Here is a 70,367-nt window from a genome sequence, read left to right as displayed (position 1 = left end):
AAGGTGATGCTTTAAAAAACTGTTTGGGGTATTAGAGGAGTGGAAGGAGATGATTTAGACTATTAAACAGCCTTCTAAGGAAGATGGTTCTGCTTAACTGCAGGGCTCTAGTTTCATTAAACCAGCTCTGCAAGTTTGGGGCCAGAGCTGAATTGCTTGTTGCTACAAGGAGTCTTCCATCTCAGTTACAACTTCATGCATTGCTCAGTCTCTCTTCTAAACAAATGTTGAACAACCATGTACTTAAAGAGAAAAAGATACTAAATTATTAGTTGCTCTGGGAACCTACACATCTCAGGCTGGCAAGGTATGGTGAAAAGAGATGTTTAGATAGCAAGGAGTCCTAGCAAGAATGAAGCGGAAGCCCAAACCTAGAGGAACCAGGAAATCAGATTGACCACCAAGGTGGGAACTTGGCAATGGGGAACAAGGCCAAAGCTCTCTTATAGGAACTGCCGCCCATGCAGGATGGAACGTGACTTCTCGAATTGGGTAGTGGGCCAGTTATTGAAACACCAGCACATGTCCCAACAACAACAACAAATAATGAAACACCTGACCAGGCAAATTGCCAAATAACAAAAACAAATGGCCAATATTTTTAAAAAATAAAAGTAAATTTAAAAAAGAATAAAATGTTCAACCTCACTAGAAAGCAAACCAACGATAAGAGATTCCCACCCCTACCCCCCTCTGATCAGCAAGTTTTCTTTTTCCTTCTCCGTGCTCTTCCTCCCTCGCTTTGTTCTTTATGATGATACTCACTGTTGAGAGAATGGCAAGAGGGCGCCACTCACCGCTAACACTGTTCTGGTCCTTTCCCCGCACACAGCTGGTAGTTCTGTGAGTTGGCACAGCTTTCCCGGAGGGCAATTTGGCAGACTGCATTAAAAAGCCCTAAAAACAAACATTCTTTTTGATCTGGCAATTCCACTTCTAGGAATTTTGTCCTAAGGAAATAATTAGAAGTGAATGCGGAGATGAATAATAGCAGTTTAACATTTACTGGGTGTTCACTTCGTGCCAGGCAATATGCTGAGCACTTTACACTTCACGCACCATTCTTTCTGGCAACACATGAGTATTATCGGGGCCACCTTCAGGTGGGGAGTCTGACACTCCAAGAGTAATCCCAGTTTCTCCACCAACAAGCAATGTGCTCTTGAGCAAGCACTTCACCTCCTTGAACTTGTTCGGTCCGATAAAACGGGCTAATAAAGTGCCTACAAAGGGTATTAGAAGAATTACCTAGGAATGTATGCAAGAATGTACTAATGCAGGGGTCCCCAAACTTTTTACACAAGGGGCCAGTTCACTGTCCCTCAGACCATTGGAGGGCCGGACTATAAAAAAAACTATGAACAAATCCCTATGCACACTGCACATATCTTATTTTAAAGTAAAAAAACAAAACGGGAACAAATACTATATTTAAAATAAAGAACAAGTAAATTTAAATCAACAAACTGACCAGTATTTCAATGGGAACTATGCTCCTCTCACTGACCACCAATGAAAGAGGTGCCCCTTCCGGAAGTGCGGCGGGGGCTGGATAAATGGCCTCAGGGGGCCGCATGCAGCCCGCGGGCCATAGTTTGGGGACCCCTGTACTAATGCTTAGTACAACACAAATTTAGCCTGGCATTCAATAAATGGCAGCTCTGATTATTATCATTATTCAATTCTCCTCGCCAACTGACCACAATTTATTTTTATTTATTTATTTATTTATTTATTATTTTATGTTTTTGGTTGTTGATTCTATTTCATGTATTTCTGTTGTCACCTTCATTATTCCCTTCCTTGTGCTACTTTGGGTTTATTTGCTCTTTTTCCAATTCTTCAAGGTGTACAGTAGGTTATTTTTTAAAAATTTTATTTATTCATTTTAGAGAGGTTGGGGGGGAGGGGGAGAGAGTGAAAGGGTATGGGGAGGAGCAGGAAGCATCAACTCCCATATGTGCCTTGACCAGGCAAGCCCAGGGTTTGAACCGGCGACCTCAGCATTCCAAGTCAACGCTTTATCCACTGCGCCACCGCAGGTCAGGCTGACCACAATTTATTGATTTCCCAATGCCATGAGACATCTGCTGCCCTAAGCTATTTTGTCTTACCTACCACATAACTCATGGGCCACTGGTAACTTATGGATAAGTCTCCCCTGGTATAGTAGCCTACCTCAGACCTTTAAGTTTCAACCTTGGGTTGGAATTCCAACAAAGGTTTGGAATTGCATGGTGGCCTGTTCCCAATGGTGTGCCAGTAAATATTTAACAGTACTCCAAAACAAACAACAACAGAAAAAGTTTTTGCCAATTTCTATAGTGTAAATACTACCACCATGGCTGATTTTAAGCTACCAATGGGATGTCACTGAATGCAGAGCTGGGGGAAATGTGCACAATGGCCTCTGACGAGCTAGAGCTGGCCAGCTTCAGCACACCACTGTCTGCGCAGGTAGTCTCTCTCCAAGAAGGGGATATGGCAGGAACACTGTCCAAAACCCACCTCCTGGAGCATTGACTAAAGCGTGTCTTAGATTGGGTTCTCTTGAAACAAAGTCTGAACTAGGATTCTTGTAGAAATAATTATTGAGGGACTTCTCAAGGTGAAACCGGTTAAGAGATGAGGGAAGGGGAATAAGACAGGAGAGAAAGCTAGGCAAAATAAGGTAGGTTCTGATCCAACACAGAGCTCTGGAGCATAAATACCACAGAACTCTCCCAGCGTGACGCAAAGGGTCAGGGGATTTATACCTTGCAGGTAGTCAGTCATTGGGTGCAGGCTGCTTTCAGTGGGGGAGCTTCCTAGAATTTCCTGGCAAGGAAGTTCTGTTGGTTGAGGGGAATTCTCAGAAGGAAGTATCTGTGACCTGTGAACAACCAACTCTCACAGCAGTTAGGGGGTCTAGTGTACCAGCCTGATGAAGGGCATCCAGGTGGGGCCCCAGTATCATTTCTTATGTAGTGGTAACAATGATCATGATAGTTTTTACAGTAAAGATGATGGAGATGGAGATGCTAGAAGTGGTAACAGTTGTGGTGGTGATGGTGGCGGCAGCGGCGGTGGTGGTCGTAGTGATGGGGATGGTGATGGTGGTGATAGTGATGGTGGTGGTGGTGATGGTGGTGGGGATGGTGGTGGTGGCGGTGATGGCGGTGGTGGTGGCGGCGGTGATGGTGGTAATGGTAGTGGTGATGTGGTGGTGGTGGTAGTGATGGTGGTGGTTGTGGTGGTGGTGGTGATGGTGGCAGCGATGGCAATGGTGGTGGTTTCACTGTTTTTGGCAACATTGAGCTTGATTTGGTTGAGGGTGGTGTTGATGGTGACATGATGGTGTGACAGTAGTATGATTAACTGTGGCGATGGTGGTGCTTCTCCGAGTGATGATGACTATGATGACAATGCTGATTATTGAGGGACTAAGGATATCAAGAATCCCTATTTCTTTAAGGTTTGTCTCTTTGTTTTATGCTTTGGACTTCTACAATGGCCCTGGGCAATGAAACAACTTAGAATTTCATCTTGTTAAGACTTGTGGATAGAAACATGACTGACAGAGTTGAAATACATTCATTTCACCAGTGATGTCCTTGCGTGTAATTTTTTAAAACAAGGCACACATTCCCCAGGGCTGTTATTTATTCTATGTGCCACTACATGGCACGGTTCACTGAGAAATGTAGGGACATGGTGACTTCAGACTTCTTAACCCATCAAACCGATGAGCAGAGTTTAACAGCTCAACATTATGTCAGGAAGTTCTAGAGATTGCTGGAATGAATCCATCCTGCATTATCATGGGATTGCTGTTCTCAGCTAGAGACTTGCTTGGGAGGCGAGGGCAGAGTGACTGTGACGGGGGTAAGCAGGTCAGCGTGCTGGCGGGGAGACTGTCAGGGGAAGAGTCTCTTTACCTATCTCAGAATCTGCCTAGATCTCCCGCCTCTCCTCCCTCCTCCTCCCCAGAGTAAGGTGGTAAGGAAAGAGGGGGGTATTCACTTTCCACTCCGAGCAGCTGTCATATTATCTTTTCAACAAAACAGCTCCCTACCTAAGAGGTATTGTTGGATAAATGTAAAGTTCATTCACTCATCCAATAAATATGTATTGAGCATTCACAACGAGCTTTGCCCTGGTCTAGGTGCTGGGGTTATAACAGTGGAAAAAGACAAAAATTCCGGTCCTCAAGAGCTTATATCCTCATGGTTTTAAACATGTCTCATTCTCATCACTCACGGATGAGAAAACTGACTTGACCAAGGACAGTCAGTAAAGCGCAGTGTATGATTTTAACCAAGGCCAGACAGTTTCTAAACCTAAACCCTTGACCAATTCTATACTACCTGCAGTGGACATTTGTTTTGTTTTTACTGCCCAACATCTTCTTGTCATTCTTCTGGTACTTGAACTTTGAGGTTGCTTCAGGAAAACCACTCTTCTGAATACTATCTAGAAAGTATTCTTATAGAAGTGATTTATTGAGCGACTTCTCAAGGTGATACCTGTCAGTTAAGGCATCCTGCCCTGTGTAGTGGGCTCACGACCTAAGCTATGTCATCCCAACACTGGTTTCTGCTGTCCAGACCTCCTGCAAGTATGGTTCCCTTTGTGTCCACATTGGTTTTTCAGCTTTGCCTGCAGTCCTGGGAGCCATCTCATATTCTTCCCCAGTATATTTTCCTTTAGTTATAAATTCCACTTTCATTGCATGCAACCAAATAACAGGACTGACACACAGTCACTCCATCTTCAGGACCTCAAGCAAGTTTTGCTATCTGCTAACTAGGAAGTGTAACACCACCGTGCAGGAAGTAGTAGGGAAGGTCTTATTTCCTTGAACCAGGCCTTGCAACATCCTTGGTTTCTAGTGCCTTCTTCAGACCCTGCACTCAACTCCCTTCTTCCAGGAGAAGCTTCCCCATTATTTAGTGGGGCTGCCAGACATATAGATGCTGCACACTCAGCAAAGCAGTGGAGGAGCCTGAGCTATATTTGAGCTTCCTAGAGAACACAGCCACAACCTCCTGTGCTCTGACTGGCTGGGGAGAGTGTAATTAATGGTACTTTTTTTTCAGAGCATGGTCAGAACAGGTGATGGCTCAGCAAGTTCAGAATCACAGCTATGGCCAAGCCCTCCTCCTCCCCAGGTCTATTTTTGGATCTCTGCAGGTGCTTATTAAAGCCACGTGTCAGGGCTACAGGGCAGAGGAGACTTTTCTTGGAGACCTTGATAGTTAGGCTTGCATGGAGTTGCATGTAACCAAATAAAGCTTTATTTATTTCATGTAACAAGTCTAGGGGTAAGCAGTCCAGGCTGGTACAGAGGCTCAAAGAAATCATCAAGGACTGAAGCTATTTCTATCTTCTTGCTTTGTTATTTTTAGCAAGGTGGCTCAGACCCTCACGGTAACAAGATGGCTGCTCCACTTCCGGAAATCTCACCTACATCCCAGGCAGGAATGAAAGCAAAGGCAATGAGAAAAGGTATGTGCCTGCTGAGTTCCCTATGTATGAGGAAGTCAAGAGATTCCCAGGAAGCTCCATCCAAATTTTCACTTACATCTCATTGATCAGAACCAGGTCAGAGGACCACCCCTAGAGGCAAGAGATGTGGGGAGGCATTTTAACTGTGCCCATTTTATCCAAACAAAATTGGGGTTTTGTTACTAAGTAAGAAGGGGAGAATAGATGCCGGTTAAGCAACTAGCAGTGCCTGTCGCCAAAGGTGAGAAGGGGAATGGGTCATCATGCAGGAAGCCTCTGAGGGGCTGAGTCAGGTTCTCAGAAACACAAGAGATGGACCAGTCTGCAGAGCCCTAACGGGGAAAGTTAGAGGGCTGGAGGGTGGACTTAGGGCTGTGAACAGCCCCTGCATCATCCTCTTTATGACCTATAGTGAAAGCCAGAAGCAGCGTAGATCCGTCCTTTAAAGATGGCACTGACCTCCAAAACATGTGAAAGGTAGAAAGGAGTCACACAGTCCTGGTTTTAAACAGGTATTGGAATTGGAAGTGATCTTTGCTGTCCTCTTTGTACTTCTCTAACTTGTTTATGATGTGCATGTACCATTTTTACAAAAGAAAGCCGAACTTTAGGGTCAAGAAGGTTGATTAAGCACATCTGTTTATCTCTCCTCCCTATAAACGTCCCATTGAAATGACAAAAGGGGCATCCCAAAGTACTAATGAAAGCTATCAAAATAATAATAATAATACCTACCCTTAGAATGATAAGGTCTAGCCTGACCAGGTGGTGGTGCAGTGGATAGAGCATTGAACTGGGATGTGGAGGACCCAGGTTCGAGACCCGGAGATCACCAGCTTGAGCGCGGGCTCATCTGGTTTGAGAAAAAGCTCACCAGCTTGGACCCAAAGTCGCTGGCTCGAGCAAGGGGTTACTTGGTCTGCTGAAGGACCACGGTCAAGGCACATATGAGAAGGCAATCAATGAACAACTAAGGTGTCGCAACGAAAAACTGATGATTGATGCTTCTCATCTCTCTTCGTTCCTGTCTGTCCCTCTCTATCCCTCTCTCTGACTCTCTCTCTGTCTCAAAAAAAAAAAAAAAAAAAAAAAAAAAAAAAGAAGAAGAAGAATTATAAGTCTAAAATCTGGCACATAGTGCTTGACGATTATTCTTTTCATTCCTCATCCACTTGTAGGTCTAGAAAGACCATTAATACAGGGCGTTTGCAGTCTGAGGAAGTCTACGGACCTCTTCTTAGCATAGTACAGGGGTGAGCAAAAGTAGGTTTATAGTTGTGAGTATGCGAAACAGAGTTTATTCTTGTATTATTAGTTATTACTTGCTATTTATTTGGATAACTGTAAACCTACTTTTGCCCACCCCTGTACTTTTAAATGAATACACTTTCACATATAGGACTTCAAAGGAAATCATTTATATTGAAATGCAGTTATCAAAATATTTAAAAAACAAATCTGTCATCTAGTAACATATGTGCTTCTATATTAGGAGATTTAGCAGTGTGTCTAATAACTAATTTCCAAGTCGTGATGAGCATAATGATATTTTGAGATAGCTCCAACAATGGCATTGTGATAGGAAAATATCTGGTTTCAACTGGTGAGGAAGCCACAGGAACTGCAAATACGACTATGGTTTGTTGCTGATGTTCAGAAGTGAAAGAAATGCTGAATTTAAATTGAACCTAGTGAAAGTTGAGACCAATTTTCCTCATCTAACTTCATGGCATCCAATTTTTTTATTATTATTATTTATTGACTTTAGAGAGAGAGAGGATGGGAGAGAGAGAGAGAGACAGGAACATCGATCTGTTCCTGTATGTGCCCTGGCTGGGAACCAAACCGGCAACCTCTGTGCTTCAGGGCAATGCTCTAACCCCTGGTCAGCAAACTGTGGCTCGTGAGCCACATGCGGCTCTTTGGCCCCTTGAGTGTGGCTCTTCCACAAAACACCACATGCGGGTGCTACCTCGATAAGGAATGTACCTACCTATATAGTTAAGTTTAAAAAATTTGACTCTCGAAAGAAATTTCAATTGTTGTACTGTTGATATTTGGCTCTGCTAACTAATGAGTTTGCCGACCACTGCTCTAACCAACTGAGCTATCCGGCCACTTCAAATTTAACAAACTACGTGTTCCCGTAGATCTTTGCTTAAGTCCTTTTATCTAGTCTCTTTCTCATTTCCATCTTTCCTCAAATGTGTGGAGACTCTGGGCTGTCTTAGCTAGTCATACTTTCCAAAGAAGGTTCTTCGAGCCTCTTTTTAGGGAAGTATAACCCTCCTGGCCAGCATCCTGGAATCTAGGTTGGGATACGAGCCTGAGAGGCATGGTAGGGCATCTCAGTCTTCTACAGGCTCTGCATTCAGGGCAATGCCCCTTCTTCCACAATGTGCGGTGTCTCCCCGTCTCTATACCCTCCTGCCATCTCTACAGCTGTGCCATCCATGCAGCAGCCTCTGTCATGTGTGGCTATTTACGTTTAAATTAATTAAAATAAAATTTATTCAATTAATGAAACTTTCAGGTCCTTAGCTGCACTAGCCACATTTCGAGTGTTTGATAGCCACGTGGAGCTAGTGGCCGGCTACTGCATTGGACAGCACATGACATTTCTGTCATTGATGAAAGTTCTATTGAACAGTGCTGTTCAGGACAGGGACTGGCACATTTTTCTGCAAAGGGCCAGATAGTAAATATTTTTGGCTTCGCATGCCATATGGTCACCTTTGCATCTACTCAACTATGTCACTGTAGCGTGAACACAGCCATAGGCAGCACATGGAACATGTATTAGAACACAGGGCTGTGTTCCAAAAAGATTTTATTTGATACAGAAATATAAATTTATTGTTTTCATGTGTCACAAGTATCATTTTTCTCCCCCCCCCCCCAACTATGGGCAAAAGTAAAACTATTCTTAGCTTACAATCTATATACATAAATGGGCAACAGGCTAGATTTGGCCTTGACCATAGTGTGCCTAGTGCTGTCTTAGTGCTTTGCCTTTAAAAAAATCTCTCTGTGCTGTTATTTTAGCAGGTTCAGAGAGGTAGCAGAGGCTACAGTGAGCGGTCCTTTTATTGTTGTTCTTACCTAGAAGTCTCATCTGTTCAGGGCCTACCTTCTCCCTGCACCTTAGGGTTCCTGAGCACAGAGCCTATCTCTCTGTTCACTATTCTCCGCCAAGTGTCCACCACAATGCTTGACATGGAATACACTTAGTCAATAGAGCCCAATGACTGAACGCTCTCCAAGCCTCCTTCTTTGTATAATTTGACTTTTCACTTAGATAGGACTTTAGGAAAGGTCATGCTGATGAGGATGTTCCAGTCTGCTTGACAATTACATTTCTTGTTATCAGCGAATACATGGACATAACAGTTTTCCCCATCAGTCCCATGAGCTTGGTCAATGTAATTCCACCTCTGAGAAAAGACATCAGCCCCTAAACCTGTGTAGTATCAAACAAATCTCGATTATAGAAGTGTGAGTCTCAATCGGATTTGATAAGAAGACTCACAGAGAGGGGTGGAGTGATCTGGCAGACATAAGCACTTAGAGGTTTTAAGTGCGGCACTGAAATTGCCTTCTCGGCAAGAGAAGGAGGAGGTTATTGTTCGCATTGTGTGACGGGTAGAGGACAATATGCCAAGGGTACTGTTGGAAACCAATCGGAGGGGGCAAAAGCCACAGGTTAGATTTAAAGATATGTCCAGACTCCTAGCAGATAACAGGACAAAACCTTGAGTATGGTAATGACTTTTTAGCTATAACACTGAAAGCATGATTCATGAGAGAAATTATTGGTAAACTGGACTTCATTAAAATGAAACCTTCCTTCTGTTCTACAAAAGACAATGTGAAGGGAACAAAAGACAAGTTACAGAGTGGGGGGAAATATTTGCAAAAGACATATCTGATAAAGGACTGTTATCCAAAAATAGATAAAGAACTCTTAAAACTCAACAGTAAGAAAACAAACAATATGATTTAAAAAATGGGTCAAAGATTTAACAGACACCTCACCAAAGAAGATGTACAGATGGCAAATATACATGTGAAAATATGTTCCGTATTATCTGTCATCTAGGACATGCAAATTCAATGCAAAGAGATACCCTGAGAACAGCCAAACTCCGAAGCATTGACACCAGCAGCTGCTGAGGATGTGGAGCGACAGGAATTCTCATTTGTTGTCAGACACGGTGTCTGAAGAAAACGTTCCTCTCCTACTTAGTGGCTTTCCATCTCCCAGTCCATCCCACGACAGATCTTATCACTATGGGTTCTCTGATTAATTGATGCTATTACCTGTTTCTATGCCACAAGTCTACCAGAGGTAAGATAAATATGTGAACATGATTTATGTTACAAAGAGTTGTACATCATATGACAAACATGTGCTAAGCCCAACTAACGTCAGGTATAAGTGGTCTGGTCTTATCCACAGCCACAGGACTGGGACCAGGGCGGGCTCCTGACTTCCGGCCCAGGGCCGACTGGCCACACCTCAGAGTCATAACTGCATTTGGCTCTGGACATAGAAAAAAGAGAGAGCGCCATTTCAGAAGAATTGAAACATTTCCTCCTGTGCTAATTGTTTCTTTTTGTACCGGCAAGTCCAAGGTGTTCTGACAAAGGTCAAGATTATTTATTTTCTTTAATTCTCTAAGGATGAGAATGAGACACAGATGAAGGGGAACCAGAGGGAGGAAAGGAGAGGAAAGGAGACTTTTTTCCAACTTTGATGGCTGCTGAAAGGGCTTCTTTTTATTCACAGAAAATGGCTGGTTTGGAACACAAAACAACCTCTGGTTTGCTATCAGAAACAACAGAAATTACAAGGAAGGAATATTAAGAAGTTGTTGAACAGACAGATGATGTGATCAAGGCCGCTCTCTATCTGGCCCTGCCCACCTTCTTGCCCTCCCCACCCCACACCTGAGTTTTGCCAGTCCACTGGGTTCCCAACCACTGAACTTCCTGTACTGTTCCCTGGGCCTGGCCTGCCTGACCCCAGTTTCATGGCCTGCTGAGTCCTCCTCTAGGACTCAGATCAGGTGTGATCTCCTCCTCAAAGACACCCCCCCACCCCTATCTCTGCTTCTGTGCACCTATCACTTGACAGTTTTCCATCTTCGCACTTACCAAGCTGTGTTGAAATCTCCCATATGGCCATCTGTCTCTCCCACTGGACTGGAGATCATCCACTGGACCCTCAGGCTCAGGTCTGGCATTCAGACAGATTCTATGGTTTAGCTGGGCCTGCACAGCTCAGGCCCATGTGGTGTTTTAAAATTTTTTTTTTTTTTTGCATTCAAAGTTATGAGATTTCACACAAATATCCAGATTTCTGGCTTCTCTTAACAAATTGGAAATCCAGCAATATGTGTGTACTTCTCTACCCTAGTGTCAGTGGTTCCCCCCTCCTTTGGAGAAAGCATGGTTTCTCCATTTCTCCACAGTCCCCACTTTGCCCTATTGTCTTCACCTTAAAAGTTCATATCAGAGCCATTTGTTTTAACTCTTGCAATACTGTGTTTTCTTGCAGTGGATTAAAGGAGAATGTAAAATTTTTTTCACCCCTGTTCCTTCCTCACACCCAGTCCACTTCCCTCATATATTTATATATCGCCAGACTAGACCCTGTGGGTACCTGGGATTCCCACTCTGCACTAGACTGGGAGCTCTTTGAAAACAATCATGGTGCTTTGTTCATCTCTGTGGCTCCAACAGCAAGCACAGTGCCTGACTCAGAATAGGTTCCGCATAAGTTCCTGTTGGAATTATAAATGTAACCCTTGCTTCCAGAAGAAAACTTCTTTCTATTCCTTTAGTCATCCATTTAACAAATACTAAATCATATGTGTGTCCACTTCTCTGAATTGGTGTCCTCTTTAGCTCTGAGTCCTGGATTTTCTTGTAACTCCCCAAATCATCAAAACCTCTTCCTAGATGGCCAGCTCAGGTACCTCTTATAAAACCTTGCTCTTAGCGATTACATAAGAGAAGTTCATAAAGAACCATTGATTAGTAGTGATAGTATGGTCACCAGTTATAAATAGTGACCATTCATTGAGAGCTTCCCATGTACCAGGAACTCTACATACACTTCCTCATTCAAGCTTCTACAGCAATCCTGTGGGGTGTGTCTTTGCTCTTCATATTAGTCAGCACTGTCAGTGACAAGTAGAACAACAAAACCACCAATTCTCAAAATGGTTTAAGCCTAAAAGTTCAGGTAACTGAAAACTCAGCTCTAACAGTCATCAAACCATTATGTGGCTGACACAGTTCTAAGAATTTTACACATACATATTAATTCCTTTGATTTTTCTAAACAACACTTTGAAAAAGGTCCTATTATTTCCATGTCACAGATGGAGAAACTCGGGTACTGAAATTTCAATAATTTTACTACAGTCATCAAGCTAAAAGGCATTATTTTTTTTTTGTCCCAGCATCTGAACCCCCTCCCTGTGTTTAAAGAAATTGCCTATTTTATTAGACTCTTTGGGACCCAGAGTTCATTTCCTACAGAGGAGGCAGAAAATGCCAAAGGCTGGTTTCTCAGCCTCCTTTTCATTTTGGACATGAGCATATGGTATAGGCTCTGCCTCCTAGCTTCTGGCTCGTGTTAACAACTGATGACAAACTTTTCTCCAAGTCAATAGAACCACACACGCTTGTGCGCGTGCCTATTTAGAAATCCTGCTCTTAACTCCCAAAATATGTACTGTAAGGGATGCCTCACTAATGGAGGCATCTTGGGCACCAGAGATTGCTTGGTGAGGGAGAGAGGGATTTCAACCATGGAGGGAGCCCTTACTGGCATCCCCAACACTGCACTGCTGACGTGGTCTTCACGTAAGCTCACTCCCCCACAGTTCTGGAGTGCGTGTGAGAAGGCTGAGGTGGGCACCCTCGGGCCCCACCACGGAAATAGGTCTCGGCTGGGCCCGGGGCCTGTGGCTCCCGAGAATGCCTGCTGGCCTACCTGCAAAGCTGAAGGACCTACAAAGTCACTTCTGTCTGGAGCTCCTGGATCCAGGCCAGCTAACCTCGCCTCCCCCACAAGCCCTTCAACACTTCCGTGTTGGATTTCTTTCTTCTTTCTCCTACTCGGCAATTTTAATCAGTCCAGGAACCAATTGCTCTGCCCTCAGATCAACAGCCCTCAGGAAGGACTGCGGATGCCCCTGGGGAGGCACCTTGGCTTTCTTCCTCACTCAGTTTCAGTCCAATTAAGCTTCTTCCGCTTTATTAAAGCAGCAACAACCCGGAGCCAGTGGCTAACACTTATCTTTTCATCTCATAATCCAGCTTTCCAACGGGACTTTAAAATGTTCTTTTCTTCTCTTTCTTTCTTTTTTTCTTTCCTTTTCTTTTTTCTTAGCCACCATCATGTTCTGGAAGGGATTTCAAGCTGCCCTTTGGCAGGTGTAGTGCTCAGTAAGCATTTGTTGAGGAAGGAATGGAAGAATAAATGATAGATCAGCCAGCACTTGGTAAATGGTTTGAAGGAGAGTCAAATGAGATGATGCAGGTGAAACTGATGCGTAATCAGTAGTAAAAATTGTAACGGGGCTGGGCAGGGCTGCAGCCTTAGCCACTGGCGCCATCTGCTGGAAATAAGTTCCCACAACAGGTCTGCTTTAGGGAGGCACGAGGACCCCGCCCAGCTTTTGGACATGCCTGCAAGGAGTTGTGGGAAAGCGGGTGCTAAGTACTTTATATGCATTATTTCTCTTCATTTTCACTGTAACCAGAAGAGACAAATACTATTAACATTGAACCTCTAGACATTAAAACTCTGAGGCTTATCGAGACTTATAGTGGATTTATGATGCCTAAGGCCACAGAGCTAGTGTGTTTTGGGGATAACACTCAAACCCAGTCCTGTCTGACTTTGGAGTCTGATATGGGCTGGGTTCCCCAGGAATCAGACTGCAGCCTGAAGGTGCGCATGCAGGAAGTACACTGCGCAGTGCCCGGGATCACAGGTGGAAGGGAAAACGGCAATGTGGCCTGGCATTTTCCTCAGCACCTGCGGCAGAGACCACTAAATGTCCCCTAATTAAGTGTCTTCCTTCCCTCTACAAAGCAACAAGGAACTCCAGGGTCCCCAAACTATCAGAAAACAGGGCTATAAAATCTGTGCAGTCCCATAAAACGTACCACTAATGTCTATTAGAGCCATAAGGATAATGGACAAGGAAGTGTCTCCCTGAGGGAAGAGCCAGGGGTTATGGAGGTTGGAGGTTAGGGACACCCCTCCCAGAAAGTAGAACCAACTCACCTAATAGATCAGAACGTCTGTCCAATTCTAGACTTTGATTAGTATATACAGGTCACCCCTTGTGCCTAGGTAGATGTTCTCCCAAATCAATACTAATTTTCCCAACCTCCCTTCTAGCCAGCTATGGTCGTGCAACTGAGTTCTGTCCAATAGGATATAAAAGCAGACTCTAGAACATTTCATTAAGAGATGACCAGGTTGCACCTAATACCTTTATTTATTTCCCCTGGTCTCTTCCTCCTTCTTTCTGGCTTGGATGCAGATGTAATGGCAGGTTTTGGGACCATAGGTGAGCTTTGAAATGACAGCTATGTAGAACAAAGCAGCAAGATTAAAGGAGCCCTGGCCAGATAGCTCGGTTCGGTTAGAGCATCATTTCAAAGCACAGAGGTTGCCAGTTTGATCCCCGGTCAGGGCACATACAGGAGCAGATTTGATGTTCCTGTCTCTCTCTCTCTCTCTCCTTTCCTCTCTCTCTCTTTCTAAAATCAATCCAATAAACATTAAAAAAGAAGGATTAAAGCAGCCTAAATCCCAGTAGACTTTACAACACAAATCACCAAATCAACCCCAAACTTCCTATCTACAATGTTAACAGGAAAAGGGAAATAAAATAACTTTCCATTAGTTGAAGTCACTGATACTTGGCATCTCTTATTCACAGACAAACCTAACCCTAACTGATACAGCATCCAACTATTGCTAAGTCATAGCCACTACATTGAACTAGAAGCCAAGAGCTCTTTCTCTTGTTGTTTCTGTTAGTAGAAACAATAACGCTCTGAAAATTTATGTCTGGAAGTGGTTCGGTGTGCTGGAAAAAAGACTTGACTGGATTTAGAAGACTCGCGTTCTCGACCTAGTACTGATGCTGATGAACTGTGGGACCCTTGCCGTATTTCCCTCACTGGTAAAACAGGGAAGAGGGGGTTGGAAGAAGAAGCAGAATCATCAGTAAACACAGAAAAAGAGGCTTACCTTCATCAGTAATAAGAGAAATGCAAATTAAACCAAGCACATAAAATTGCACGCCAATCAGATTGGCAAAATCAGGTATAGATGTGGGTATGGGGGAAACAGGAGTTTTCATACAATGCTGGTGGAAATGTAACTTGGTACAACCAATGTAAATTAACCATTGATGTAAAGCTGAAAATGTGCATAACCTGTGATCCAGCAGCTCAGCCTCTAAATATATACCTGAGAGACAGTCTTGCTAGCATGTCCCAAGAGATGCTCCAGGATGTTTATTGCAGCAGAGAGTGAACACCCTATTATCTCCATGTGTATTACAGAAACAAATGAGATCAGTTCACTGATATATTCAGTTCACTGTGAGTATATCAGAACAGTGAAAATGAACCACATTTGTGAGTAGGGGTAGGCTTAGGTTTCGAGATCCTAATGCTGAGTGATAAAAGCAAAGTATACAAGGTGGCATTCACATAAAAGTTCTAACCCACAAAGCAATTCTCTGTACTCTTCATGGACATATACATGTGTAGTAAAAATATCAAAATATGGTAGGAAAAGATATATAACCAATTGAGGATAGTGGTTCTCTCTAGGAGAATGAACTAGAGAAGAATATAAAAATGATTTCAACTTTATTTGCAATGTTCTCTTTTTTTTACAATTTAGAATTAGCAGCAAAATTGAAAAAATTTGTTACCTTACTCTCTTATGTTTTTTGTATATTTAAAGTTTTGAATATATAAATAAAAAATGAGAATTGGAATAGAATAATATCCAAGGTCTCATTCAGCCCTAAATTTAGATGTACGAAACATATTTGAAGACTGGTATGAGACAGGGAGTAGGGTTCGAATCCCAGGTTGGAGTCTTTTCACTTGAGTGACTAACACACACACATACAAACTACCACCACCAACAAAAATGTCTGAAGTGAAAGGGAATTCGTTGGCTCATGTTACTAAACAGTCATGAGTAGCTTCAGGTAAGGCTTGATCCAGGACTCAAAAGTGCCACTAGATCCATTTCTTGGCTCTTCCTCTCCACTGGCCCCTAATATTATTACACGATGGATGAGGCAGTATTTGGCTTTACATCTTCTGTCCCTGCATTGCCAGCTGAAGACCTCGCTAATTATGAGTGTAATGCAAATTTAAAATGTACTTAAGTACTATTTTTCACTTATGATGTTGGCAAACAAGTCATTCCCTGGACTGTGGGCGGGAAAGTGGTGCTCCTACGGATTGGCTCTCTCCTCTCCACCTCCCCTGTGTCTCAGGAGGCAGGCCTGCATGGGCCACATCAACAGACTCCTTGGCCCTCGGTCATCTGGTTGAGGTCAGCCCAGTAGGAGACGGGAGAGAAAAGGGTGGTTTGAGGCATTTATTCCCTTGACTCTTTCCAATGGGGCCATGCAGTACTGGCGTCACCCATCCCTTTCGACACGACTCTACTAACTGCTCTCTCCTCTTGCTTCTTCAGACCCAGGGGTGGTGACAGCCCAGTGTTACCAGCTCTGGAGTACTATACTATTCTTTGTAAATAGCCCTGTTATTGAACTCTCTTTGAACTTCTCCTAATGAGTGTGCCACCTTAGCCCACAGAGAAAACTGACACAGTTCCTTTGGAGAGCTATTCATCAGCAATTCCACTCCTTTGTTCCCACCCTAGAGAAACTCTGGCTCATATGCACAAGGGGCAAGTAAAGGATATTTGCTACACCCTTGTTTGCGATAATAAAAATCAGAAACAATTTAAATGTCTTCAAATAGGAAATAGCTGAACTACAATACATCCATCCATGCTGTGGCATACTATGCAGCTGTTTAGAAAGGAATGAATCTATTTGTACAACATATTCTGACATCTTTTTGCATGAAGAAAGTAATTTTCAGTACCATAACAAATGATATAAAAATCATACCTATTTCTATAGTTTTATGTACTCTATAAGACTTCGGGGAAATGTTCACTGCTCATTCCTACAGATGAATTATATATCCGTCCCCACTGGAGTCAGGCTTGGCCACACAATTTGCTTGGACCAAGGAAATGTGTGTGAAAGTAACACGAGATTTCCAAAGAGAAACTTTAGGAGGTTCCCCCATTCTTTTCCCTCTGCCATGAGCTCAGCATATCCCAGTTGCTCTTCAACCCGTGTCTGGAGATACACCTGAAGCCAATGCGTGACAAACATGTAAGGATCAAGAAATAAACCTTGGTGGTTGTAAGGAACTGAGATTTTGAGAATGTTTGTTATTGCAGCTTAACCAAACCCACCATGCTTAATGCGTGCTGCTGCATAATTGCTACTCGGTGACATTCTGGGAAGGAGAAATGGCATCAGGGGTGGCGGTGATCATAGGGGACTCTCGCTTCTATCGTTAATATTTTCATTTTCTTACAATGAAATTATATTTATGCATCACCAAGTAATAAAAATACACTAGTTAAAAGGAATACAGCAGGTGCTTTCTTACTTAAAGTTAAATGTTAAAAAATATCCTTCTTAAAATACACACACGAACACCCAATAAAGTAATGGATCTTTCTGCCCAGCTGGCACTGTAAAGAAAGAGACTGGAGGCGGAGAGCTCTGGGACCTTTGCGATGCTTGTGGAAGTACTGGAGTGCGACAATGCCTTGTCACTGTCTCTGCAGGTAGAAATCTCTGCAAAGCCTAGACACGCTGTGAAACTGACTTCTGGTTCAGCTATCACAAAATAGAAATAGAGATTCATAATCTTTTTCTTGTTAACATTAATGATGTCTACCTTTCCAGTGACCTCAATTATGTGAAAGCAAAGCTGATTATATCACCAAAATCCAATTCAGTGCATTTGGAAAATTCTGGTCTCCTGACATAGCCTACCCTTGTCTGGCAAAGTTTGTGAGAGCTACGGAAGTGGTTTCTGATTATGCCTATAGATCTCTCAGAGCCAGGATTTCAGCCTTTGTTGCATTAAAACGAAAAGCCAAAAGTGGTTGGATGGGTATGAAAGAGCACATGTCCATTGACATGTCATAAACTACCCTGCAATTTCAACTTCTTATTCAAGCCAAACAACAGCCCTCCTGTCTTTGAACTTTACTTTTGAGACAAGTGTCAGTGGCAAGTTCCCCAATCCAGTGCCTAAGTCCTCAAATTCATGTGATTAAGAAGTTATGATGGCAGCAGTAGGAGCTATGGGGGCTTTGAAACATAGTACCACCCTGACTTAGAAGAGTAAACTAAAGCTGGGTGATAGGTTCAAGTAACTTACTATGCTATTCTATTTTTGTGTTTGTTTGAAAACTGTCATAATAAAAAGTGAAAGAAAGAGAGGAAGAAGGGAGATAAGAAAAAGAAGAAAAAAAGTAAAGAAAAATCAAGGAACAAAGGGAGAAAAGTGGGAAGGAAGGAAACAGGGAAGGAAGGGGACCCACTGGGTGTCTCAAAGCCATTAATCATGAAATTGAAGAATATTGGGATCAAAAAGAAACTTTTTGAGAGACAAACCAAGTTCTTACATTACACATCTATATAAGAATGGCTGAAATAAAAAACAAGACAAAACAAACCAATATCTGACAATACCAAGTGCTGACATGAATACGGAGCACCAGAACGCCCTGGTGGAAATGCAAAATGGGGCAGTTATTTTGGAAGATAGTTGGGCAGTTTCTTACAAAGCTAAACAGTTTTAACGTGCAACCTAGCAATCATGCTTCTAGGTATTTATTCAAATGAGCTGAAAACTTATGTCCAAATAAAACCCTGCACACATACATTTATAAACAGTTTTAGTCATCAAAAGCTGACTCAAGATGTCCCTCAGTAGGTGCAGCTGTTCCCTAGGGCTGCTATAACAAAGGATCACACACCAGATGGCTTAAAACAACCATATCCTCTCACAGTTCTGGAGGCCAGAGTCTGAAATCAAAGTTTTAGCAGGGCCATGCCCCTCTGAGACTCTGGAGGAATGCTTTCTTGCCTCTTCCTACCTTCTGGTGGTGCTGGTGGGTCCTTGGCATTCCTTGGCTGGCAGGTGCATCCCTTCAATCACTGCCTCTGTCATCCCATGGCCTTCTCCTCCGTGTGTCTCTGGCGTTTCCCTCCTTTTTTCAGGACATCCATTATATTGGATTAGGGCCAATTCTAATGACCTCATCTTATCTTGATTACATTTCCAAAGGCTCTTTTCCAACTAAGATTATATTCACAGGTACTGTGGGTTAGGACTTCAACATACCTTTTTGGAGGACACAAGTCAACCCAAAACGGTAGGTAAATGGAGAAACTGGAATGTTCATACAATAGATAATATTGTATGATAAAAATACAGTGATAAAAAGCAATGAGCTCTTATGCCATGAAAAGGTATGAATCATATCGCTTAAGAATCCTCAATAGGCCTGGCCGGTTGGCTCAGTGGTAGAGCGTCGGCCTGGCGTGCAGAAGTCCCGGGTTCGATTCCCGGCCGGGGCACACAGGAGAGGTGCCCATCTGCTTCTCCACCCCTCCCCCTCTCCTTCCTCTCTGTCTCTCTCTTCCCCTCCCGCAGCTAGGCTCCATTGGAGCAAGGATGGCCCGGGCGCTGGGGATGGCTCCTTGGCCTCTGCCCCAGGTGCTGGAGTGGCTCTGGTCGCAGCAGAGCGATGCCCCAGAGGGGCAGAGCATCGCCCCCTGGTGGGCGTGCCGGGTGGATCCCGGTTGGGCACATGCGGGAGTCTGTCTGACTGTCTCTCCCCGTTTCTAGCTTTGGAAAAATACAAAAAAAAAAAAAAAAAAGAATCCTCAGTAAAGGCTATATACTGTATCATTCCAACTATATGACATCTGGAAAAGGAAAAACTAAACAGCATATGAGAAGTTATTGCCAAGGGTCAGGGTGAGGTTTGAGTAGTTGAAGCACAGGGATTTTTATGACAGTGAATCTGTTCTATGCGATGGTACAATGGTAAATGCCTGACATTATGAGTTGTCAAAACCCACAGAACTGTACAACAAAAAGAACCCTATGGTAAACTGTGGGCTTTAATTAAGAATAATGTCAATACTGGTTCATCAATTATAACTAATATACCACATAATGTAAGATTTTAACAATAAAGGAAATTGTGGGTGGGGAGAGATTGGGTATATAGGAACTCTGTACTCTGATTCATTTTTCTGTAAACCTAAAACTGTTATAAAAAAAAAAATAACAGCCTGACCAGGAGGTGGCGCAGTGGATAGAGCGTCGGACTGGGATGCAGAGGACCCAGGTTCGAGACCACGAGGTCGCCAGCTTGAGCGCGGGCTCATCTGGCTTGAGCAAAAGCCCACCAGCTTGAACCCTATGTCGCTGGCTCCAGCAAGGGGTTACTCGGTCTGCTGAAGGCCCGCTGTCAAGGCACATATGAGAAAGCAATCAATGAACAACTAAGGTGTTGCAACACACAATGAAAAACTAATGATTGATGCTTCTCATCTCTCTCTGTTCCTATCTGTCTGTCCCTGTCTATCCCGCTCTCTGACTACTCTCTGTCTCTGTAAAAAATAAATAAATAAATAAAAATTAAAAAAAAAAACAAAGTCTGAATTTTACAAAATTTTATTATGGATTCTTTTTTTTTTTTTTAATTTTCTTATTTATTTATTCACTTTTAGAGAGGAGAGAGAGACAGAGAGGAAAGAGAGACAGAGAGAGAGAAGAGGGAGGAGCTGGAAGCACCAACTCCCATATGTGCCTTGACCAGGCAAGCCCAGGGCTTCAAACCGGCAACCTCAGCACTTCCAGGTCAACGCTCCATCCACTGCGCCACCACAGGTCAGGCCTTATTATGGATTCTAAGGCTCAAGTACCACCTCTTTCAGGAAATCTTCCCTACTCTCCCACCACATTCCCAAGATGCATTAGGTGCCCTTCTCCCAGGTCCCATAATGCCCTGGACATATATGGTCTGATGGCTGCATCTGACATATTGTATGCTAGTATCTCTTCGTGTCTGTCAGTTAATGGCTGTGGTCTGCTAACCCCTGACCTAGAATGCAAATGGTGAAAGCAGCTAATTCATGCAACACATTAGTAGGCACCCAGGGATGCCTGGTAAAGGGTACTTCTGTTCCCTCAATGCACTCTCATTTGTGGTGCAACCATCATGAGCCCTGTGACCCACTAGGCTATTTTCTGGATGGGGACATAAGGCACAGTCATATCACATTAAGCCTTATTTCAACCTGAGAAGTTTCTGGATTACTGATCTTTGGTTTGCCAGAGATGGATCCCCATGGGGAAGTTTTGGCACTGAGCAACTTTCCCGGGGTTCAAATCCTGTGGTTTTGATGTCAGGTCCATGCTGTTTACATTACACAACACTCTCCTTCCATCTTGCTCAAGTTAAGAGGTGGTATGGAACAGGGGTGACTGGCACAAATGCCTACATGACAGATAAAATAAATGCGGAAAGCAGACTGTCAGGAGGGGTCCCTGGCACTTTGCAAAGTCCATGTCTGATCTAGAGTGGGCAGCCACTCCTTGGTTCCAGCCAACTGTTACCACACAGAAATGTGGACATAGTGTTACCAGGCAAGGCAGAGATGCAGACTTCTGTTCACACAGAAATCTGTGTCTTAACTGTTGGCATCTAAAACTGTTATTTCTGGTTTAGAAATACTGGAGTAGCATATTGGGAGGAGAAGGAATTATGTGATTGAATTGGGGGCTTATGATGGGGGAGAAATAGCAGGGAAAGGCTACAGGGTAAGGACAGCTTTTGTTGAACTCTGTCAAACTCAAAGGTGTTATCAATTGTCTTCTAGATCTGAGTAATCACCGAAGGATTTAAGCAACAAAGGGCCATGATTAGAATGGCATTTTTAAAAGATCACTTTGGCAGTTGATGGGAGCAGAACTAAGGGTAAGGTGATGAGTTAGAAGTCTATCATTAAGCTGAGTCAGGGTAAAGGAGAGATGACAAAGGCCTATTCAGTTTGTTCTTTCTCCTACCAGACTGTAAACTCCCAGACAGCAGGCCCCCCTCTGTGTTGTTCTTGCTGTATCTCCAACACTAAGCACAAAGCCTGCTCAATACACATTTGCCGAAAGACTGGGTGAAAGGGAGTGGAGGTGAGCAGCATTCTGAAGAACAATGTTTAAGAGTCAACTGCCTTCACATGAAACCTATAAAATTTTATTAACCAATTTCACCCCAATAAATACATTGAAAAAAGGTCAAATGCCTTGGGAGGAACAGCAGGTTGATAATGGAGAGAGCAGTCACGGGAGTGGAGGGCCTTTTCCTTTCCTACAGTTTCCTCTAAGAGCTTGGGAAGGGGAGTATATTCAATTAAAAGATTCAATTAATTAGACACACACTTCAAAACAAAAAGCCCTTCATGGTTCAATTCCTAGGACCTCTTCAGTCCACAAAAGGAGGAAATGATAAGTACCTTGAAGGACAGAGAGAGGATTAAACGAAAATTTAGGGATTAACAATTTCTGTCTTTCCCTAGGTCCAGTATTCCTAAGGAACACAGAAAATGGGGACTGACCTCAACCTCCGACCCCTCAGCCATTACTTTTTGGGTGTGGTGGGAACCGATGACCTCGGAATCTTCCGGCCTGGCCCTTGAGAGTTTTCGCCCAAGCAAAGAGGACCTCAAGCCCGCCCAACCCCGAACCTCGCCCAGTCCTCCCTGTTCCCACAGGTCCTAGTTCTTGACTCTGCCCCCCCGCCACAACCGCCCCCTCCCCTCCCACCTCCTCTTTCCGCTCCCCCGCCCCCATTTCCGCCCTCCTCCTCTTCGCCCCGCGCCCAGGCCCTCCGCCCTCCCGCGTCCGCTGCGTCCCGACCCTCCGCTCTGCTTCCTCCTCCCTCCGTCACGGCCCCTCTAGGGCGGCCGGGGCAACCCCGTGCCCCGCTCGCCCAATGAGGAGATGGCGCAGGGGTGGGGCGGGGCTCGGGCTGGAGCGGAAGTGGTGACCGGAGCGGAAGTGGAGCTGCCGCCACCGCCGCCGCCGATTCCGGAGCCGGGGTAGCTGCCGTGCCGCCACTGCAGCCGCCGCCGCCGGTGCTGCTGCCTGGGAAGTAGGCCAGAGAAGGAAGCGGTCACCGCGATCGGAGCTCCGCTCGCAAGCGTCTTTGCCTCCTGCAGACCTCCCACGGTGAGTGCGGGCGGGATCCGCCCGGGGCCCCCAGGGGCCCAAGCCCTAAGCTCCCGCTTCGGCGGCAGTGGCGTCCAGGGCGACCCCCGGGTAGACTCCGGGAATAGGGGCACGCGCCCTTCTCGGCCCCGCACGTCCGTCTGCAGCGCGAGCCCGGCCTCACCGCGGCCCCTCCCTGTTTCCGGGGCCGGGCCCTCGGCTAGAGAGGCCCGGGCCGCCCTCGCCGTTGGCGGCCCAGCCCGGCGAGCTGGGTGCGGCTCCATACCCAGTCGGGAGGGATATGGAGCCGTGCACCCCGGACCCTCTCTCGCTGCCCAGTTTTGATCCCCGCACGACCCCTCCCTGTGCTTTGAGCGTCGAGATCCGATCTTTTCAGCCCTGTCACCCCTGCTCCTTGCTTTCCGGTTTCCAAAAATTAAAATGGAACCAAATGCGAGCGAGTTGTCTATCCCCAGGGCCTCTGCTTGACTTCCCAGGATGGGTAAGGGGTTTAACCTTGGGAGAGAGCAGAGAGCAAACCCCCTCCCACTTTGCAGTAAAGCCGTTTCATCATCGTTCGCTGGTTTTGGAGCCTGGCAGGACCGAGATTCCCTGAGAAGCCCAGGGTTGAGGTTTGAATCAAGGAATTGCATTTGTTGAAACCGGTTACCGAGTCAGGCCGGATCCCCAGGAAAAAAAAATGTCCGAGGCTGAGAATCAGATATTTTCCCACGGTATTTGTCATCATTAATCTTTTATGTTCTCGCCTAAAATTCCCCCATAGTGTGTGTTAGCATGTTTTTAGGGCTGCATTTTGCCTAATGGCTCCCTGCTAGGAGGGGTGGGAGTGATTTGAGCCCATTTTTTTTCATAAGATGAGTAACATACATCTTTGTCTGTTGCAAATAGAGAATTCGTGTGTCATGGGATTTTCAAAGGTGACAATGTTGGTAAGACAATTTGCCACCTTTTCTGTAAAAATCCATTCCTCTTGTCCTTGCCTTCACCGCTTTTCTCTTTGGTAAGGCTAGATAGATAGCATCAGGCTCTGATTTTACTTGCCCCGGGTGGGAGATGGAATTTGACAAGATGGTGTTATGAACATACCAAATCAGGCAGTCACAGGAGCCCAGACAGAAAGATAAAGCTCTTGTAAGAACATAAAAATTGTGTTTCTCACTGTCTCAGTTGTTTGTGTGGAACCACACTCATAGGTAGTTTTATAGAACAGGACACGTGGTTATTCAGCTTTTTGCATTTTCCTATTAGAAATTTAAATGTATAAATAGACTGCTCACAAAAATTAGGGGGTATTTCAAATGAATATGAAGTGATAAAATATTCCCTATTTTTTGTGAGCAGTATATTACTTGGTTCTTAGTGAATTTACTCTTAAACACTTCCAAGTGCATCCCCATTCCTTATGTAGGAGTCTATATCTCAGTTGCCTTCCCCATCATTTTTCTTGGATCTGTGTCCTTAGCAGCACGAAGAATGGTAAGGATAAAACCTATTAGTTTTCTGGACCCAGATTAAAATTTTACATGGGGTTTTCAAGTTAGAAGACTAATAATTCAGGAGCAACTGCTGAATTATTTTTCTAGGCCCTCATTTCAGTGAGATAAGAAACCATTCACCCATCTTACAGATGGAGTCTTTATTTGAAGCTAGGTGATTTTGCCTAGACCACACATCTGGTTTTCAGATTGAATATCTTCATTCATTAGTAGTAAATATTTATGGACTGTCAGCTTCTGTAGTATGGCTCCTACCCTATAATCTGCTGTACATTTCCCATCATGCAGTGCTTGTGTTATGTTGAAGCCATTTTAGAATTGGAGCTCTATAGATGAGGGAGGCAGCATCCATAAAACCAGGCTGAGCATACTCCCATGATCCCATTTCCCAAGGCAGAGTCTTCAGATTTGGGGGCCACTGTAAAAAGCACATTTTGCCCATTTGGCTGTGAATATAGAAGCAGAAAGAGCACTGGACCAGGAGTCATCAATTTGATTCAGGTCCTGCCTGCAGCATTTTCTAGCTGTGTGATCTTCAGCGTGCTGCTTAATATCTGGTTCTTGGCTTTATCTCCAGAGTTGTTGTGAGGCCTTTTACAAACTAGATTTTTAAATAAAAGATTTGGTTTTGTCCTTTAATCACGGAGTTCACTGTTAATGGCTTTCTTCTTTCCTCCAGTTACATTCTGATGAGATCCAACCATTTTATACATGCTGCTTTCAAAATTTGACATAGAATTATATTATAGAACTTTATTTTGTGACTAGCATCTTTAATCTTTCAAACACATTTTCTCATCTGTATAAATGCAAATATGTAGTAATAGTCTTTAATATGTTCTTGTGACAAACTCAGTAGTAAGGGTCTGGAATATAATAGGTATTTAATAAATGTTATTTAACCATATGAATGAATATGCACATATATTGAATAGACATACATATATGTGCTGTATCACATAGACACACAGAGTTCAACCATTTGTGATGTATACACAACTGATAAGATAGTGTAAGCAATTAGTCTGTAATAATAGTAGCTACCACTTATAGTGCTTGCTTACTATGTGCCCAGCTTTGTTCTAAGCATTGTACACATATTCACTAACCCTTCATAACAGCCAATGGTATGTAAGTACTGTTAGCCCATTTTACAGATGAAGAAACTGAAGCATAGATAACTTAATTTTCCTAGGGATATACACACACAACACAAGGTAAGTAAGTGTTGGAGCAAAAATCAAACCCAGGCAGTCTGGCTCGAATGATGGATTTCTACTTGTAGTTGAACAACCTGTGTACATCTATTGTGTGAACCCCATTTCTCCTTAATTTTTCTTTACATGTGTATTATTGAAGTAATTGTGTTCAAGCAGAAATTTCAGCTATGTTTAAAAACTGCAGTTTATCAGGGTGGGGAGTCTGTATATTCTAGCTTGAAGGGATGATACTGCTTGGGAAAGTTCGTTTTTTCTAGTGTTTTCTTCAGAGAAAAGATCATCAGTTACTTTGTGGCATACCAATTTATCCAGTCCTGGATAAATTTGTCATCTAATTGAATTTATCAGGACCACTGTTACTCATTTTTTCTTTATTATACTACCTTTTCATAGAGTTTTAGATTTTTCAGATTTTGTTAGGGAGGAGGAGATGAGTACATCTACATGGTAGAGAGAAAATTCTAAGTTATAACATCCTCCTACACTGCCTCTTCCTTCCATGGCATCAAACTACCAGTTTTCCTTTAAATGAGAATGAACTAAAATGTATTTGTAGAGGAACTTTAAGTTTCTGGGTTTCTACATTTTTCTAGGGAGAGATGACAGTTCACTAGCTAGTGGGCAAGAAATGAATTGTATAATAGCGACTTTTAAGTGGGCCCTGGCCGGTTGGCGCAGTGGTAGAGCGTCGGCCTGGCGTGCAGGAGTCCCAGGTTCGATTCCTGGCCAGGGCACCCAGGAGAGGCAACCATCTGCTTCTCCACCCCTCCCCCTCTCCTTCCTCTCTGTCTCTCTTCCCTCCCGCAGCCAAGGCTCCATTGGAACAAAGATGGCCCAGGTGCTGAGAATGGCTCTGTGGCCTCTGCCTCAGGCTCTAGAATGGTTCTGGTCGGGCCAGAGTGATGCCCTGATGGGCAGAGCACCCCCCCGTGGGCATGCCGGGTGGATCTCGTGCGGGAGTCTGTCTGACTGCCTCCCCATTTCCAGCTTCAGAGAAATGCAAAAAAAAAAAAAGACTTAGAAGTGGCTTGGTCTCAATATGAATATGATCCTATTAGTCATCTATATGTCATGATGGAGAAACTATTAGAGTTGGATTCTGAGGGAATTTTTCTAAGGGAAATACTTAGGAAGGAATTATAGACTCGTGTGCTTTCTATTTTGCAATGTGCATGCTAAAATCCAATCATCTTACTGCTTTCTCTGCTAAGAGATGTAATATAAGCATCACTATGTATTTGTAATATTTAATAATACCATGAAATTGATTGATGACCTTGATAACAAGTCATTCCCAGCACACTTTGAGTGAGATGACTTTAAAAATCTGTTCATTCCTCCATTATGTAAGTTTATTTCATTGTTTTTTCCCTAAGAGATCCAACAATAAAGTTATTTTTGAATGGCCTTGACCAGGACAGAGATGGGAGGCAACAACAGAGTAGATGTGAGCCCTGGCCGTTATTGTTTGTCTGCAAACCTTACCATAAAGCTTGTTTAACAGTCTGGTGAATTTCTGGCATATGCTGTTTATTAACTGCTTATTTTGATGTTGGCTTTTTAAAGCTAGATAAAATTAAGGTCAGTTCTCAAACTTCACTGTTATAACTTTTAAGAATCTTTGAAAAACTGTCCATTCTGTCTTTTTCGTAAGTAAGAACTGAGAATCATAATTGATCTTTAGTAATAGTGCTACAGAGAGAGAAGAGCAGGTTCCGGATTTCCCTGTGTGACTCTGGGCGGAAGCTCCTGGCATCTCTAAAAGGAGTGACACCTACCTCATAGGATTCTCAGGATTAAATGAGTGATTTTCAACTTTTTTCATTTCATGGCACATGTAAATTCTGCGACACACCAAAAAATGTATTTTTGCCTATCTGACCAAGAAAAATAAATACAATTTTGATTCATTCACACTGGATGGCTGTTGTGTTGACTATTGTCATTATTTTATTTGACAATCTAAGGAAAAAGAGATCAGTGATCCTGACTAGTCAGGTATTACGTGTTTTAAAATTCTTATGGCACACTGGTTGGAAACCACTGATATAAACCCTTAGTGCTTTACACATTTAGGTAGACCATAATTAAATTAACAGATTTTTGTTTTTGTTACTAAACCATGTAGCTGGTAGGGCTTTTTGTATAGCTGATTGGACTTTTGAATAGAAGAGATGGACAGAAAGCAAGGGCTTTCCAAGGGCTTGTTGAAGCTCAGTTTTAGTCTGTAAATATGGTATAATAATTGGTAGCAAAAAAAACCAACCAAAAAGGTGTCTCCTGAATGGAGCTCTTTTAAAATATAAAATGCAACAAACGAACCAGACTCAGACACAGAGCGTAGTGTGGTGGTTACCAGAGGGGACGGGGTGGGGGGATGCTAAAGAAGGTGAAGGGGTCTAAATATGTGGTGATGGAAAGAGATCAGATTTTGAGTGGTGCGTGTACAATGCAGTATACAGATGATGTATCATAAAATTGCATACCTCAAACTTACACAACATTAACTAAGGTTACCCAATAAATTTCATTTAAAAGAAATAATAAGAGTCTAAGAGTATAGATATAGTCTGTATTTTATAGGTCAGATGTGATCTACCTGCCCCTGTCCACATAGGAAATAACAGCTTGTTCGCTTCCTTGAAAAAGCATCAGTTGATCAAAAGGTCTCTTGTATTCAGCGTGACAGGCATTGTGTTGTGTGTTGGGTACCCACAGATAAAAAGTCTGGGTTCCTACCTGAAGCTCAACAATCCAGTGTGGGATCCAACAAAGATATTTACAGTAAACTGATAACCGCTATTTTAGAACTAGGCACGGGTAAGTTAAATGTGCCTTTCTTTTAAAAGGCTTTAAACAAAGCCATCTGATTCTGAAAGAAGTGAGGCATGTAGTAAGTGTCCCTTCACCGGCTGACCATTTGTTAGACTTTTGTGTGAAATATACTCTGGCTGACATTTGAGTGCTTCAGGGTATGGAGACTGCTAAATTAAATGTTTTGCATCAGGAACAACTATGATCCTTACAAGAACCCTATTAAGTTTGCCTATTTAATGCATGAGGAAACAGATTTACAGAGGTCCAGTAACCTATGGAGTTGGTGTGTGTCTCTGGTCAGATGGACTGGGTCCTTCCCATTTTGTTGGTGATCCAAAAGCTTTTGAACCCTACTCACAAGGTCAACCAATTGGGCCATCTTTGTGGATCAGAAATAGCAGATTGACTTTTTAGATTGATCACTTAAAGCCAGGAGATCATTTTATTGTCACATCTGCAATTGACTCACATTGTTTGACCTTGACATATCACCACCTCCATTGTTTTAGGTTTAATTTTGGCTAATTGGACATAATTAACAATGATATTCAACAACTGATGTGAGAGCAGTAAGGGATTTTCAAATGGAAGTGCAGTTGCCCTCCGTAAGTCTGTGTTCTCTGGACGTTATGCCAATGACTTTGAATTTCAGATAATGCTAATGCCGTGTTTCATTTTCTGACAAAGAGCCTGTAAATGTTTGAATGGAATTTAATGTATTACAGGACTCTTCATTTTGTGTGTAGAATGGCACACAGATATTTTTAGAGTGGGTGTCTTCAGTGAGTAGTTTCTTTAAAAGCCAGGGATACTTTTTCTGGGTAGCACCCACTAACCACCTGGCCCACTGACTTCCTCAGTCACTCCTGCAGTCGCTAGGCATCTGTTTTTCCTTCAGCAGAATGACTCCAGGGCTGTAACTTTCTTTATGGTGCATGGGTGGTCTATCTGGAACGGTGCCTCTGTGAATGGTTTTCAGAATTTCCTGTCAATTCCTTTATCCTGTGGGAACTTTTCAGCCTAGATTTTTAAGATGTTGCTGGCAGTTTTCTCTCTCTAGATTGATAACTGTTTTCATTTCTAACTTGGCCTTTGATTTCTATGTATTTCATCTAGAGAAACAGTGCACTTTATTCATACATCTGTGTTTTGGTCTTTGGGAGGAGTTCCCTTTTTCTCTCCTGTATAGAACTCCACCCCACCCTCAACCCATAAAGCCAGTCAGGACCCAGTCATATTTAAACTAAACCTGTTCCCTCTCATTCTATATGGTTCCTTCTCCAAGAAGCAGCTTTATAACCCTTAAATATGTGCTGTTTTCTTTTCTTTAAAAAGTTTTTTTATTGATTTTAGTGAGAGAGGAATGGAGAGAGACAGGGACATCAAGCTGTTTCTGTATGTGCCCAGACCAAGGATCAAACTGTCAACCTCTGCACTTCAGGATGGTGCTCCAACCAACAGAGCTATCCAGCCAGGACAAATATGTGCTCTTTTCTCCTGTTCCTCCGTGGAACTCCTTTCAGCAATTAATCAAAAGACTTCTTGGAAATAATGGTGGATTTTCATTACCTACAGTCCTACATTACATTTTTGTGAAGTAGTTTACGAAGAATATTTGCCTATTGAGCCTTTATTCTGACCAGTACTGTTTGCATTTTATGTACGTCATCTTGTTTGTTAGTTATTAATGTCTCCTTTTAACACTTAAGGAAATGGAGATCCAGAAAAGTTATTTTTTTTAAAATAAATGTACTTTGTTGTGTAAACGTACCACAGCTTTTTTTTTTTTTAAGATTTTATTATTTATTTATTTATTTAGAGACAGAGGGATAGATAGGGATAGACAGACAGGAACGCAGAGAGATGAGAAGCATCAATCATCAGTTTTTCATTGCGATACCTTAGTTGTTCATTGATTGCTTTCTCACATGTGCCTTGACCACGGGCCTTCAGCAGACCAAGTAACCCCTTGCTTGAGCCAATGACCTTGGGTCCAAGCTGGTGAGCTTTTTGCTCAAGCCAGATGAGCATGTGCTCAAGTTGGCGACCTCGGGGTCTTGAACCTGGGTCCTCCACATCCCAGTCCACTGCACTACCGCCTGGTCAGGCCAGAAAATTTATTTTTAAAATCACCTAATTTTTTTCCAGAAGCTCATATTTGTTGTATATAGGGCTTTCTTAATAGACCCGACTCATGTATGTTTTGTATTAGAGTTTTAGTAATCCTGACACATAATAATGTAGAGTCGATAAAGAATTCTCATTTTAAACTCCTAACACATTATTAAACTCAGCTAAATAGTGGCTGTTCCTTCCTTTCCTTGGAAACAAAACATAGGTGAAAGTTAATACCTTCCAAAAGCCACCACTGTCATTTTTAACTGTTTTGCAACACCCTTTTTTTTTTAAAAGAAAAGATGGTTAACAATGCATAGATAGCTCCCCTCCCCGCCCTTTCTTTTTTCTTATCCTTGGATGTCTGCTTCTGGACACTGGGAAATGACCTCAATGTTCCAACTATGGCTAAAATAAAATATTCCTTGGGCAAAGAATGGAGATTGAGGGGCTACGTTGGTTCATAGATGCACTCTTGTTTCAGCATTTACATCTGATTTTGGGACTCATTTATTTGAAGGAAATTCTAGTATTTCATGAATACCTATAGAATTATTCTTCCTAATGTCCTTTAGGGGATAATTTATAAAGGCATAATATTGTAGTGCAGTTCTACCCTCCTCTTCCTTTTATCTCTTTAACAAATATTTCTATGACATTAAATCCCTCCTTTTGATAGCATATAGTCTTGTAACATTTATTTCTCTTCTAACCACTCCCGATTGCACTGGGAAGTGTTTCAGCTAGTGGCTTTGAACAAACAGCTCGACAGCTGTCATCATCATGTGGCTGTGTTGAGGATCCCTGTTCTGGAGCCTGTCGGTGTCCTCCGGACCTACACCAGGCACAGGGAAGTTTCCTGGCCCACTGCATGGTTAGACCTCTTTCAGCCTCTAGTCATTTATTTGCTCTGCTGTCCTGCCATGCCTGCTGACAGATTGCAGTCTTTTAAGGCTTTTTAAGAGGCTCTTCTGCCAATGTTTGTCTTGGTCTGGAATCTTCATTATAAACCATCATTACTTGATATCTAGAAAATTCAGTTAGAAACTTGGAATGAAACTGTTGCAGGTAACATTTCTGTCCATTTTGAGGATATTGAGGGGTGGAGTTTTATCTAAGAATATTAACATTATAACGTTCACTTCCTGTACAGGATTCATATAGATTTGCTTTTCCTTCTCATGGGCTGTACATTTAAAAAATAAAAATGCAAGCTTACATTTAGTGGGTTAAAACAGTAATAATGGAGGCCCTAGCCGGTTTGCTCAGTGGTACAGTGTCGGCCTGGCATGCAGGAGTCCCGGGTTTGATTCCCGGCCAGGGCACACAGGAGAAGTGCCCATCTGCTTCTCCACTCCTCCCCCTCTTCTTCCTCTCTGTCTCTCTCATCCCCTCCCGCAGCTGAGGCTCCATTGGAGCAAAGTTTTCCCGGGCGCTGAGGATGGCTTCATGGCCTCTGCCTCAGGCGCTAGAATGGCTCTGGTTGCAACAGAGCAACGCCCTGGATGGGCAGAGCATCGCCCCCTGGTCGGGCGCATGCGGGAGTCTGTCTCTACTGCCTCCCTGTTTCCAACTTCGGGAAAAAAAAACAGTAATAATGTATTGGTACTCTGAGAGGAGCAATATGGACTATGCATTAAAAAATTTTTTTTTGTATTTACTATTCTTTAATTCTCTGCCCCTCGTCCTCCAGCACCACTTCTTCTGAGGTAGAAGCTGTTATCTCCAGTTTATAAACTGGGAGACTGAGATTGAACGAGCTCATGTGGCTGCGAGGTGGCAGATTCTGCTCTCACATGTTATCCTGTTGTCTTTCCACCATACTACATTTAGGTAGCCTGTCTTCTCTCTGCTCTTCAGTAATGATTTGTTTAAAAAAGTTGACTCATTTGAGCATCAGTTTTGTTACTGGCCTGTTTTCAGGCATTAAATGAGAAACAATGTGAAGGTTTTCTTTGAGGACATGCACATGTTAAACGGTTTGTAAATGGTACACTGTTCATCATCCAACCATAGAATTAGAGGGCAGGTAGAGAGAAGCCCTAGACAGTGCAATAGGCTGCAAGTGTAGTTGGATTTATAGGCAGAGTAGATCAGTTGGAGATGGGGGGTGGTCACGGAAGGTCTCTGGCTGTGGATGAGTGGGTAGAGTTTGCATAGGGATAATGTAAATAGAGCATTCTAGATTAAAGGAACTAGAGTAGTGCCCTCTTATCCTTGGGGGGTACATTCCAAGACCCCTGTGGATGTGTGAAACCGCAGGTAGTACTGAACCCTTTGTATACTGTGTTTTTTCCTTTACGTACATAGCTATGATAAATTTTCATCTGTAGGTTAGACACAATAAAAAATTAACAGCAGTAGTTAATAAGGTAGAATGATTATAACAAACTGTAATAAAAATTATGTGAATGTAGTCTTCCCCTCTCTCTTTGATAACCAAGATGGCAACTAAGTGACCAACAGGCAGGGAGTGTCTACAGCATAGATACGCTGGACAAAGGAGTGATTCACATCCTGGGTGGGACAGAGCAGGGCGTCACGAGATTTCATCATGCTACTCAGAATGGCTCACCATTTAAACCTTACAAATTGTTTAGTTCTGGAATTTACTTTCTAATATTTCCAGACTGCGGTTGACCGTGGGTACTGAAACCATGGAAGGTGAAACTACAGATAAAGGAAGGCTACTACTGTCCAGCAGCAATTTTAGGCATGTGTGAGCATGGCATTGGTGGGGTATTATTCAGTGATGTCCAGCCTGGGAGAAAGGTACATGTTGGAGACTAGTGGATGAGAAAGTCTAACAGGTCTGGAGGGACAATTTAATTTCTCTGATGTCTGCTGCCTTCCTCCAAACTGCTGGGTGTTGTGTAACCCATTTCCTGTTGAAATTGGTCTAGCTGCTTCATAATCCATGTTATATAAGTCAAAAGTTACATAAGCTGCAGACATCAGGACACTTAGCTATTCTATGGCTTTTGATTGTTGTAAGTTGTTTTTGTGTGTGTGGTTCGAATTTTTTAAACAGCTGCATAAGGCATATGTATTCATTCTTACCATATCATGCTGGGTTCTCAGTCCCCAAGAGCTCTTGCAGTGATCCCAAAGAAGCTTGGAATAGTTGGCCCCAAACCAGAAAGATCACATTTTATTTTGAGAAATAGGGCGTGTACATTTGGGAGGTTTTAGGGAGTAGTCAGGATTCTTCAGAAAGGTATGCTTTAACTTTTAATGTTTGGGAATGGGATAAGGAGGTGTGCATCTTTTTATTATTATTATTATTTATTCATTTTAGAGAGAAGAGGGAGAGACAGAGAGAGAGAAGGGGGGGGGAGCTGGAAGCATCAACTCCCATATGTGCCTTGACCAGGCAAGCCCAGGGTTTCGAACCGGCGACCTCAGCATTTCCAGGTCGACGCTTTATCCACTGCGCCACCTCAGGTCAGGCCAGGAGGTGTGCATCTTAACTGGGGGGCCTACTAGGGACAGAGACTTTCCAGGCATCCTTTTACCAGTGTGAGCGGGCTACAAAGTGACTGCTGACTTTGAATTAACCTACAGACTGGAAAATTTTTTGAAGTACATTGAAAATTGGCTTCTTTCTGCTCCTCTCTTTTAGAAACAATGAAGTGGAATTATTTAATGATGGAGATAATGTCCTGATCTCAAAGACTTTATGGTCAAGAAAGCTAGACATACTGATAGAGTATAAGTTTTAAGATGATGAATAGTATATCTTTCATGTACTTATATTAGAATAGGCTAGGTTGTATTGTAACAAACAGCCCCATCATCATCTCAGTGGCTTAACCTAACAAAAATTTCTCTTTCACATTGCTTGTCTAGTGCAGGACTGCAAAAGTCCCTTCCGTCACAGACACTCCACTGTTCTGTGATTTGCACCATCTAGAACACATTGCCTTCTAAGTAGCTGCTATAAGAAGAGAGCCTGGTGAACCATGCATAGGCCTTTAGCAGTTTCAACGTGGAAGTAGCATCATTTCTGGTTATGTTTCATTGGACAGAACTAATCATGGGACCCCTCCTGAGTTCACAGGTTTGCCAGGAAATGTAGGAAAGCAAATGGAACATTTTATGAGGATTATTAGCCCTCTAACAGTATCACTCTAGTGAAGAGGGTGAAGATGTTAAACAGATACAAGGTGAGACTTTTTCACTAAGTGTAAGCTTCGAGTTAGGAAGCCTCATTTAGAACACAGCTCTGAATACGATTTAGATAATAAGCAAGGGATAGAATACCATGGTTCTGAACTAGAGAGTCAACTCTTTCAGAATTGTCTAAGTTTGGGGTGTATCTTACCAGGATAGAATACCATGGTTCTGAACTAGAGATTCAGCTCTTTCAGAATTGTCTAAGTTTGGGGTGTATCTTACCAGGATAGAATACCATGGTTCTGAACTAGAGATTCAGCTCTTTCAGAATTGTCTAAGTTTGGGGTGTATCTTACCATTGTGCTTCATCTCATAAAATATTTTTGTGTGGTGGGGCCTATCTGTAGAATTCCTCTCTTGAAAATACAGAAATGACTTTTGAAGCACAACCATTTTGTTAGGTGTTATACATCCTCTATTTTAAAATTATTAACCATTTTCAGAATCTTAAATTGTGATACCATGTATATAATAATGAAAGAGGGCTTTTTAATTTTTTTTTTTATTCATTTTAGAGGGGAGAGGGAGAGACAGAGACAGAGAGACAGAGAGAGAGAAGGGGGGAGGAGCTGGAAGCATCAACTCCCATATGTGCCTTGACCAGGCAAGCCCAGGGTTTCGAACCGGCGACCTTAGCATTTCCAGGTTGACGCTTTATCCACTGGGCCACCACAGGTCAGGCCAAAAAGAGGGTTTAAAAAAAAAAATACTGCTATTCCTACAACTATTTAAAATAGCATTTTATGTTTTTGTACTTTAGTATATTAGCGTATTTTTACATTGGCACACATGGATATATTGAAATTTAAACCAATAATAGTACATAAAACCAGTTTGTATTGGTTAATAAATAATTTTTTAGCTACATGTTATTCAAAACTTACTGTATTCTCTATAAATGGTGATTATTGTGGTGGGGAGTTGACTAAAGTGAGGTGAGTAATTTAAGAGGTATTCACTGGTTGGTGTGTAAAAGGCCAGTAAGATTTTTATCTATTTCAAAAAAATTTAAATGAACTCAGTTATAGTTTGAAGTTCTGTTGCTGTGCATATTGTTAAATACATTCACTCATATCTGTTGCAACCTATACCATGTACAGAATTCACGCCTGAAGTTTGTATATAATACTGTGAACTTTTCAGAGTGGCTGCACGTGGATGAGGTCGTTTATTCCCTCACAGCATCCCATGGGGAGTAAGTTGGTAGTTTTCTTACTCTCCTCTGAGGAAACTGAAGCTCAGAGGTTAAGTGATTAGACCAAGGTCAGACCACTTGTAAATAGCAGGGCTGGTGCTAGATAGAGCCAAATCTGTCTGCCCTTAATTTATGCACCAGTGTGTTCTTGCAACAAATTTAGCAAATTGCAGAAGATATAAAAATGGCACATATTCTTTTATGTACCTACTGCTTGATGGGAAGTAATATCTGCTTTAAGATTGAAGATTGAAGCAGTTATCATACTGAAGATGTTTTTCCTTATACTGTGGGGGTGACCATACTTGTTCATAACAAGCCCAGTCTTGAGAAAAGTAAAGAACATATACATATTTAGCATAACTTTCTAAAGAAATAGTTATTAAGCAGTCTCTTTGTATTGAGGAGACAGAGTAGGAAAGTGGAAGAGAGTAAGAACTAGAGACAGAGAGACCTGAATTTGAGTTCTGGCTCTGTCTTCCCCAAGCAGTGCTGCCTTCTTGCAACCTCCATTTCTTTGCCTCAAAGAAGGTGGAAGAGATTGCTGTGAACATAGACACCTTGTAGAACTGTTGGGAAAATGAACTGACCAAAGTAATAAAAAGGTCCGATAGATGCTTCTGGTCCGTGTTGAGGGCATCTGGAAGTAGATGTTTCACCTGTAGGCGTGCTTCTTTCAGATGGGTTGGAAGAAGATTCACATGCATTGCCTGAAGCCTGATGTTTGCTTTCCTTTGCTCTTGTTCTAGGGAATGACCATGGATAAAAGTGAGCTCGTACAGAAAGCCAAACTCGCTGAGCAGGCGGAGCGCTATGATGATATGGCTGCAGCCATGAAGGCAGTCACGGAACAGGGGCATGAACTCTCCAACGAAGAGAGAAACCTGCTCTCCGTCGCCTACAAGAACGTGGTAGGTGCCCGCCGTTCTTCCTGGCGTGTCATCTCCAGCATTGAACAGAAAACGGAGAGGAACGAGAAGAAGCAGCAGATGGGCAAAGAGTACCGGGAGAAGATAGAGGCGGAACTGCAGGACATCTGCAACGATGTTCTGGTAAGGCCCTGTTTCTTTTAAACTGTGATTTCTGAATTGTATCAATTTAATGGACAAATGCAAACTCTCAAACAGCTTATGAGGCAAAGGTGTCTGAATATACTGGAAAGCTGCAAACCATTTGCAACTAATTTTTAAGCAAATGATGTGATTTTTCTCACCTCTTACTTGAGCAGAGGTTGCTTATCACTTATAGGGAATTTTCCTCTCTTCAAAAAGACCCACGAAAACCAGGAGCATTTAGTCAGCATCCCCCCTCTAGCTTGTCTTTAGGAGTTGGGTCCAGATAGGCAGGATTAGGGATGGATGCAGCTACAGATAGGCTCTTCTGTATCTGTGGAGCAGAAAGCCAAGCTGCCTTTCAGACTCCCCGTCATGCCTGCCCAGTTCTTGTCCAAAAGTTAGCCGCACTGGTCAATGTGGGCTGCGTTCCAAAGCCAAATCAACAGTGGTCGGGGCTCTCCTCTCCTGTGTGTTACAGAAGCCTTAGATGATTGGGTCCTAACTGCCTTCACTCTGACCACCATTTGGGGTTGGGTGGGAGGGGGGCGCTTATCCTAGAGCAAATCATGGTCATATTGTATTTCCCTCACATCCTGAGCCCACTGGGAACTTTCTTTTTCTTCCAGGTGAAATCAGGTAAAAATGAACGGTGAGGGCTGCTTTTGAAGGGAAAAGGAATTCACACTTGTGGATCTGCCTCCTCCCCTGCTGGCTGCCTTTCCGAATTACTGCCCATGACACCTTTCTTTTGAAAACCTGTACAGAGCTTGTCAGCCATCAGGCAGTTCTCATTCCTAACCCATAATGAGTTACGCCCTGTCTGTCTGCAGAGAATATTAAAATGACTACTGCTCTTGCATCTTCACACTTTGATTAAATCCCCTTGTAACTAAGCTTTCGCATTGAGCTTTTTGTTAGACTTATAGTGTAAGAATGTCATGACTAAATTTGTTGCCTGTTGGTAATTTGGGGGTTTGTTAATGGTGCACTAATTCCTGAATGTTAGGTACATCTGATATTCAGATGAAGTATGGCATGTATTCCAAGGGCAAGACATTCCATAATTCCTGAAAACGTAGACCAGCTTTTAAGAGCATCTGAGAGAATGTGAAGAAAGCATGGTACTTACTGCCTCTTAACCAGTTTTTCAGGATGCCACATTCTAAAACAACTCTTCGAAAATATTGCTCTGTTTACGAAGCTTGGACTCCTTCAGAACTGCTTTTGTTGTAAGCATAAATGTTTAAAGGAATTTATTATTAATAATAATAGTAGCTACTTTTGGAGTGCTTACTGTGTGCCAGGCAACATGGTAAGCACTTTATGTCCGTGAGCCCTTTCTCATAACTACCCTAGGAGATGGCTGTTGTGCATCCCATTGGAGAGCTGAGGAAACGGAGGCTCAGGGTGTAGTAGGTCCTTTGTCCAGGGTCATACAGGTAGTTCCTTCACCTAGAGAACCATTATTAACATTGAAAAATAGCCTTCCAGACTTTTTCTGTACGTATTTTTGTGTGTGTACACGTGTATTTTAATATAAAATAGGACTCGTATTTATAAGCTTTTTTTTTTCACTCAGACTTATTTTGAGAACCTTTTCACATTATCAGTATAGTTCCACATCGTCATTTCTAAAGCCTGCCTAGCATTCATTGTATGGCTGTACTTTAATCAACCCCTTATGGATGGTCGAAGTGATTTTTAACAGAAGAAAACAGACATCTGCTGTTATGACCTGGGCTAAAAACCATGTAAAAGCTTTGGATGAAAGTGGTTTTTTTTTAAGTCTTCAGGAAAAAATTATTTAGAAGTAGTAGTGTGTATTTTGAATCTCAGATAGAGGTTTTAACAGCTTTTAAGTAATAGTTCCAAATTCTTAACAAAATGTGAATCATTTTTTAGGAGCTGTTGGACAAATACCTTATTCCCAATGCTACACAACCAGAAAGTAAGGTGTTCTACTTGAAAATGAAAGGGGATTATTTTAGATATCTTTCTGAGGTGGCATCTGGAGACAATAAGCAAAGTAAGTAACATTAAAAAAAAAAAACAAATTTGACCAGTAGAGGAGCCTGTCTTCCTTCATCATAATTTTAACAGTTTTGCTTTGTCTAGTCACCGCAGTACTCATTTCGGAAGACCACAGCATTGTGCTGACCTGTGATAAATGGGGTCATTGGGGATGACAGATCAAAATGTATCTAAGGGGAAGATGTGGAGGGCATTAAAAGTCTGGTACATAGTGCTTTTAACATCTTTTTTTTTTTTACAGAGACAGAGTCAGAGAGAGGGATAGACAGGGACAGACAGACAGGAACAGAGAGATGAGAAGCATTAATCATTAGTTTTTCGTTGCGCATTGTGACACTTTAGTTGTTCATTGATTGCTTTCTCATATGTGCCTTGACCACGGGCCTTCAACAGACCGAGTGACCCCTTGCTCGAGCTAGTGACCTTGGGTCCAAGCTGGTGAGCTTTTGCTCAAACCAGATGAGCCCGTGCTCAAGGTGGCGACCTTGGGGTCTCGAACCTGGGTCCTCAGCATCCCAGTCCAACGCTCTAACCACTGCGCCACCGCCTGGTCAGGCCATAGTGCTTTTATTTTATTAAAAAAAATTTTTTTTTTAATTTATTCATTTTAGAGAGGAGAGGGAGAGAGAGAGAGAGAGAGAGGAGAGACAGAGAGAGAGAAGGGGGGGAGGAGCTGGAAGCATCAACTCCCATATGTGCCTTGACCAGGCAAGCCCAGAGTTTCAAACCGGCGACCTCAGCATTTCCAGGTTGACTCTTTATCCACTGCACCACCACAGGTCAGGCCAGGCCATAGTGCTTTTAGAAAGAATTGTATCTTGAGGATCATTTGGTAGCTCTCTCTTAAGAGGTGAAACTTGAAAGAGTTTGATAGCATGAAACCACCATATAAGTAGTAATGCATTTCTTTTACCCCATATGTGTATTGCTGCGATGGTGGTAACCACAGCTGTTGTATTGAGTCCTACTATGTGCCGAGCATTGTATGGTCTCATTTATTCCTTATACACCCTGGGAGTTTAGGTGGGAGTTTGTTATATTTCTGATAGGGAAACTAAAGCTACAGGGGTTTTTACTTCAAGCCAAACACCTAGTGAATAAAAGTTGGTAATTTAAGCTTGGGTCTAAAGTCCGTGACCTTTCCACTAAAACATGCTGTTTTTTTATGTTCTGTCTCATTAAAATTTATTTCTCTATTTCTTTAAACAGTTTTTTATTTTTTTATTTTTATTTATTTTTTTACAGAGACAGAGAGAGAGTCAGAGGGATAGACAGGGACAGACAGACAGGAATGGAGACAGATGAGAAGCATCAATCATTAGTTTTTCGTTGCGCGTTGCAACTTCTTAGTTGTTCATTGATTGCTTTCTCATATGTGCCTTGACTGCGGGCCTTCAGCAGACTGAGTAACCCCTTGCTGGGGCCAGCGACCCTGGCTCCAAGCTGGTGAGCTTTTGCTCAAGCCAGATGAGCCCGCACTCAAGCTGGCAACCTTGGGGTCTCGAACCTGGGTCCTTCCACATCTCAGTCCAACGCTCTATCCACTGCGCCACCGCCTGGTCAGGCTATTTCTCTATTTCTTAACTGCTTTAGTGGACTTTGTCATTATTGTCTTTTGTTTTTTCCCCAAAGCATTAAATACGGTACTTGGCTTAGAACAAACATTTAGCAAATGATTGTTAATCAGAATGGTGGAGACACTGACCCCTCGTTTGATCAGCCATTTAATCCAGCCTAGTTTGGTGAAATAATTTGACAGTGGTCCAGTATATGATGCAGCCTATGAAAGAACCCAGCTCTTAATATGTCATCTTTCTTTTAGCCACTGTGTCGAACTCTCAGCAGGCTTACCAGGAAGCTTTTGAAATTAGTAAGAAGGAAATGCAGCCTACGCACCCAATTCGACTTGGCCTGGCACTGAATTTCTCCGTCTTCTACTATGAGATCCTGAACTCTCCTGAGAAGGCCTGCAGCCTGGCGAAAACGGTGAGAAGGAGCTGGGCTGCTGCCTGTGGGAAACAGCGCTGTGCTTATTGGAAGATTTTTTGGGGTTGGGGTCGGAGTATATCTTTTAGGAAATAAATTCAGACATACTTGTTGAATTCTCAACACCTGCTTTTTTTGTTTAATTTTTGTTGTTTGATGACTATTTTTCAAGGGTGGTTGTGGGAAATTCAGGGTGAGGCTAGTTGTGCCTTCTCAAGCTTTGGGCTGTAGACCTCCATTGTGTGTTAATATTCCTCGTACCAAGATTCAAAGTTATAGCTGTAGAAATGAAAGAAATGGGATTGTGGTGGGGTTTTTGTTTGTTTGTTTGTTTTTTTGTATTTTTCTGAAGCTGGAAACGGGGAGGCAGTCAGGCAGACTCCCGCATGCGCCCGACCGGGATCCACCCGGCACGCCCACGAGGGGGCGATGCTCTGCCCATCCGGGCGTTGCTCTGTTGCGACCAGAGCCACTCTAGCGCCTGGGGCAGAGGCCATGGAGCCATCCCCAGCGCCCGGGCCATCTTTTGCTCCAGTGGAGCCTCGGCTGCGGGAGGGGAAGAGAGGGACAGAGAGGAAGGAGAGGGGGAGGGGTGGAGAAGCAGATGGGCGCCTCTCCTGTGTGCCCTGGCCGGGAATCGAACCCGGGACTTTGGCACGCCAGGCCGACGCTCTACCACTGAGCCAACTGGCCAGGGCCTGTTGTTTTTTTTTTTTGTTTGTTTGTTTTTGTATTTTTCTAAAGCTGGAAACGGGGAGAGACAGTCAGACAGACTCCCTCCCGCATGCGCCCGACCGGGATCCACCTGGCATGCCCACCAGGGGCGACGCTCTGCCCACCAGGTGGCGATGCTCTGCCCCTCCGGGGCGTCGCTCTGCCGCAACCAGAGCCACTCTAGCGCCTGGGGCAGAGGCCAAGGAGCCATCCCCAGCGCCCGGGCCATCTTTGCTCCAATGGAGCCTTGGCTGCGGGAGGGGAAGAGAGAGACAGAGAGGAAGGGGGGGGGGTGGAGAAGCAAATGGGTGCTTCTCCTATGTGCCCTGGCTGGGAATCGAACCCAGGTCCCCCGCACGCCAGGCCGATGCTCTTCTGCTGAGCCAACTGGCCAGGGCCCTGTTTTTGTTTTTTAATGTGTACTGAGTTACCTACCTCCTAATCTTTTGGTAACCCAGTTGCCTTTTCTACATATTTTTATAGTCATTCACCCTGCATTACTGTTATTTTAAATTTTTTTAATTTCAAAAAAAGTGTGTGAAATGAATTCTCAGTGTTCCATTACTTGATTGAATCAGATTCAGTGGTGTGAATTTCTGTTCTCCCTTTATCTTCTGTAACTAGACCTTTTTAAGTTTTAGGGGTTCTTTCTTTTTTTTCTTTCTTTAATATTCCTTTCCCCCTTCCTCCTTCCCCCTCCCCTCCCCTCCCCTTCCCTTCTTTCTTGCTAGAAATGTCTTTGGTAATTTAAAAATTACATGAATTTGCCTAGAATGAATGCTACATTTATGGTAATACCTGCTGACTTATTAGGTAAAGTTCTTATCTAGGACTTTTTGTCATTGTTGGTTGGTACTTTATAAACATACATTATTTGTTTGCTGAAACAGCTGGCAAACAAGTAATAATGGCCTAGGTTCCCCAGACTACTGGACAGGAGGAGAAATCATATTCACTGGTTAGTGGGAAAAAATTAGGCTAAACTTGCTTCAGAGAACCTGTGACCTTTGCTAACTGCTCTTTGCTGTAGGCGTTTGATGAAGCAATTGCTGAATTGGATACACTGAATGAAGAGTCGTACAAAGACAGCACGCTGATCATGCAGTTGCTTCGGGACAATCTCACTGTGAGTACTGCTGATTTCAGGGGCCACTTTGGGAGGGTTTACAGTCTCGATTCACTCACTATAGCCCGGGACTCAAGGGATTTGGTACCTTGTAAGTATAGTTAACATTATACAGTGTAAATCTAAGAGTTGAGTGAGTGCTGAAGTTTTGACCTTTGCTGTCATCATTGTCGGCAGTTACACAGCAAGAATTTTAAACAGTCCAGGAAGATAAGATAGATGCTCAGAGTGGGGACCTCCCGGAGTAGATTTGAGGAGCCCAGCTTTGATTATGGCTCTGTTTTTCTCTTGCAGCTGTGGACGTCAGAAAACCAGGGAGATGAAGGAGATGCTGGGGAGGGAGAGAACTAAAGTCTGTCGTGCTTCGTGATCTGTTCAGTGTCACTCTGTACCCTCCACATATATCCCTTTGTGCGATAAAAAAAAAAAAAAAAAAAAAAAAGTACGTCGACTTTTCAATTTTTCACAGCCTCAGCCTAGCAAAATTGGTCCATGGGATAAAAAGCTGGTATTTGTATCTCAAACTCAGTTTGGTCACATAAATGCCACAGCATTCTGAAGTTTTGATATTTAACATTGACAGGATTACTGTGTGTTTAATTTTTTAAAAAAACAACACTGTGATTATGGGGTTTTGTAACTTAAGCAGAACTCTTACTGGTAGAAAAAAAAATAGACCTAAATTATCTGTAACTTTTGGGAAAGTTTAATATCAAAACAGTCACTGAAATGCAGCTCCATTGTAAAGTTGTACAGAAAGTTGTAGAGATTATATGGCGATACTGGGACATGGAGTGAGACACCTATCATTTCGCATTCGAGTTTGACAGCATTTCACAGTGATTCTGCCCGTTGTTCAGGGCTGTAGACACTTGACCGGTTTGGGCTAGTGCCACTCAAAAGTTTGTGAACGCAGTTGTCCGTTGTCTTCCTCTGAGAAAACTTAAAAGCCTAAAATGGAAATTCTTTGTGGCAGATAACTGGGTTATGACACCATGAGAAGGTCCAGTGCTCGTATAACACACGTGACTAAAACCCCTGTCCTATAACAATGTCACTGATTTGCGACTTGTGCTTCAGTCATGGGTATGTTTTTCTTGTAACCACGAGCTAAAGAAGAAAGCTTTGTATCTTATGAATGGCCTTACCTGTCTCCTGGGTAATACCTTTAAGAATAATGTTCTGCAGAGATTGCCTTTTACATGAGGAGTACCAAGTCTTTGGGCTCTACCTAGCTTGGGGCTTTTAAATTTTGAAATCTAAACATTCTTTTCCACTGTCTTTTTGACTTGACTTTCTTTTCTCTTCCCTCTTTAAATTTCTGTCCTGCTTGTTTACATTTTTTTTCTTTCTGAAGTTGGTTTCTCTTTTGTTCACAGTTTAATACTATTGTATATGGACAGGGATAGTGGGTCTGGAGGGGGTGAGGAGTGAAATTGATGAGCACTTGGTGAGCAGGCCTTGTTTCAAAGAGACAAGAAGAGCTTCCAGCACCATAGCTCTGTCTTCCTCCAGTTCGCAGCACAGTTGCTGTTCAGGCACACCAAGATCTGAATCAAAAAAGTGTTTTTTAAATATTCATGACTTCTCCCTGTATTACAGCCAGCCCTGATAATGCTTGTTAGTACCTGTCACCAGATCTCCTAACTGTCCTCATCCAGCCAAGTTCACAGACGTGTTTAAACAAGACCCTATAATGCAGGGAAGTTGCATGAACACTGCCATGTGGAGAATCCAGAATACCCGGGCCTACCAGTCTCACAGTATCTCCCCCCCTCCCCCAACATTCCACATAGCTTTAGTATCCATCTGTTTGTCCATCTGCTGAAATGAGAAAAAAAAACATTCATGCACTGATGAAAACAAACCAAAAAAAGAAAAAAAAATCCCTCCTTTCTAGCTGAACAAAAATGTGCAGTTAAATACTTGGCGCTTGAAAACACAGTAGTGAATGTGGAACGAGCCTGTCTGTATATCTGGTAGCTCTTTCTTGCTTTGTTTTCCTTACCAGTATTCTGCCTCACGTTTGCTTCTGTGATGGTTATATTGCCTAGCAAGCACACCCGTGGTTGTGAAAATAGTATAGCAAAAAAAAAAAAAAGAAAAAAGAAAATTCCCTGGTTATTGATGTACTAGATTTGTGTATGTCTTTTAAACAGTTCTAGTTTCCACCTTACACGGAGTAATCAGGAAACATGTAAAATTCAAAAGTGAAATAAAAAGTTTTATCAGTTAGTTGCCTGTGAATTGATGTGTGGCACCATCTCGATCACTGCCAGAGTTCGCTTTTTTGATCATGTTTATTTTGAGCTCTACTCTTCCTTTAAAAGTAGGCAACAGTTTTATGTCATTCTTTAGAACCAGAAGTGAAGTAAGTTAGTGTCAAAGGAAAGAAATTGCCATTAACACGGAAACCTATCCACCTTCCACAGACTGTCCAGGTCCTAGGTGTTCTGTGGGGGTTTCTAAGATTTGGTGTAGCCAGTGGAGTTTGGATCCCATTCAAGTCCGTCCATTTCCCCTCACATACATTTATTTTTTGTATTTTTCTTAAGTTGGAAACGGGGAGGCAGTCAGACTCCCGCATGCGCCCGACCGGGATCCACCCGGCACGCCCACCAGGGGGCGATGCTCTGTCCATCTGGGGCGTTGCTCTGTTGAAACCAGAGCCACTCTAGCGCCTGAGGCAGAGGCCACAGAGCCATCCCCAGCGCCCGGGCCATCTTTGCTCCAGTGGAGCCTTGGCTGTGGGAGGGGAAGAGAGAGAGAGGAAGGAGAGGGGGCGGGGTGGAGAAGCAGATGGGCGCTTCTCCTGTGTGCCCTGGCCGGGAATCGAACCCTGGACTCCGGCACGCCAGGCCGAAGCTCTACCACTGAGCCAACTAGCCAGGGCCCACACCTCCTTTTTTTAAACCCTGAGGTGTAACCAAGACAGTAAGAGGGTTACATAAGGCCAGGACCTCTCCAAAGCTGTACCAGTCTGTCATCTCCCAACAGTTTGTGGTGGCCTGCTGTTTCCTCATGGGATTTGCCCCTTTCTAAAAATGTCCATACTCCCACAAAAAAAAATCTAGAGGTATTTTTTAGCCCAAGATTAGAATTGATGTTTTCTTTGCTCCCTGTAGCCTGGGCAGCCAGACTAGGTTCTGTCCCTGGTTCCAGAGCTGTTCCACTTGTCAGTCACGCCCAACCAAAGGTCAGCGGGAACTTGACTGCTTGGTTGCAGCAGGGAAACCAGGAGAGGCTCTGAGAGGCCAGGTGAAGGAAGTACTGTTCCACAATGGATCAGAATTGTTCAGAAATGACCCCACACCACAGATTGAAGCAGTAAAGTGACAAGAGGGGTCTTCCAGCTCAACTTGGGACCACTTCGCCCTGACCTGTTAGGTCCCCATTGTTCCCATAGAGGCTGGGTTACAAGTTACGATAGACCTTCCTGGTGGCATGCAGGTAGAATGGATTCTTTATGAGAAAGATGGGCAGGGAATATTCCAGGAAGAGGCATTGGAAACAAAAGATTGGTGTCAAAGAAGCCCTTAGTGGTCTCCAGTGCCTACATGGAGCCTTCAGTCTTCAGTCCCAAGTCAGGAAGATGATTCCAGTAGGGTGGGACTAGATCTCAGCTGTCTTGGGTAAAAGACTCCTTTCAGGTGGCTAGGTAGGCCCCTTTGAAACTGGCCAGACATCGGCTCCAAATTCTCTCGCCTGGAAGGCACACACCCAGAGGGTATGGTCTTTAACCCTCGCGAAGGAGTTCCCAGAGAAGGGAAGCGGGCGCAGAAAGGCAATGACATTGGGGATTAGAACCCACGTCCCGTGCCCTCGCAGAGAGCTCAGCACCACCGCATCCCAGCAGCCCCATCCCAGGCCAGGGGAGGGCTCTCCTTGCCTTCGGAAGCGGAAGCAAAGATGCCGCCCACCTGAGGTTTCTAGAACGCTGAGGGGTCCCAGGTGGGGAGCTAAGGGGCGGGAGCCCGAGCGTAGGCGATTGGCTCGCGAGCGAGCGAGCGCCCCCACGTAAAGGGGGCGGCGGACCCGGAGTGCAGGGCCCGTGCCTCCTGCGCGCCCACAGCCGCCAAGGCTCCCGCCCGGGTGATGAACGCGGGCGTGCAGCGCATGGTAGCGCTGGTCGGCTCCTGGTTTCCCCTGCGACCGGCCATGAAACTCAACGGCCCGGGGTTCCCGCTCGCCTCGCTCTACGTGGGCGACCTGCACCCCGACGTGACCGAGGCCATGCTGTACAAGAAGTTCTCTCCCGCCGGGCCCATCCTGTCCATCCGCGTGTGCCGCGACCTAGTCACGCACCGCTCGCTCGGCTACGCCTACATCAACTTCCAGCAGCCCGCCGACGGTGAGCGGGCGAGGGGCGGGCGCCCGGGCGGACCCACCGCGTCTCCGCCGGCTGCCTTTTTTTTTTTTTTGGTATTTTTTTCCCAAAGTTAGAAGCGGGGAGACAGAGAGACAGACTCCCGCATGCGCCCCACCGGCATCCACCCGGCACGCCCGCCAGGGGGCGACGCTCTGTTGCCGCCGCAGCCATTTTAGCGCCTGAGGCGGAGGCCATAGAGCCGTCCTCATGGCCCAGGCCAACTTTGCTCCAGTGGAGCCTTGGTTGCGGGAGGGGAAGAGAGAGACAGAGAGGAAGGAGAGGGGGAGGGGTGGAGAAGCAGATGGGCGCTTCTCCTGTGTGCCCTGGCCGGGAATCGAACCCGGACTTCCACACGCCGGGCCACGTTCTACTGCTGAGCCAGCAGGCCAGGGCCCCATCTGCTCTTTTATCTCTGCTCCTCCATCTTCAGTTTTGCGGTCAGGGAAACTGAGGACTAGAGAGCCTCCCCCCACCGCCAGGCAGGAACTAGCAATTAGTGTACCCCTACCCCTAGTGTGTTTTATTGGTGATCCGAGGGGAGAATTAAGGCTGAGTGAAAACAGCCAAGAGCTTTGGGGCCACGCTGACCTGGGGTTAGAAAGCCAGATGCTGTGTGACTTGAAGCAAATTACTCAACCATTCTGAGCTTCAGTTACCTGTTTGAAAAATGGGGCTCAGATCTGCCTGAAAGAGTTATTGGGGCCCTGGCCGGTTGGCTCAGCAGTAGAGCGTCGGCCTGGCGTGCAGAAGTCCCGGGTTCGATTCCCGGCCAGGGCACACAGGAGAAGCGCCCATCTGCTTCTCCACCCCCCCCCTTCCTCTCTGTCTGTCTCTCTCTCTCTTCCCCTCCCGCAGCCAAGGCTCCACTGGAGCAAGGATGGCCCGGGCGCTGGGGATGGCTCCTTGGCCTCTGCCCCAGGCGCTAGAGTGGCTCTGGTCTCGGCAGAGCGACGCCCCGAGGGGCAGAGCATCGCCCCCTGGTGGGCGTGCCGGGTGGATCCCTGTCGGGCGCATGCGGGAGTCTGTCTGTCTCTCCCCGTTTCCAGCTTCAAAAAAATACAAAAAAAAAAAAAAAAAAAAAGTTGTTGGGAAGAGGAGAAAATTCAAAGTGAGGAAGGTGTGGGAGGTGACACAGGTGGTGAGTAGGGAAGCCAGGAATGCTGGCCTGGGGCTGGCCTCTCCCATGTGACGTGAAGCCTGCACCAGGGGCCGCCCCCTTGGGGAGCCCCGAAAAGCTGCCTCCGCTGTGGGCTCTACAGCCCATTTCTCAGACCTGATAGGATGGATTAGAGCAGGGGTCCCCAAACTACGGCCCGCGGGCCACATGCGGCCCCCTGAGGCCATCTATCCGGCCCCTGCCGCACTTCCGGAAGGGGCACCTCTTTCATTGGTGGTCAGTGAGAGGAGCATAGTTCCCATTGAAATACTGGTCAGTTTGTTGATTTAAATTTACTTGGTCTTTATTTTAAATATTGTATTTGTTCCCCCCCCCTTTTTTTTTTACTTTAAAATAAGATATGTGCAGTGTGCATAGGGATTTGTTCATAGTGTTTTTTTTTATAGTCCGGCCCTCCAACGGTCTGAGGGACAGTGAACTGGCCCCCTGTGTAAAAAGTTTGGAGACCCCTGGATTAGAGCTTGCCAGATGGGTTATGCCCACATTTCTGTTGAGAGAAACTAGTTTCAAGATTAAGAGCACCGGGTTTTGCTTCAGGTCGGCCACTAGGGTGTGAGCTTGAGCAAGAGTTCACACTCCGCACGGATCTGTGAAGTGGGGTTAAGGCGTATTTCCCAGTAGCATGGAAGAACTGCCTCTAGGAAGTATCTTCAGTGCATTCTAAGGGCTCAATAAGTGGTAACTTAAGAAAAATAATAGTAACTGTAGTGTTCAGGTGTAAGATTCCAGAAAGAACCAAAAAAGGCCTGCCTGGCCAATTCCAAAAGAGGGCACCATTACTCCTGGTCCCCTGGTGACTGGGGTGGTTCCCTGGGCTGGGGTTTGCTGAGGGTGGTTCAGCAAAGGACTTTCCCCACCCACTGCCATTTCTAGCTTTCTCCAGGCCCTGCACTACCTGACTTTTTAGACTTCATAGACGGGGAAGCTGAGCTCCAGAGAGAAGGGGTTTCGCCCCTGGATGTTCAGTGGCAGGACTGGAAGGAAAAAACCAGACTTATTGGAATGTGCCCCACTGACTTCTGCGCAGTTCCTCTCCAGGCTTCTGAAAGTAGAGGAATCCTTGAAGCAGGGGACAGCCTATTCCCTGGGAGGCAGAGGGTGGGAGCAGTGGCCGGGAGCAGTGGCCGGAGCACAGGCGTGGGCTGCTGTTTACTAGCCGCCTGTTTTGTGCCGGGTGCAAAGGACAAGGCAGCATGCATACCTTATTTAATTTCCTGCCTGTCCAACATCTTGGACAGAGATGGGATTTTCTCCCACTGTTAGGTGTGGAAGGGTGGTTAATATTATCGTCATCCCTACTTTACAGGAAGAAACCAGCTTAGAGAGGTCAGGTTCACCTCCAAACCCTGACTCTTGGGATTGAATGTCAACTCTGCTGCTCAGAAACTTCGAGCTTTAATTTCCTCAAAGTGCTGCCATCGTTTGTCATAGGGGCCCTCCTTTTTATCTACTTAGTGTGCTTGAGACCATAGACCTGGCTCTGCCACTGATGTTTTCCCCTTTCTGGCCTTAGTTTTCCTGTCTGTAAAATGGGGATAGGAAGCCCTGGCTGGTTGGCTCAGTGGTAGAGTGTCGGCCTGGTGTGCAAGAGTCCTGGGTTCGATTCCTGACCAGGGCACACAGGAGAAGCGCTCATCTGCTTCTCTACCCCTCCCCCTCTCCTTCCTTTCTGTCTCTCTTTTCCCCTCCCGCAGCCAAGGCTCCATTGGAGCAAAGATGACCCGGGCGCTGAGGATGGCTCTGTGGCCTCTGCCTCAGGCGCTAGAATGGCTCTGGTTGCAACAGAGCAACGCCCCAGATGGGCAGAGCATTGCCCCCTGGTGGGCATGCCGGGTGGGTCCCGGTCGGGCGCATGCGGGAGTCTGTCTGACTGCCTCCTCGTTTCTAACTTCAGAAAATACAAAAAAAAAAAAAGGGGGATAGGAATCCATGCTCACGTGACCACAGTGAGAAGTTGAATGAGATCCTAAAAAGTGGAAGGAATGCCATAAGCTTTAATTCCTCTATCCCTCCTGAGCCTTCAGGCTCTTATCTCCAATGGGACCCAGAGACTGCCCATTTCGGGGGGGAGGGGATTCCCAACTAAGTGCCTTAGGGCTCAGGGAAAGAAAGCCCCCTTTACGTGCTTCCTTCCCTCTTCCTTCTATCCAGCGGAGAGGGTACTGGACACAATGAACTTTGAGATGATCAAAGGCCAGCCCATCCGCATCATGTGGTCCCATCGAGACCCAGGACTTCGCAAATCGGGTGTGGGCAACATCTTCATCAAGAACCTGGAGGAGTCCATTGACAACAAGGCCTTATATGACACCTTCTCCACCTTTGGGAACATCCTCTCTTGCAAGGTGGGTGTGTCTCGTGAGGGAGTCTGTGTCAAGTGCCTGCAGGTGGGGGAGTTCCAGGCAGCACCTCACCTTACAGTATATGAGGTCACCTTACAGTATACGAGGTCTCTTCAGCCAAGCTCCAGGTTCGGCAAGCACCTGAATGGTAGTGGTTGTTTCAGTTTCATCTTCATAGACCTGTCAGAGGCCACCTGTGTTTCAAGTTGCTCTTGCTGTATTAGCCACCCCATAGCTTAGTCACTGTCAGCAACCGTTATTTAGCTTAGAATTCTGCAGTCGGCAATTTGGGCCGAGTTCAGCTGGGCGGGTCTTCTGGTCTTAGCTGGGCTCCCTCATGTGCCCACCGAGAGCTGGATGGCTCTGCTTCTAGGCTGTGGTGGGCTGTCAGCTGGAACATCTCTGCTTCCCTCCGTGGTCTGTCATCCTCCAGCACGCTACCCCAGGCTGTCTGTCCTCCTGGAACTGGCTGGGGCTTGGCAGACAGAGGGCTGGAGAGTGGAAGAGGGTGCATTGGGCTTGGATTTGGAAGCAAGACAGGTGCAGGGCCAATTGAAGAGCCTCAAATGACAAGTTGATCTAGTTCTGTGGGTAGTAGGAGCTACAATTACATTTTAGAGAGGGCATCCCAATGGTCAGCATGGAAGCTGGGTTGGGAGGCTGGGGTGGTCGTCTAGGCAGAAAATGCCACTTGACTGAGCTGGGCACTGGCTGCAGGGGTGGGTGGGGCCAGAGACACTTTGTAATGGGCATTAGTGATCTTAGTGCAAGTCCAGCCAGAGGATGGGGATCGACATGACATGAAGATTTTTCCCGTTCTCAAGCTTTGCCCTTCCAATTTGAGTCAGGAGGCTCACAAATGGGGATAGGGTGTTTGTCAGTCTTTTACAACATTAAAATGAGCTTGTTGTTCAAGCAGTACATGAATTGGTAAAGTTTAAACGTGGAAAAGAATGAGGTGAGAAAGAAGGCACCATCCCTCCCTTTCAACCCTAGTCCCCAGGAATAATCATTAACAGTTTTGTGTGTGTCTGTTTAAAAGTTTTCGATGTGTTGATGTCCACTTGAACCCACTGGGCTTTATCCCCCCCATACACGTAATGATACACCCTCTGGCTCACTGTGTCCGCCACGTAACCTGCCATGTTCTCTCCTGCATACCTCCAGTCAACCTGTACGAATGTGCTGTCACTTAACCAGTCTCTTCATGGATACTCAAGTTGTTTCTAATTTGCTGTTAGAAACAAGGATGCAGGAATAGGGGTTGGGATCGGATCCTCTGGCCCATCGCTTTAGGGAGATAATTCAGAACTTGTCTGTGGTATAGGAGACCTGTGTGCTATTTGCAGACTCTATCCCTCCTTACTGTGTGATCTTAAGCAAGTGGATTGGCCTCTCTGAGCTGTAGTTTCCCATCTGTAAAATGGAGCTGTTGTGTGACCTAGGATTGTTGCGCAGGCACAGAGCAAGCACTCAGATATTCGTTGTTACCATCTCGCCATGCTTTTCTATCTGAACCCTCTGTTGGATGCTCTACTTGTCCAGGTGATGTCTGACGATCACGGCTCCCAAGGCTTTGGCTTTGTCCATTTTGAGACCCTTGAGGCCGCGCAGAAGGCCATCAGCACCATGAATGGGATGCTGTTGAATGACCGTAAAGTGTGAGTGGCGGGGCATGAGGGCGGGCCGAAACTAAAGGGACAGAATCATGGTGCCACCAACTGCGGAAAGTGGCCGGGCCTTGAATATATTCCATCTAAGAAGTATTGCCCTGCCCAGTCCCCTCATGAGGGAATCATTGCCTGGAGGCGGGTAGCGATTGACCCCAATGACCCAGAGGTGGGAATGGCTGATGGCTGGCAGCTGCCTACCCTGTTGGTGTGTCCACAGCTTCGTTGACCACTTCAAGTCCCGACGGAAGCGGGAGGCTGAGCTGGGGTCGCGGGCCGTGGAGTTCACCAATATCTATGTGAAGAACCTCCAAGTGGATGTGGATGAGCAGGACCTCGAGGAGCTCTTTTCCCATTTTGGTGGGTGTGATTCCCGAGGGAGTTCGAGGCCGCTTTCCCTTCGGCTCCCTGGCCAGGCTGGGAGGAGGGGCCCTCCTGGGGCTTCCTGAGGATTTGTGGGAAGAAACGGGGAACACCTTGGGGTTTCCCAAACCCCTCTTTGAGCCCCGTCGGTCCTTCCCAGGGAAGATCCTGAGCCTGAAGGTGATGAGGGACAACAGCGGCCACTCCCGAGGCTTTGGCTTTGTCAACTTTGAGAAGCATGAGGAAGCCCAGAAGGTAGGAGCCTGCTTCCCTACGGCCCTGTTTCATAAAGGAGATGCTGAGGAGGACTAGGAAGCAGGGAGATCAGGAGCAGAGGGCTCCCGCTGCCCATGGAAGGGAAGGAAGTCCCTTCCCAGCCTCTCCCACACAGGCTGAAGGGCAGAGGCTTCAGCTTCCTTCGGTGGCTCCCAAGCCACGAAGCTGGCTTATTTTTATAGATTCTTGCCACACAGGAGGTAGAAGGGACCTTCAAGACAGCCACTACCCTCTTCTTGAGTTGATGACAGGATCAAGGCCAGGGAGGGGAGGGGCTATGCTATTGCTTGCTTCCAGGCCTTTGCAAATGCCCTTTTCTCATGCCACTTTCGCTCTTTAGACCCATGCTGTCCAATAAAAATAAAACGTGAGCTGCATGTGTGATTTAAAAATTTCTAGTAGAAGGGCCCTGGCCAGTTGGCTCAGCGGTAGAGCGTCGGCCTGGCGTGTGGGAGACCCGGGTTCGACTCCCGGCCAGGGCATATAGGAGAAGCGCCCATTTGCTTCTCCACCCCTCCCCCCCTCCTTCCTCTCTGTCTCTCTCTTCCCCTCCCGCAGCCAAGGCTCCATTGGAGCAGAGATGGCCCGGGCGCTGGGGATGGCTCCTTGGCCTCTGCCCTAGGCGCTAGAGTGGCTCTGGTCGCAGCAGAGCGACGCCCCGGAGGGGCAGAGCATCGCCCCCTGGTGGGCAGAGCGTCGCCCCTGGTGGGCGTGCCGGGTGGATACCGGTCGGGCGCATGCGGGAGTCTGTCTGACGGTCTCTCCCCGTTTCCAGCTTCAGAAAAATACAAAAAAAAAAAAAAAAAATTTCTAGTAGATTAAGAAAATAATTTCCAGCCTAACCAGGCGGTGGCGCAGTGGATAGAATGTTGGGCTGGGATGCAGAGGACCCAGGTTCAAAACCCCGAGGTCGCCAGCTTGAGTGCAGGCTCATCTGATTTGAGCAAAATGCTCACCAGCTTGAGCCCAAGGTTGCTGGCTCGAGCAAGGGGTCACTCGGTCTGCTGAAGGCCCGCGGTCAAGGCACATAAGAGAAAGCAATAAATGAACTAAGGTGCCGCAAAGAAGAATTGATGCTTCTCTCTTTCCCTTTCTGTCTGTCCTTATCTGTCCCTCTCTCTGTCTCTGTCACTAAATAAATAAAATTAACAGAATCTTAAAAAATAATAATAATTTCCAATAGATTAAAAAAATAGTAAAATAAAATTTTCCAGTGGCCACATATAAAAGGGTGAAAAAGAAACTGTAAATTTCAGTAATATATTTATTCAACATAACATATTCACATTATGACCACTTCAGTGAGTACTTAATATAAAAATTGAGATGATTTCTTTTACAGTGACATTTTTTGTACTTAATTCTTTGAAATTTGGTACTTGCAACACAGTTCAGACTAGCCGTCTTTCAAGTGCGTAGTAGCCACATGTGGCTAGTGACTATTGTATTAGACAGTGTAACTTTAGACTGTTTAGTGCCTGTCCTTTGGGTCTCAGCTCGTACTTTCCCTCCTTCAGGAAGCTGCCTCTTCCTGTCTTCACTTGTGATACCATCTGTCTCTCTCCATCATTAGCACAGATCTCCATGTCTAGAACTGAGGGTAGAGGCTGGGTCTCGTTTCACTTTTTTTTTTTTTTAATTTTATTAATTTTTTTAGAGAGGGGAGAGAGACAGAGAGGGAGAGAGAGGAGCGAGAGACAGAGAGAGAGAAGGGGGAGGAGCTGGAAGCATCAACTCCCATATGTGCCTTGACCAGGCAAGCCCAGGGTTTCGAACTGGCGACCTCAGCATTTCCAGGTCGACGCTTTATCCACTGCACCACCACAGGTCAGGCCTTGTTTCACTTTTAATATTGTACCTGCCAGTAGGTATGTGATACATATATGCTGAACAAAGGAATGGTACAGGGCACACAGTGACAAAGATAGAATAACAATGTGATATTTGGCCTCCCACCATAAAGCTCTTTCCATGGCTGCTGCCCCATTAAGATCACTGGACATGGAAGAACTCAGGTCACGGCTGATTCTGGCCGGAGACCTGCATCCTGGTGTCCTCTCGCCAGTAGCCACTTCATACGTTCTCATCTCTACCCCCATTGTGAGGGCTCTGCCATGATTCTTCATTAAATTCCATGGGTTCTAGCTAGTAAGAGTGGTCACTGGGATAGAGCCAGCTCTTTCCGACTCTGAAGTTTGGTTCTTAAGTAAATGGCTCCTTTGAAAGGTAACTTCTTGTGTGTCCTTGGACAAGTACCACCCTTTCTGTAGGTTTTGGTTTCCCCAACTGTAAAATGACACGTGGGAGTAGATGGATGAAGCTGTCGGGGTCCACTAACTCCAAGATCTTAGATGCTTTGGTAATGACCTTTAAACTGCTATAAACAGCCTGACCAGGTGGTGGCACAGTGGATAGAGCGTCGGACTGGGATGCAGAAGACCCAGGTTCGAGATCCCAAGGTCGCCAGCTTGAGCCTGGGCTCATCTGGTTTGAGCAAAAATCCCACCAGTTTGAACCCAAGGTCACTGGGTCCAGCAAGAGGTTACTCAGTCTGCTGAAGGCCCGCAGTCAAGGCACATATGAGAAAGCAATCAATGAACAACTAAGGTGTTGCAACGCGCAATGAAAAACTAATGATCGATGCTTCTCATCTCTCTCCGTTCCTGTCTGTCTGTCCCTGTCTATCCCTCTCTCTGACTCACTCTCTGTCTCTGTAAAAAAAACTGCTATAAACAGGCAGACGCTGGGTCCATCGGGTATTTTTACATCTATTTACGTATTTAGGCAGGAAAGCAAAAGTCATATTTATGTGAAAGTATTTACTAATGAAGTGACCACTTAAGAAAAGTCAGTTCCTGTCAACATTTCTCTTCACTTACACCGTTATCTAATCCTAACTATTGAGTCAGTACCCATATGGGTCCACCTTTTGCTGATTTCTGCAGATAAGTCAATGCAAGTTCAGTTCAGTAAAAATGGATAGCAGAGAGAAATCGCACATCTCTTAGGAGATGTAGGATTTCATGCACTCAGCGCCACTGACAAGTTAGGATCTGGCAAGCGTAGGCTAGTTAACTGAAGAAAAGAAAAATCAACAAGAGTTAAGACACAAATGTTTCTAAAAATGAAAAGTTTTCATAGTTAGCAACAGAATTCTTTGTGCTGTGAAATCCAACATGAAGTAAAAGAATATTGATTATGTTGTCATGCCATTTTGAAAGAATTATGCTTGCTGCTCTGTTTTAATCAGTATGGTTCTGGCTGGTTGGCTCAGCGGTAGAGCATCGGCCAGGCATGTGGATGTCCTGGGTTTGATTTCCGGTCAGGCCACACAGGAGAAGCGACCATCTGCTTCTCTACCCTCCCTCTCTCCCTTCTCTACCTCTATCAATCTCTCTCTTACCCTCCTGCAGCCATGGCTCAGTTGGAGCAAGTTGGCCCTGGGCACTGAGGATGGCTCCATGGCCTTGCCTCAAGCACTAAAATACCTTGGTTGTTGAGCAACAGAGCAACGGCCCCAGATGGGCAGAGCATCGCCCTATAGGAGGGGCTTGCTGGGTGGATCCCGGTCTGGGCACATGAGGGAATCTGTCTTTCTGCTTATTTGCTTCAAGTGAGAAAAAAAATAAAATAAATCAGTATGTACAGTAGTTAGAAACTGTCAAATATGAGAAACTGCAAATTTCAATTTCCCTTCTTAAAACAGAGTCAAGGCAAGTTCTTTTAAATCTAGTTTACTCTGAAATTTTGTCCCATTTTTTTTGTATTTTTTTTCTTACAGAGACTGAGAGAGTCAGAGAGAGGGATAGACAGGGACAGACAGACAGGAACAGAGAGAGATGAGAAGCATCAATCATCAGTTTTTTGTTGCGACATACACCTTAGTTCATTGATTGCTTTCTCATACGTGCCTTGACCGTGGGCCTTCAGCAGACCGAGTAACCCGTTGCTCGAGCCAGTGACTTTGGGTCCAAGCTGGTGAGCTTTGCTCAAACCAGATGAGCCTGCGCTCAAGTTGGTGACCTTAGGGTCTCGAAACTGGGTCCTTTCGCATCCCAGTCTGACGCTCTATCCACTGCGCCACCGCCTGGTCAAGTTTGTCACCTGTTTTTTAAAAGTGGATGGCCTCTATTCTGACACTAATTTCTTGGCTAACAAGGCTGACCTGGCTGGCAGGTGGCTCCCTCTAGACCCAGGAGGTGGGACTGGAGGCCAGGGCTCAGGCCAGGGCCTGACGGGTGGTTACCAAGCGCTCTCACTCAGTCTTCTCCACACAGGCTGTGATGGACATGAATGGGAAGGAGGTGCAGGGGCGGCGGCTCTACGTGGGCCGGGCCCAGAAGCGGGTGGAGCGGCAGCTAGAGCTTAAGCGAAGGTTCCTGCAGATGAAGCAGGAGCGGCTGAAACATTACCAGGTGAGAGTCAGCCTCCTGGTGCAGCTGCTTCTGTGTGTGGAGGGCCCTAAATGCGCCTCCTTCCTCTAGCAATCCCACTTCTGGAAACTTGGCTTTAGAGATTGTGGGGGCTGCAGCTTCCAAGTGATGGGCATGCTGAGTGATCAGTGGGGTGCATGGGTGCTATACGAGACTGGGGACGGGAGGCTTGGTGGCCAGGGCTTCCCCTGCCCACAGCAGTTCCCCCCATCCTCCACCCCCCCACCTCCTACCCCCCAGGGCAGTCGGGAGCTTGGAGGGGAAGGCATATCTAGTAGTATCCTTTCCTTCCAGGGCGTGAACCTGTATGTGAAGAACCTGGATGACTCCATTGATAATGAGAAACTGAGGAAAGAGTTCTCTCCATACGGAGCGATCACTAGTGCCAAGGTGAGGGCGGTGGGTTCCTACAGGGGACAGAGAGCCTTCCCCACCCATCCTCTCACTGCCAGCACACCCTCCTTCCTCACATGGCTTCCAGAGAGTTGGTGCTGGGCTGCACCTTTTGGATTTCAGTGCTATGTCTGACTCTGTTGGAGCTTGTCACCCATCTGCAGCTTTGGGTTCAAGGGAGGAGGGTAGAGATATAGTTCTAGTCGCACAGCTGGTCTTATTGGGGCTCACTGTAACCTTCATTCTGCAAGCAATTATTGTGTGCCTGTTGTATGCTAGATTCCAGAAATTCATGTCTCAGCATTTCCATTGACTTTTATTGTCTGGGCTTGGCCGGTGATGTACCTCAATTTCTCCATCTGAAAAAGGGAGAGGGTTGGGCTACATCATTCTTTACTTCTTCCCCATTTATTAAGCTTTCTTAACACCTGAGGTGTGACAATTGGCTGTTCTACTCAGTAGCTCTGTGACCTTGAGCAGATGTCTTCTGAGCCTCATCTGTAAGATGAGGGAGTTGGACTTGCTGGATGGTTCTCAACCCTGATGTCTCATTAAAATCCTCTAGCAGGCATCCCCAAACTACGGCCTGCGGGCCACATGAGGCCCCCTGAGGCCATTTATCCGGCCCCCCGCCGCACTTCCGGAAGGGGCACCTCTTTCATTGGTGGTCAGTGAGAGGAGCACTGTATGTGGCGGCCCTCCAACGGTCTGAGGGACAGTGAACTGGCCCTCTGTGTAAAAAGTTTGGGGACCCCTGCTAGGGAGTTCTTAAATACAGACACCTGAGTCAGAGAGATTGACTAGATCTCTGAGAGTAGGGACTGGGCATTTTAAGAGCTCCCCAGATGATTTTAAGATGGCCCCAGTGTTCATTCATTCCATACTTAAGCACTCATTGTTTTACCGGGCCCTGTGGGAAGTGTGCAGGAAAAAGTCCTTGTCCTTGAGTAGCTTATAGTCTAGTACAGTCGTCAGATGTAAAAGTGGATGGCCTCTATCTTGACACTAATTCTTCTTGGCTAACAAGGCTGACCTGCCTGGTAGGTGGCTCCCTCTAGACCCAGGAGGTGGGACTGGAGCCAGGGCTCAGGCCAGGGCCTGACGGGTGGTTACCAAGCACTCTCAGTCTTCTCCACACAGGCTGTGATGGACATGAATGGGAAGGAGGGCCCAGTCCTACCCTCTTCCCTTGAACCCAAAGCTGCAGCTAGATCACTAACTCAAATCTACTATGTATTGGGTGGGGTAAGTATTGGAGGCAGAGCTACAATAGCTCAGTGGAACAGGAAGGAGGGCTTCTTGTAAGAAGTGGCAGTGGCAGCAGCATTTGACTTGGCTTTGAGAAGGTAGGGAGTTGCAGGTAGGAATGAGGAACTTTCTAAAGAGATCAGTATGGGTATTGGGGCTGGGGACCTGTACATGTGTGGCGATGACTGGTTCTTAGGAAGTAGTCTAAAAGTTCTTTTACCCATTAATGCTTTGAGTAGTACAAACGTTCATGTATGTCCTCATGCCTCACCGTCCAGAATACGATCATACAAAAATTTTTATTTTAAAAATGTGTAAGGCAACATTTAAAAAAAGGTAAATATATTGGCCCTGGCCAGTTGGGTCAGTGGTAGAGCATCAGCCTGGTGTGCAGGAGTCCCGGCTTCAATTCCCAGCCAGGATACACAGGAGAAGCGCCCATCTGCTTCTCCACCCTCCCCCTCTCCTTCCTCTCTGTCTCTCTCTTCCCCTCCTGCAGCCAAGGCTCCATTGGAGCAAAGTTGGCCCGGGCACTGAGGATGGCTCTGTGGCCTCTGCCTCAGGTGCTAGAATGGCTCTGATAGTAACAGAGTGATGCCCCAGATGGGCAGAGCATCGCCCCCTGGTGGGCATGCCGGGTGGATCCCAGTCGGGCGCATGCGGGAGTCTGTCTGACTGCCCCCCTGTTTCCAATTTCAGAAAAATACAAAAAAAAAAAAAAAAGGTAAATATATGTTCTTCTTGTTTCCATAAATTGGTTATTAAACAAACATGATTTTAAGTTAATAAAACTGTAATTAGCCTGACCAGGTGGTGGCACAGTGGATAGAGCGGGGTCCCCAAACTTTTTACACAGGGGGCCAGTTCACTGTCCCTCAGACTGTTGGAGGGCCGGACTATAAAAAAAGCTATGACTCTCTCTCTGTCTCTGTAAAAAGAAAAACAAAAAAAAACAAAACTGTAACTAGAACTAATTTCAATTTTTGAAGAACTCATTCCTGGAGGTCAGCGAGCATGAGAGAAACTCAATACTCAAAGGTTTAAGTCCAACTTTTTTTAAAAATTTTATTATTATTTATTTATTTATTTTACAGGGACAAAGAGTCAGAGAGAGGGATAGATAGGGACAGACAGACAGGAACAGAGAGAGATGAGAAGCATCAATCATCAGTTTTTCGTTGTGACACTTCAGTTGTTCATTGATTGAACTCACATTTCTCACATGTGCCTTGACTGCGGGCCTTCAGCTGACCAGGTAACCCCCTTGCTCGAGCCAGCGACCTTAGGTCCAAGCTGGTGAGCTTTGCTCAAATCAGATGAGTCCATGTTCAAGCTGGCGACCCCGGGGTCTTGAAACTGGGTCCTTTCGCATCCCAGTCTGACGCTCCATCCACTGCGCCACCGTCTGGTCAGGCAGGTTAAATCCAACTTTAAATGTCCTTCAGGGACCCTGGTGTTTGGGGAAGAGGTTCTAACAATTTTTGAATTAAGGAGTTTTTGAAAAAGGAAATGTGACAGAAAGCTGTGGGGTATGTAAATTAAGCAACAGGAAATTTGATTAATCATCATAAGTTGTGGGGCCTCTTTTTTGGCAAATGCATAATTGGTGTAGTCTTGTGGTTGAAAGCTGGGATGTTAAAGTTAATCAGAACTATTGTAGATCTAAATCCCAGTTCTACCATTTAATTATTATTATTATTATTATTATTATTATTTTTGGCAGAGTCAGAGAGAGGGACAGATAGGGACAGACAGGCAGGAAGGGAGAGAGATGAGAAACATCAGTTCTTCGTTGCGGCTCCTTAGTTGTTCATTGATTGCTTTCTCATATATGCCTTGACCGTGGGCCTTCAGCAGACCGAGTAACCCCTTGCTCAGGCCAGCGACCATGGGTCCAAGCTGGTGAGCTTTTTGCTCAAGCCAGATGAGCCCACGCCCAAGCTGGCAACCTCGGGGTCTCGAACCTGGGTCCTCTGCATCCCAGTTCGACACTCTATTCACTGCACCACCGCCTGGTCAGGCAGATAAACATTTCTATAGTATTTGAACTATTGATTATGTTGTGTGCCTATCACTCAAAGCCAGTCTTACCATTAACTAGCTGTATGACCCAAGGGAAGTAACTTTGCCATTTGGACTCTATTTGCCCATCTGTAAAATGGGAGCAACATTCCCTACCTCTAGAGGTTTCCTGAGAACTAAAGAGCCTGCACATAGAGCACCTGCCCACAATAAGTAGTGAAATCATGATCTAATTGTTTATACACATTGCATATAATTTCAGGAGATTCATTCACCTTAAGGACTCTTTGAATGAAGGGAATTATAAAAATCTGGATTGCTTAGAGTTGAGGCACACCTATCTTATTAATTCTATATAATTTTATATATTTAATATATTTTCTCTTATAGTAATTATGAAAATTAAATGAATTAATATATATAAAGTGCTTACAGCACTATCAAGTTCATTGTAAACTTTGTAAAAGTGTCATTATTTTTTTACTACCTAATATAAATTCTTATTAACTCATTAAGACAATTTTTTATTAAAGCTTTTATTGAATTTTGAGAGAGAGAAAGAAGCATCAAGTCATAGTTGCTTTACTTTAGTTGTTCATTGATTGCTTCATGACTGGGCAAGCCTGGGATTTTGAAAAGACAATATTTTTGTGTGCCAAGAAAATGTGCCTGTCTGATGAAGCCTATGGTCCCCTTTTGAGAATAGTTCTAAATGCATAAAGGAAAATGCATAGGTTTACAACCAACAATTATATTGAAATAATTATCAAAATACTAAGGTGACAGTAAGTTGTGCTTTTTATTAATGCATCAAACTATAAGATCTAGTGAAGTAGCAATTAGCATAAATGATATTTTGAGATCAATAGTAATGAATATAATATGGAAATATTTTCTCTTCCTGAAAAAGTCACAAGCACATCTAATACTTTATTTTTGGTGGCTCACATTAAAAATAGAAAGAAATGCTAATATGAAAATACAGATGCATTTTCCCTGTCCAAGTTTACAGACCCTCTGAATTCCATTGACCTCCCTGTGGATCTGTGGACTCTGAGGTTCAGGCCTCTATGCTAGTGGGTAGCAAAGGATAGTTGGAAAATCACTGATGTGGGGCAGGGGCTCTAATAGAGCAGATTTAAAAATGATCTCGGCTCTATTGCTCACAGAGTAGGTGAGCCCAGCTAGTCTCTTGACCCTAAAAAAAGAAGAAAAAGCCTAAATGTAATATAGATTCCATCCTGAAAGAGAAAAACGATATAAGTAGTAAAATTAGTGAAATCCAAATGAAATGTACAGTTTAGTTAATAGCATTGTTGCTAATGCTGTAGTTAATCGTATTGTGCCAATGTTACTAGGATGGTTTTGACAAACGTACCATGTTAACACTGGAAGCAAGCTGAGTGAAGGCTCTACAGCAGCTCTGTGCTATTTTTGAGACTTTTCTGTAAATCTGAAATTATTCCAAAATAAAAAAGATTATTTTAATTAAAAGGCTAAGAACTTCTTTCTCAGACTCAAAAGGAACTTGGCTTAGGGCCTCGCAGAGGTAGTGGGGGTTTACCAGATGGTGCGTTGGGTTGAAGTCCTGGCTGATGTGTGACCAACTGGCTGGGTGATCCTGGACAAATCCTCCCCCTGCTTTTTTTAAATGGTAGAAAGGATTTCTACTTCTACTAAAAAGAAAATAGATTAAAGCACTGAATATAGAAATTCAAATTATTTTCATATTCCCTACCAATCTAACACTTTATTGGAGCCTCTAGGAAATACAGCTGTTAAGAGCATATTTTTTTGGTGTCTATAAATCACAAATTAAGTAGAGAATTTTATGAGTACTTTAAGAAAACCAAAGCCTGACCAGGCGGTGGCGCAGTGGATAGAGCGTTGGACTGGGATGCGGAGGACCCAGGTTCGAGACCCTGAGGTTGCCAGCTTGAGCGTGGGCTCATCTGGTTTGAGCAAAGCTCACTAGCTTGGACCCAAGGTCGCTGGCTTGAACAAGGGGTTACTCGGTGTGCTGTAGCCCCATGGTCAGGGCACATATGAGAAAGCAATCAAGGAACAACTAAAGTGCCACAACAAAAAATTGATAATTGATGCTTCTCATCTCTCTCTGTTCCTGTCTGTCTGTCCCTATCCCTCTCTCTGTCTCTGTAAAAAAAAAGAATAAAAAGAAAACCCAAGAAATAGTCAAAAATCAAAATGCAGATTTTCATCAGTGACCTCAACTGAGTGTTTAAGGTTGTGGCCGTTGCTGAAGTACCTGCCCTATCCTTACTTAGGTTTTTAACTAACATTAGATGATCATCTCACTTTATTACAGCCTGTCTGAGGAAGGTCTATACATTTAATTAAGTCAGCCTCCCATCACAGCCGAAGAAAATGTTTTCAGGAAGAACATTTAGAGATAAAAATTTATTCTGAAACGCAGCTCTTCTCCCTGACTCTGGGGGATGGTCTGTGAGACACGCACAGGCCTCCCTTAGCAGGTGGACTTGTCGTGGACCGGTCACACGCAAGCCCCACTCCCCTCACCTATAAAGTGGGAGTCACAGTGAAGAGTGAGGAGTACCAAGTATCTGGCACACAGTGAGCCTCGGTGAATGTGGGGTGACAGTGTACACCCGTCAGCCCCCATTGCAAGGGTCCCCTGGGTCCCCGGGGGAGGAGGGAACAGACCCCAGGAGTCTTCCTGCCCCTCCCCCCGCAGCTCGTGTCTTGTCTTGCTTTTAGGTGATGACAGAAGGTGGTCACAGCAAAGGGTTTGGCTTCGTGTGTTTTTCCTCTCCGGAAGAGGCAACGAAGGCCGTGACGGAGATGAACGGGTACGTCCTGGGCACCAAGCCGCTGTACGTGGCGCTGGCCCAGCGCAGAGAGGAGCGGAAAGCCATCCTGTCCAGCCGGTTCATGCAGCAGCGCCTCCTGCGCTGCTTGCAGCTGCCCACCAGCTACTTCCTGTCCCAGGTGAGGTTCTGCCCGCAGCCCCGACAGCCGGCCAGCTAGAGCAGGAAGAGAGCTTTACAGGTAGACATAGGTCCCCAACCTGCTTCTGCCAGAAACGGCCAGTGGTCCGAACCATCTCTAGAAGGGCTAATAGTGTTGCCATCTAACAGTGTTTCCCAGTCAGAGGAGAGATTTGTGAATGTTATGCTGAAAAAGATTCTTTGGTCAAATTTAAGTTTGGGAAAATATTGTAGTAAACAAAGGAAGCCTAGGTTTCTGGACCACATAAGTCGTTTTGCCCTAGTGTGCCCGTATGCATCCTGACTTTCCATCTTGGGGTTGTTTTTGCGGGGTCCCTGCTAATATCTCTAGAGGGCATGGTTTGGGAAAAGGGCTTGTGTGACGTAGAGGAAGTAGGAAGCTGTTAGCTGTTAAAGGCTACTAGAATGGGAACATTCCTGCTCCTCTGAGCAGCTGCTTCAGCTGGCACAAGTTTCATAGGACATGTCGCCATTTTACCCAGGTGGTTGGGCTAGTAGCTCCGATAAGGGGCAAGGATGGAATCTGAGATCTTGCCCTGAAGGGTTGAGGGATAATGGACATTCTGAGGTGGGAAGCAGGCCTTCATCTTAGCTTTGTGGGTCTTGACTAACCAGTCCCCTGCAGGGGCCAGTGGAGTCCCTGCGGCGGTGCCCCTGAGGGGACGCAGTTTCCTTCTTGCCCGGCTGCAGCCCGGCCCTCACTGGGTTTTCTCCCACACAGCCTCCAGCTCAGGCTGTGTACTACAGCTCTGGCCTACCTGCCCAGCCTGTCCTCAGGTGGATGATGGCCCAGCCACCTCGATCCTCATGTGAGTGACCCAGACCCTTCTGCCCCTGAATGTGGACCCTGTGGGGTAGTGTGTAACACAGATCACAAGCTTTGGGGCCAGGCCTGACTCTGTCGCTTTCTAAGGTGTTCAGTTGGGTGGGTAACTTCCTCTCTGAGCCTCAGTTTCCTCTTCTGAATGAGATAGGTATAAGCACAGGGCTGAGCCTATCAAAGGCTCACATTATCTCCAGTCAGCTCCAAAGGCTTGTCTGGTGTGTGACTACAAATCCTCGCAGAGCTGAGGAAATGACTCCTGTGGCTGTGTTGCTGATGAATGGTCCCCTTCTAAGAGCAAAGCTCACCTGACTTAAAACTGGGGAGTGAGGGTGTGTGATCAGGACGCCTGTGCCTCTAGGGGCCCCGGGGAGGTGTGAGTTGGTTTGTAATAGATCTCCACCTCGCTCCTTGGAGTTGCGGGTCTGACGAAGTAAGTTCACTCATCTCTCTGCTGTGAGTGCCCTGGCTCCGCTTCCTCACCATGGAACTGTCGGGGCGTAGCATGGCCCTCTGATGGGTACTCCCCTTGCTGCCAACCTTTCTCTCTCCGTGTTCTCTGTACCACAAGCTTGTCTTTAGGCTTATGCCTTCAGGTTGCTGCCAGGCCCTAACATCCCTGCTTATTTTTTACAGTCAACGTCGGCACTCAGAACAGTGGACCCAGTGGGGCAAGATGCTGTGCGCCAGGCAGGCCTCTTCTGACACAGAGATACACCTCGGGAATGCTCAACACCCATGAGATAAGGCTTGCCTAGCTGGCCTCTTAGTCCAGCCTGGTGGGGGCCTGGCTAGATCCTTGCTATGGCGTTGGCCCTCGCTGGGCCTTGGTTTTCTTCCTTTTCTTGGCTTGTAAAATTTCCTTTATTAGCATGTAAAATCAGGAGGAGGTCACCACCCTTACTAACAGGAGGAGAAAAGGGGCCAGGACCACATTTTGTTTATTTCACAATTTGTGTTGCCTGGGTTATTACCAAAATTAATTTGGATTTCCCTAGTATTTATGTGTTAAGTAGCAAGGATGTGATTAATGTGCAAAACAGAACTGAAAAGACCTACTGTCATGAAGTTTAAAGGCTGTATCTCCCTTCCCCAACACCAAAAAAGTTTCAAACTCAGCATTTTCATCTGTCTAGGATTTCAGTGTGCATTCTTTGAACTAGTTCTTGCAAAATGAAAAAGAATAGTTTTTAAACAGCAAACTGTTTTTTAATTTTTATTTATTTATTCATTTTAGAGAGGGTGGGGGGGAGAGAGAGAAGGGGGGAAGAGCAGGAATCATCAACTCCCATACGTGCCTTGACCAGACAAGCCAGGGGTTTCAAACCAGCGACCTCAGCATTCCAGGTCGATGCTTTATCCAGTGTGCCACCACAGGTCAGGCCTAAACAGCAAAATGCTTTTAAAGTTAACAAGATGTGAAAGGGTCATATATGTATGTTAGGAATATGGCCATAAAAACTACTTGATCCAAAGTGCTTTGTTGGATTAGTAAGAGATTAGTAAGGTGTGGCTTCATTTGGTGACATGCATGGGAGGCCTTGAGAGGTTCCTAGCGCTGTGGAAAACATCTACATTAGAGTGTAACTTTGGCCTGACCTGTGGTGGCACAGTGACTAAAGCATTGACCTGGAATGTTGAGATTGCTGGTTCAAAACCCTGGGCTTGCCTGGTCAAGGCACATATGGGAGTTGATGCTTCCTGCCCCCCCCCCCCTTTCTCTCTCTCTCTCTTCTTTCTCTAAAAATGAATAAACAAAAATCTAAAAAAAAAAAAAGGCAATTTATAAAAGAAAATAAAAAGAATGTAACTTTGTGGTTTAGTCTACCATGCCCTTGTTGGGGACTTTGTTCCACCTACTTGATCGTCCATACCTTGCCCCCTGCTCCCCTCTCCCAGAGCCTTCCTGGAGGCCTGTGCTCACCTGCCAGGGTTAAGTGTTTCGAGGCCTTGCCTGTCTGGTGGTTAAGGGAGGTGTCCCTGGCCCCCCGTGCAGGTCCAGGAGCCTGCTGTGTGTGTCCCCGGACAGGAGCCCCTGACCGTGTCCATGCTGGCCGCCGCCCCACCGCACAAGCAAAAGCAGATGATTGGTGAGTGGCTGGTTCCCCTGCTCTGGAGCAGGAGGAAGGGGGCTGGGCGCTGGCTAGCCTGGTGGGAAATACCCTGAGAGGAGGTCAGGCGTGAGGACCAGCTCTAGCCTTGCTGTTGACCAACCTGCTGGGTGACCTTGCACAAGTCGCCTCTGTAGTCTAGGTCTGTTCTCTCATCTTAAAATACTGGTCAGACCAGATGTTCCCAAGGTTCCTTTAGCTCTGCTCTTCTTGACTTTGACTTAGGCTGGGAGAGCCCCCAGATGTGGGGAGGTCAGGGGCCAGGAGGAGGAGTAAGATTATGAAGGGTATGGTCTTGGGCTTCTGCTCGGACATGGCCTTTCAGGTGGGCGTTGTGGTTCCGCATACCCTCCCTGAAGGGGAAGAAGCTGTCACACATTTAGCATCTTCCCAGTGGAGCCCCCTGCAGGGAAGTGGAGAATGAATGTGCATCAGGAAAATAAATGTTCCCCACTGGACCCTGAATTCCTGAATTCATCCCATGTCTATGACAGGCCCTGCTCAAGGGCGCCACTTGCAGTTGAATGAGCAATCTTGCCTAGTGGTTAGCAGATTCTCTTCTTCAAGGCCTCCAAGATCTCCTGACCCATCTCTGCAGGCCCCCACTGCCACCACCCCACTGTTTTCCTCAGTTCACTTGGGGTTTTACCACCTAACTACCTAAACCTCAAAGAAAAATTCTCAGTGGGCTTGATGGAGGCAGAAGGCTCTGTTAGCAGTTCCTTGTAAACATCCACTTGCATCATGGGAAGACCTCTCCCACCCCCATTCCCACTTACGGCACCCTAGCCTGCCTAGGCACTCCACACATTGCCGGGATGGGCTGACCACCAACACTCAGCCCTCTCACTAGAAGGAAATTGTGTATGTGGCTCCACCTCTCCCAAAAGTCAAGTTCAGCAAGTGCATGCAACTATTTCACATCTAATACTCAATACGATTCTGCAGACTGACCTCCAAAGCGGGGTTTGCTATGCTCACTTCACAGTTAGGAAAGAGGCTCCCGGTAACCCGGTTAAGTAACAGCCTGTAAGAAGCAGTCCTGGGACAGCCACCCGGGTGCCGCACTGCTCCATTCCACAATACTGCCCCTGAGATGCTGGTGTCTCAGCCAGGGTTGTGTTCATAAGCCGTCAGAGGCTGTTCCATATAGGTGAGCGTCTCTACTCCCTTATCTACGATGGCCACACCCAGCTGGCCAGTGAGATCACGGGCATGCTGCTGGCGATTGACAACTCGGAGCTGCTGCTCATGCTGGAGTCTCCTGAGTGCCTCAGCACCAAGGTGGGCTGGGGCCTGGGTGGCAGGGAGCCCAGAGGGCAGGAGGAGAGCTAAGGACCAAGGTGTCTCCTAGATGAGCCAGCAGGCTGCTGCTTGCACAGATGAGGTTTCTCTTAATACCCGTGAATCTTGGGAGTGGGACAGATGATTCACTGCAGCTCTATAGGCCCGGTTTCGGCACAGGGAGCTGTGGTCTGACTCGGTATAAGGGTTATGATTTTCCCAGCTGTCTAGCAGTATACTTCTGTCTAGTGAGAAGTGGATGACCGTGGGTTTGTCATGAGAGCTGGCAAGCAAGAGTCAGGTGTGGGGTCTGCAGGAGTGCGGTGGAGGGAAGAGAATTCTCGTGTCCAGCGTGCTGAGGCAGGAGGCGGCCAAGGCTCTCCCAGGCCCTGTTGGGGCAGCCACACTACACCCCTCCCGCTGTCCCACAGGTAGAAGAGGCTTTGGCAATGTTGCAAGCTCACCAGGCCACAAAGCCAATGGGAGTGAACGCGACTAAAACCAGGTGGGTTGGGATGGTGACAGTAGCTGAGCCCAGAAGCCATCAAGAACTCGGCCCACCCTGGCCGGTTGGCTCAGCGGTAGAGCGTCGGCCTGGCGTGCGGGGGACCTGGGTTCGATTCCCGGCCAGGGCACATAGGAGAAGCGACCATTTGCTTCTCCACCCCCCACCCCCTCCTTCCTCTCTGTCTCTCTCTTCCCCTCCCGCAGCCAAGGCTCCATTGGAGCAAAGATGGCCCAGGCGCTGGGGATGGCTCCTTGGCCTCTGCCCCAGGCGCTAGAGTGGCTCTGGTCACGGCAAAGCGACACCCGGAGGGGCAGAGCATCGTCCCCTGGTGGGCAGAGCGTCGCCCCTGGTGGGCGTGCCGGGTGGATCCCGGTCGGGCGCATGCGGGAGTCTGTCTGACTGTCTCTCCCTGTTTCCAGCTTCAGAAAAATACAAAAAAAAAAAAAAGAACTCGGCCCGGACTGGCTGGCTTCCACAAAGTCCCTGAGAACCATGTGGTATCTATCACTGCTTTCTCTGAGGCCCCAAGGAGGAATGTAGGGTAAACTGAGGGTCAGAGAGGCAGCTGTGTGACCAGAGTGGGTATTAACTATCAGATAAAATGAAGGAGGTGGTCTCTTGCTAGCTGCCCTGCCTGGCCTCACTCAGAATAGGTAGGGCTTCCCTGGGGCACTGTCTGGCTCTATTCCGCCTGCCCGAAGGCCTAGCATGGTCTGTCTCTGTTCTTAGTTGAAGACCAGATGTCTGCCATACTTCAGAAACATTTCTCTCTCCCCTTTCATCCCTAGAAAATGAACTCCTCACTTCCGTGACCAGAGAACAGCAACATTGTCTCTGGCTCTTGACTCCACAGCCCTGTGAACCGAGCTCACCTCCCAGCTGGGCTGTCTTTGCACCCTCGCTGTGTGTGGAATGAAGGCTGGTCACCCAGCCAGCCTGTTACCTATTGCCTTGTGCATTAAAAGTGCTGCAGACTGGTCTGTCTCCCAGGAGGCCTGCTTGTGTGAGGGAGGTGGGGCAGAGCCAGGAGGGCCTGCTGGCTGGGGCTTTGGTGTGAGGCCCGGAAGGCCAGATGAGTATTGGACACAGGGGATGCGACAGCACAGGACTGCTGGGGGCAGAGCCCCAGGGGAGCAGCTGTACCCCCCCCATGCCTGGATGGTTGTCATCACACAGCCCTGAGAAACCACCTAAAGCTACAGGTGCCCACACCTGGATGCCTGGCTTGAGCTCCAGCAGGGCAGGTAAACGTCCCAGAAACAGCAACAGCTTCTAGGCTCCAGGCTGAGGGACCATCTAACACAGCGGTTCTCAACCTGTGGGTCGCGACCCCAGCGGGGTCGCCTAAAGCCATCGGAAAATACATAATGCATATCAGGTATTTACATTCCGAATCATAACTAGCAAAATTACAGTTATGAAGTAGCCACCAAAATTATTTTTTGGTTTGGGGTCACCGCAACATGAGGAACTGTATTGCGGGGTCACGACATTAGAAAGGTTGAGAACCACTGATCTAACAGAAAGATCCCTT

General features: G+C 45.5%; 3 protein-coding genes across 4 annotated transcripts; all 3 read left to right on the top strand.

Moving 5' to 3' along the window:
* The first annotated feature begins 22,699 nt into the window (after window positions 1–22,699).
* YWHAB (tyrosine 3-monooxygenase/tryptophan 5-monooxygenase activation protein beta) lies at window positions 22,700–44,940 on the top strand. Its single transcript, XM_066387705.1, has 6 exons — window positions 22,700–22,896; window positions 36,665–36,967; window positions 38,873–38,996; window positions 40,824–40,987; window positions 42,732–42,827; window positions 43,122–44,940. The coding sequence occupies exons 2-6, from the start codon at window positions 36,668–36,670 to the stop codon at window positions 43,176–43,178; spliced, it is 741 nt and encodes a 246-aa protein (XP_066243802.1). The 5' UTR covers window positions 22,700–22,896; window positions 36,665–36,667; the 3' UTR covers window positions 43,179–44,940.
* A 1,146-nt stretch (window positions 44,941–46,086) lies between these two features.
* Window positions 46,087–66,189, top strand: PABPC1L (poly(A) binding protein cytoplasmic 1 like). Of its 2 annotated transcripts, none has more exons than XM_066387701.1 (10): window positions 46,087–46,277; window positions 50,525–50,718; window positions 52,261–52,376; window positions 52,606–52,745; window positions 52,909–53,003; window positions 57,302–57,439; window positions 57,752–57,847; window positions 63,857–64,087; window positions 64,829–64,916; window positions 65,567–66,189. In XM_066387701.1, the coding sequence occupies exons 2-10, from the start codon at window positions 50,545–50,547 to the stop codon at window positions 65,686–65,688; spliced, it is 1,200 nt and encodes a 399-aa protein (XP_066243798.1). In that variant the 5' UTR covers window positions 46,087–46,277; window positions 50,525–50,544; the 3' UTR covers window positions 65,689–66,189. The 2 variants fall into 2 exon arrangements, with proteins under 2 accessions (XP_066243798.1, XP_066243797.1); XM_066387700.1 differs by having other exon boundaries at window positions 46,087–47,178.
* LOC136406645 (polyadenylate-binding protein 1-like) lies at window positions 65,994–69,890 on the top strand. Its single transcript, XM_066386607.1, has 5 exons — window positions 65,994–66,009; window positions 66,901–67,020; window positions 68,195–68,325; window positions 68,757–68,830; window positions 69,824–69,890. Exons 1-5 carry the CDS (start codon window positions 65,994–65,996, stop codon window positions 69,888–69,890), a joined length of 408 nt encoding a protein of 135 aa, XP_066242704.1.
* The last annotated feature ends 477 nt before the right edge of the window (window positions 69,891–70,367 follow it).

This window comes from Saccopteryx leptura, chromosome 5 (genome assembly GCF_036850995.1).
Source record: "Saccopteryx leptura isolate mSacLep1 chromosome 5, mSacLep1_pri_phased_curated, whole genome shotgun sequence".
In the NCBI taxonomy this organism is placed as follows: Eukaryota; Metazoa; Chordata; class Mammalia; order Chiroptera; family Emballonuridae; genus Saccopteryx; species Saccopteryx leptura.
This window is presented reverse-complemented; position numbering and strand designations above follow the sequence as displayed.

Coding starts and splice junctions, on each gene's coding strand:
- YWHAB (XM_066387705.1), top strand. CDS start 36,668: ATGACCATGGATAAAAGTGAGCTCGTACAGAAAGCCAAACTCGCTGAG. Junction 36,968..38,872: donor ACATCTGCAACGATGTTCTG/GTAAGGCCCTGT, acceptor ATCATTTTTTAG/GAGCTGTTGGACAAATACCT. Junction 38,997..40,823: donor ATCTGGAGACAATAAGCAAA/GTAAGTAACATT, acceptor TCTTTCTTTTAG/CCACTGTGTCGAACTCTCAG.
- PABPC1L (XM_066387700.1), top strand. CDS start 46,923: ATGAACGCGGGCGTGCAGCGCATGGTAGCGCTGGTCGGCTCCTGGTTT. Junction 53,004..57,301: donor AGCATGAGGAAGCCCAGAAG/GTAGGAGCCTGC, acceptor TTCTCCACACAG/GCTGTGATGGACATGAATGG. Junction 57,440..57,751: donor AGCGGCTGAAACATTACCAG/GTGAGAGTCAGC, acceptor CTTTCCTTCCAG/GGCGTGAACCTGTATGTGAA.
- LOC136406645 (XM_066386607.1), top strand. Junction 67,021..68,194: donor CAAGCAAAAGCAGATGATTG/GTGAGTGGCTGG, acceptor TGTTCCATATAG/GTGAGCGTCTCTACTCCCTT. Junction 68,326..68,756: donor CTGAGTGCCTCAGCACCAAG/GTGGGCTGGGGC, acceptor GCTGTCCCACAG/GTAGAAGAGGCTTTGGCAAT.